The 69,861-nt window shown below is 56.0% G+C and overlaps 1 protein-coding gene across 1 annotated transcript; it reads left to right on the top strand.

Moving 5' to 3' along the window:
- Positions 1-9,875: 9,875 nt before the first annotated feature.
- Positions 9,876-63,943, top strand: PMEPA1 (prostate transmembrane protein, androgen induced 1). The gene is made up of 4 exons (XM_065892663.1): positions 9,876-10,128; positions 58,067-58,221; positions 62,677-62,730; positions 63,192-63,943. The coding sequence occupies exons 1-4, from the start codon at positions 10,017-10,019 to the stop codon at positions 63,738-63,740; spliced, it is 870 nt and encodes a 289-aa protein (XP_065748735.1). The 5' UTR covers positions 9,876-10,016; the 3' UTR covers positions 63,741-63,943.
- Positions 63,944-69,861: the final 5,918 nt, after the last annotated feature.

Genomic DNA, 69,861 nt, shown 5'->3' with positions numbered 1-69,861 from the left:
ATGGAAACAGAAGCACATTTTTGGTGGCAAGAGCATGAAGTTATGGAAGTTATAGAGGAACTGGACCTCAGCTTGATGTAAGGAAGAACTTCCTGCCGGTGACAGTGCCTCCCAAAGAAAGATCAGCAGCCCGCCTGATGAGTGCCTGCTGTGTGACAAGCATCTTCCCTGCATCATCTAACTCTTCACAATAACCCTGAGAGGAGGGACGATTGTTATCCCCATTCTGCAGAGGAGGAAATGGAAGCAAGTTCTTATGGTCGAGCGTCACTCAGCTGGTTAGCGGTGAAGCTGGGATTTGAACCCAGGTTTAAATGAGTCAGAGTTGGCATCCACCACCAGAGTTTTCAGATACTCCAGCGAGGGCCACACATCAGGGGCCAGTGGAGGGGCTTTCAGCTTTGGGAGGTGCAGGACTCCAGGGCTCAAGGTGGAGATTCTGGGATTTTAAATGCAGACAGGAGGCAAGGTAAAGAATGCCGGAGCACTCACCTGAGTGCCACCCCTGAGGAGGCTGGTCTTCAGGTGCCTGGCCCCACCTGGGGGCTTCCTTCATGGTTAAACCAGGGGACAGAGACACTCAGGTGCTGGCAGGGACACTTGAGTAAAGGTAGGCATGTGTGATACAACAGGGAGGGGTGGGGACTGTGGCGACTTATGCTAAAAAGTTTAGAAAAATTGCAAACATTAGGCAGGCAGAACCTAAAACACTTCCGCAGGCTGCCTACAGGTCACCAGTTAGTGGTTGCTGGTTTAGACTGCCAGCCCCATGAGGGCAGGGATGGATCTGTCAAGCCCATCAATGTACCGCCGGCCCAGCCCAGCACAGGGCCTGGCACGCCCCAGTGGCAGCCTCTCTGTTCACCCCTCTTTGACTTCCGCTACCCAGCAGAGCTGGGCAATGTGGTGGGTGGCAGGACTCCAGCTCACCTGGCTGTGCCACACCCACCTGATTCCTCCCTTTTCTCTGAATTCCCAGGAGCACGGGGCTGATTTATGAGAATTTTCTTAGAAAAGAAAAACAAGTACTGGATAAATATTGGGATAAGGCAGTGGTTAAGACCAAGGCCTCTTGAATCTAACCCCACCGCCTCCTAGCTACAGGATCTTGGAAAAGTTACCTGGCCGCCCTCTGCCTCGGTTTCCACATCTGTGAAATGGGAATAATAATGGTACTTAACCTGCTTGCTGTAACTCTTAAATTAGGGAAGACTTGAATCTTGTGACTATTAAATGAGGTAATACATGGCAAGTGCCCAGAGCGCCTTGCACACAATGGGCGTTTAGTCAATACTAGCTATTGTTCTTTACTACACAAACAGCTACCATTTATCAAATCTACTACCTGGCAAGCCCTGCGCTAAAAATCGGTCTTTGAAATAATCATTCCACAAGTACATGTTGAACATGAACTACGGGGCAGACCCTTCACAAGGCACACGGTATCCCCGTCACTTACTCCCCTGGGAAGCTCACATCTTGGGAGAGGTACTGAGTTAGCGCTAGAGAGCACAGCAGGGTGGAGGTAACGGTAAGACACTTGCTGGTCGTTACACAGGAGCGTGGATTCTCAGGGTATCTCTCGTGGGTTCTACCTTATCCCACCAGGCCCTGCTTGGCACACAGTAGAGGCTAGCAAACATCTGTCCGATGAACGAACGCCACTGGATACTCACAAGACCCTATACGGTACCTGCTGATACAAACAGGTGCGGTGAGGCTGATCACCTGGCCCAGGACGCAGGAGGCGTGGAGGACGGCACCCACGCACACCCTCCAGGGCAGAGGACTCTCTCCCCAAAGGCGCAGCCGCCGCTGCCGCCCCGCCCTTCCGCCACCATGTGGATTTAAAACCCACGCTGCCGCCGGGCTCCTGCCCCTCTTCTGCCATTGGGCGAAGACGCCCGCACTTGTGTCCAATCGAATGGCTGCTCCCAGAATGCAAACTTGGGATTGGCTCCTCCGCTGTGTCATTTTGGGCTGCTTCTGACGTCAGTGGTGTCTGGCACCCCCGCCTCTTCCGCGTCTTGACTGGAGTTAAAGGAGCCGCAGGGGAGAAGACGCGCGAGTTGCTTCAGAGACACCTTTAAGTAGCCTTTAATTTTTTTTTTTTTATTAACGTTCATTGTAAAAGCTACAACAAACAGTGTAAGAGAAATATAAGTTTCATTTAATCCATTACACAAAACTAACCACTGTTAACATTTTGGCAGTTATCATTTCATTTTTTTTTCTAATAATATAATTTGATTTGTACAGAATTCGGATGGGTTCTGAAGCCTATTTTAAAATTTACTTCATGAAGGACTTCTCTCTGTATCGTCAAATAATCTTTGAAAACATGTTTTTAAACAGTTGCATTATCTTTGAACTTTATTCGAGCAATCCCCTATATTTTTCTTAATTTCATTGAATTTTGCTTTTCCAAATGAAAATAAATATTCTTGTCCTTACAAATCAGTTCTCTGATTATTTCCTTAAAATATGTTGTAGAAATGGAGCCAGAGGGTGAGGACACTCGTCCTTTAAGGCACATTGCAGAATTGTCTTGCATTCATTCAGCAGGTACATACTGAGCAATTATACCTGCCAGTCGCTGCTAGGAGCTGTGGATACAGCAAAGAACGAGACATGTGTAGCCCACGCCTCTTTCAAAAATGCTGCGCCAGTTTCATCACCTCTGAAGCCAGCTCTGTGTTCCCAAACCCCTTATCTGAGCCCAGGGCTCTCTGTGCAGAGAGGAAGGGGTTGTACCTCCAGCTCTGGCACAGGGACTGCAGGCAGAAGGCATATGGGTGCCACACCCCTGGGGGGAGGGGACTGTTGGGGTACCATGATGCCCCATTCCTCTGGACTCCAACAGTTCCTGTCTGGCATTCTGGAGGCCCTGGGGACATCTGAGCATCTGTTCCTGGGACCAAACACGGGACACGCAGGGCACAGTCCAGCAAGAGACACTGAACGAAGCAACTCACAAATTTATTTGAAAATTACAATTTGGGCTAACTTCTCCAAAGGGAAGGAGGGGATTTCTAGGGTTCATTTGTGTTTTGTATGGAACAGGGAGCTCCTGCAGCACAGAGCATGCAGTAATAACATTAATGACATTTTTTCAAGAGCTTCTTCCTAGCCAGGCCCTATGCTACCTGCCTTACAGGAGTTTTCTTATTTAATCCTCCCAATAGCACTCTAAGTTACTTGATGATCTCCACTTTAAAGATGATGAAACTGAGGCCTGGAGTCATTAAGTAACTTTCCCAATCAAGGCCATGCAGTTAGAAGTGGTGGCCTATACATGTGTGACCCCAGGTTTTGGCATGCAGAATTCAGCATTTGGGAAATGAATCACTGAATGATTGAGCCCCCAGAGAGTAAACTCTACAAAGGCAGAGCCTGGCTTGCCACGGCTGCAGTGGGGAACAGTCTCTGCGCACCAGGTATGGTGCCCGTCGCTGGCCCGGCCCAGCCAGGCGGACGCAGCCCTCCCTGCACCCTCTGTGACTAGCCTGGCCTGTGCCCTCATACCCGCCTCCTTCTTCACCAGCCCCCCCAATCCCAGCAGCAGAGTGCCACTGCCCAGCCTGGCACAAGTGCCACCAAGTATCACAGGTTTACACTATTACTCACTTCTGACAACAGTAAAATGTATCGTTCATGAGAACAGAGACACAGAACATTTCTGCCCCAGTGTTTCTGGTCCACGAAATCAGCTTCAATGACAAACAGTTCTTTCTGGACGTGTTTCAGACATAAGCTGAACATCTGGAATCTTCCAAACCCCTCTCAGGCTCAGCCTGTGGCAGGAAAGTCTGTATCCTATGCTACATAAGGTAACCAAAGACCCCGCAGGGCCTGCGCCGGGAGCCAGGAGCGGGGTGCTGGCTCAGCTTGGCGTTTCTCCAGCAGCTTGACCTTGGCCAAGTCATGTCCCTGCCTGAGCCTCAGTTTACCCATCTGTCAGAAGACAGGATTTAGCTGAAATGTTTCCTTCTGTCCTTTCCTTCGGTCCACCCCTCATCTCCCTGCCTTGGTCTCAAAGCCCCGTCTTCTCTGTAGAAACCAGTTCCCTGATGGAAATGAGAAACTACACAGGAGAGAAGGAGGTGACTCCCCGGTGGCATCTGTGACCAGTTTAGCAGGGCTCCTTTGCTGGTCGCTGGAGAGCTCAACCGTGTGACATCTGTCCAGGAGATAAGCTCCTGCGTCAGCACCTAAACACGCACAACACAACCAGCAAAACACACAACACACACACACACACCCCTCCCCACAGCACGAGTGTGTCTCAGGATACAGCCCACACACGTGCAACACATATATGCACACACACACACACTCCTCGCATCTTTATGGTTACGACTTCCGGATCTGGTTCTGGTACGAGGCAAGCACTTGTTCTTGGTAGGCACTGCCCAGGTCTCTGGCTTCTGGACACTTAGAAGCTGGTCATTAGGAGAGCACATGGAGATCGGAAGTGGAGCAAGTGAGCCAGCCAGGAAGACAGGACTGTCAGCCAGGCAGGAAGGTGGCCCCAAGTGTGGCTTATCTGTGTACGTGTGCGAGGGCCACTCATTTACTCCACGGAGGTTTGCCAAGTGCCCGCTGCATGCCAGGCCCTGCTCAGTGCACTCACCAGGGATGCATGGGGGACAAGCCAGACTGTCCTGCCCCCGTGGGGTTACCACTCAAGTGGAGACAGACGGTGAACACACAGACACGTGTCTGATGCTGCTGGCCACTGTGCTGAGGCCTTGGAACGCTCTCCCCACCCCACCCTATGACATCCTGTTCCTGCCCCGCTGAGGAGTAGAGGAGATGTGGCTTCCGAGAGGTGAGGCAGCCTGCCGAGGTCATCTAGGGGGCAGCAGGCGCCCGGAGGTGCCCCTGCAGAGGTCAGCTGCTCTTGGTCTTCGAAGGCGAGGTTTTACGGACAGAAATCACCAAGCAGTGGGGCAAATGGTGGAGCTGGGGAAGCGTCTGTGGAGCCCAGGACCAGCGGCAAAGGCAAGGCGGACCCAGGCAGAGACAGCGAGGATGGTGCAGGGGAGCAGAAACACCGTTTGCTCAGGTCAGCCGACGGGCTCTGGGGCTCTGCATTCATAGCCTGCTCCACCTCGTTCATGGGTTCCGGACCCTCAGTATCCCCATCTGTCCAATGGAAATGCTATCAGCTTGTAGCTCACAGGGCTGACGTGGGGATCCAGTGAGCTGAGCCCTGGCTCCCTATAGGATCCCGATGGATATTTGTTGAATGATGAAATGTACAAATACGAAGAGGCTAGAACAGGGCCTGGCACACAGGCAGTGTCCGACAAACATTAGCTCTTACTAGTGTTTCAAAGCAAAACAAGACAAAAATAATAATAAAAACACAAAGTCCAAAGATGCTAACTTGGGAAGATCGATAGGCCCATGAAAGCACCAGTAGCACTGGGGGCTGGAGGAGCTGGGGGAAAAAATGACTCAGCGGAAGGGGTTTCCAAAAGTGGTGAGTCGGGAGAAGAAGTGGTTAAACCACTTCAGGCTACCAGAGACTGTTTCTGAAAAGGCAGCTCTGTCCCGCAGGCCTGGGGATGGCATGAGGTGAGGGGGCAGGGCTGGACCTCACAGGCCGGGGTCTGCTTTGTCCCCATTGACCGCTGTCAAAGCAGGCCCCAGCGAGCACAGTCAGGACACGGCCGGCCACCCTCGACCACAACCAAAACCCACGCTGGTTTCCCTGGTCCCTGAAGGGCTGCCGACGAGGGCCTGGCACCTGAGTGGGACCATCTGCAGGACTTGCAGGGCCCATTGTTCAAAAACTATTAATTATGAAGAACTTCAAGGCGGTGACAATAGAACATCAAACCAAGCGAGGGGCCCTTCGGAGCCTGGGGCCTTGGCATCTGTCTGGGCTGTACACCCGTGAAGCCGGCCAGCAGAGCAGCCCAGACGGCAGGTACTGGCGGGGGCAAGGCCTCCTTACAGGGCTGGACCTCAACGTTTCTGTCTAAAGATCCCCCTGTGGGAGGTCCAACCCCTGCCAGGGGCAGACCGCAGCATGTGCTGTCTGGAGGCCCAGAAAGGCGTGTGCCAGCGGTCGTCTGGGGACACACACCCATTTCACAACCCCACGACCTGTAACCGGGTTGGGAAATGTATTCGAAGTCCCAGATTTCCTTTAGTTCCTCTTCCACCAAGGGCTCTGGCCTGGCCACGTGCTGCCCCCAGCCTGGGGCTCCCTCCCTGCTGTCCCACCTCCCCAGAGGGGCCGCCTGACCCCTTGGGCTCCAGCTGCATCCAGGCCGAGTCCCTTTGTTTCTTTCCAACTCTTGTCCCTCTGAAACCATCGCTTGGACTTACATGTTTACGCATCTGCTGTCTGTCTCACCCGCAAGAATCCGAGCCCCAGGAGGGCCCTAGGAAGGTGCTCAGTAAACATGAGTTGAACGAAGCACCACCTCCTCGGAGTGGGCTGCCCCGATCGGCAACGCAACCTCGAGCCCATCATTACCGTGTCTGAAGTAACCTAGTTTAGCTACGGGTTTTCGGGCCTGTCTCTAGTCTCTCCTGACTCCCACGATGTCACAGGAGGGTAGGGAGTTTGTTTTGGTTGCTGCCCTGTGTCTAGTACCCAGCACAGAGCCTGGCACTGAATAGAGGCACATTTACTGAGCGAAGGAAGGAAACGTCTTTCCCTGACTTTCGGTCTCCTTCCCACAGACTCAGGCTGGCCCAGCAGAGGTGGGCCACCTCCCAGTACCCGCACTGCCAACAGAGTGAGCTCTCCCATCTCAGTCCACATCACCTCTTCCCACGCCCAGCCTGACAGCGCGCTCTGTCCCCCCATCACTGTGCTCCCAGCACCACATAGGGTCACGCCTGGCACACAAGGGTTGCCAGATTTAGCAAATAAAAACACAAGACATCAAGTTAAAATTAAATTTCAGGTAAGCAACACATAAATTTCCAGTATAAGTATGTCTCAAATACTGCACAAGACACACTTATACTAAAAATTGTTCATGGTTTATCTGACATTCACATTTATCTGGCAGCCCTAGGCACACGTGAAGCCTCCCGTGAGTGTGGGTAGTCAAGTGTATGCTTCTTCCAAAGCATCTTTGTCCTTTCCTGCTACCCACTCAGCCAGGGGCCCCGTCATTGTGGGAAGGCTTTCCAACTGTCAATATCCTCGTCTGCAAAAGTGAAAACAACAGAAGGCCAGAGCCTCCCCGGCCGGGGTTCCATGAGGATTAGATAGCGTAACTGCTAATATATATTCAGCCCTCTCCTTATGCCCTTCCAAGGCACTGCCCCCCACACCCCCTCACAATCACCCCAGGCAAAGGCACCTTTAGCATCCGCACTTTGAAGAGGACGAAACTGAGGTCAGAGAAGTGAAGATTCTCAGCAAGATCACATGATTGTGTCCCACTCGTCCTTGGAGGTGCCGTTGCCACCACCATACTGAGACCCTGCATTAGGCCTCCAGGCAGAACTAGCTTTGGAGCCAGGACGGAGACCACTAACTAGTCCCAGGTGTCACCATCAAAACAGTGGGGTCACATTATAGGTGCTCATTAAATGTGACCAGTGCCGTTGCTCCAGACAGATGAACCAGAGGTCAGTGTAGAGGGTTTGTTTTTAATCCACTGAATTAACTGGTTATTTTTGCCTGGTGGCAGTTTAACCTGAATTGTGTAAAATGTTGCCTCATTTCCAAGACAGTCAACGGTGTGTGATTCTTGCTGCCAGACAGGCCAGATCGGCTGCGAGAGAATTCAGGAGCGCAGGGGCTGCCCCTGGCCTCACTGAATTCCTGGCACTCAGGGCTAGCTAGAGCTCAGTGAAAGTCTGTTGATTGAATGAATGAAGGAATGGCTGAAATGAGGGGCAAGGCTGGTGGTCTCCTTTGGGGAATGAGTGGGATTCAAGGTCATCCCCAGGTCCTGATAACAATTTCAGGGACTCCCCAAGGCATGTTCCTGACTCTCCAGCTTTTTCTCCAAACCGCTGAGGTCAAATTGCAGCCAGACCTCCCCTGTTCCTTCCTTGGACCTGCTGGTGAGATCGACCCCTCCTTAAGGTAGGGGCTGAGACTGTCCAGCCCATGGCAGGGGCGCCCTCCACCGTAGGCCCTGAGCGCTTCCCCCCTTCCTGACCCCTGGGCTTGGCTCCCTCACCAGTCAATCACTCCTGAGCTCGAACCCTCTAGAAAAAGTTTCTGGGCCTGCCCTCCTAAGAAAGCAAGAGGCATCACTGTGCCCCCTTGGGGAAGAGACCTCACCACTTTGGGGGCTGCCATTCAGTGAGTTCTACAAGATACAGCTCTGGTTCCAGGCTATTAAAAGGAAATGCCAGTAACTTTTAACACCTACCCCTCCCAAATGCAAAAGTATTCTCTGCTCCTTAGGAAAACTCCAGGCGTTACAGGGATATGTGGGTATTTAAAGAACTAAAAATATTTGGGCGGGGGCCAGGGTGGGGAGCTGACCTGGGTTCAGCTTAGATTCCTCCATTGTGTGACCCCAAGCAAGTGACCCCCTGGCCATTTTCCGTGTCTGTAAAATGGGGATAATAATATTCCTGCCCCTCAGAGTAGGCGTCAGATTGCGTTCGTGTTGATAAGTTTCTGGCGCACGGTAAAAAAGTACTTGTTAAATAAATGGAGATTTCGGGCAGGGTCTCGGAGAGGACACACCGAGTTGCTGAGAGGATGTGGAGATGGGCCAGGGAGGGGGGCCTCTTACGTAATACTTTAATATCTTTTTAATTCCAGGAGAATGTGTTCTTGCAGCCCTTCTGTAATTAAAACTTGAAATAAAAGTACACCCCCGCACTTCCTCCCCCGTCTTTAGAACTCCCGAGCTGTGCCCCTGCCCCGCCCCACCCCCCACCCCCAGCCGGTGGCCCCTCGGGCAGCAGACTTTGGGTGTGGATTTGCTCGGGGCCCGGCCGGCTGGGAAGTTAAGAGTCCCGGACACGTATTTACATGACAAGGGCTCCCGGGCGTTTCTCGGAGCTGTCCGGGGCGTGCCTACGCGAGTTCCAGTTTTCCCCAGTCTACCTCCTCTCGGTCGGGTTAAAGTGCGCGGGGGGCGCAGTGGGCTTGGGGCCTCCTGGGGCTGCAGATCTGGAGTCGGGGAGCTTACTGCGAAATCAGGTAATGGGTAACCTGGAGGGCTCCCCCCTTCCCTTAATTTCCCCTGCCCCGAGTCCCAGGGACATCGTGCTTCTCTGGAGGGGTGGGGGGACAAGCTTCCCCCCGAGAGCCTCGGTCAAGGACCCCGGGGACCGGGTTGGGAGGAACGCACCCCCAATGGCTGGGACACAGTCCCGCTGCCCCGGGCCTGGTCTGTGCCAGGCAGAGCTTCCTAACTGACCCCCGTAGGGGAGGGGACGCTGCGCCCTTCCTCCGCCGCGCGGGTCCTGGGTCTACGCGGGCCGCCTTGCTCTGGCCCTTTAAGAGCCCGCCCCCTTCCCCGTCACCCCGCCCCGCGGCCCGGGGAAGGGGTGCGGGGGAACCTCGGCGGGGATTGGCGCAGCGCGCGCCCCCTCCCCGGCCCCCGCGCGGTGGGAACCGGCAGCCCCGTCTAGCGCTGACGTCAGACCGTCTGCCTGCCTCCGACCGCGGTCTCGGAGCGAAACCCGATCTCCTTGGACTTGAATGAGGAGGAGGCGGCGGCGGCGGCGGCGGCGGAGGCGCTCGGCTGGGGGAAGCCAGCAGCGGAGGCTCAGCCCCGGCGGCAGCGCGCGCCCCGGCTGCCAGCCCATTTCCCGGACGCCACCCGCGGGCACTGCCGACGCCCCCGGGGCTGCGGAGGGGCAGCCGTGGGGCGCAGGGGAGCGCGGCCCCGAGCACTGAGTCCCGCGGCGCCCCGGGAACTTGGCGGCGCCCCGAGCCCGGCGAGCCGGGGCGCGCCTTCCCCGCCGCGCGCCTCCTGCATGCGGGGCCCGAGCGCCGGGCGCCGGCCGGAACCCCCCCCGGCCGCCCCCGAGCCCTCTGCGCCCCGCGCCGCGCCGCCGCGCCGTCCATGCACCGCTTGATGGGGGTCAACAGCACCGCCGCCGCCGCCGCCGCCGGGCAGCCCAATGTCTCCTGCACGTGCAACTGCAAACGCTCTTTGTTCCAGAGCATGGAGATCAGTGAGTGACCCCGCGCCCCCCTCCCCGGAGGCCCCGTCAGGCTCGGACCCCGAGTCGAGGCGCAAATGCGGGCGGGGGCCTGGACCGTGCGCGCCCCCTCGGGCTGTGCGCCCCGCGCCCCGGCTGCGCCCGCCGCGCCCGGGGCGCGCCCTCCCGGCTCGCGGCAGCTGGCGGCCGTCCCGGCTTTGTCCCGCGGCGCTGCGAGCCTGGCACGGCCCCCGCTGCCCGCGCCCCGCCCGCCAGGACTCGGACCCGGGGCCGAGCTGCGCAGAGGGCGGCGGGGCGCCCGGCGCGGGAGGGCTGGGGCGGGTGGATCCGTGAAGTTTCCATTTTATTTCCCTAAAGGGCAGTCGCGATGGAGCAATTAGGCCGGCTCTTTATCAACTTTGGATTGGGGGCAGGGGGGTGTCAGGCGTGTGAGACACTGTCTGGCCTGCGCGGTGCCTCGGGCTCCGGGTGTGTGTCTGGAGCGTGCGTGGCTCTGTGGGTCTCGGTCTGTGTGAGTGGGTTTCCGTACGTCTGTGGAGTGTGCGTGTCTGGGTGTCTCGGTCTAGGTCTCGGCGTCCCTCTCTCTGTCGTGTCTGTGTGTCTGGCTCGCGGGCTGCCCCAGGAGTGTGTGTGCCCGAGTGGGTCTCAGGGTCTCTCTGTGTCCGGGTCTGGGTGCCTCTCTTGCGTGTGTGCATCTCTCTGGGGGTCTGGGGACCATTTGTGTCCAGGTGTCTGAATCCAGGGCTCAGCTCTGGCGGGTCTGGCGAACGTGGATCCTGAGTGTGTGTCATTGTGTGATTGTCTGTGTCCCCGACGCACCTATAAATAGCCTCTGTCTGGACAGCTTGGCTCAGTCTAGCTGGGACGGTGGTTACAAATGAGTCAAAGTTTGGGGCTGTCTGTATTTGGGACTGCCTTGCTCTGAAAGGGGGAGGTGGACCAAGGGTGGGGAGGGGAGTGTTTGAAGCTTGGCGCTGACTCGCCCTGTGCTCGGAGAAGTTGAGACAAATAAGCCTGGACGTCCGTCACACATAGCCCACCCAGGTGAACACTGGGGTGGATGGGCATTTGACTGGCACCCCCAGGGGACTGCCTTCTAACCTATACCCCCTCCCCCAGCCTACCCTTTGGAGACCTCTTGTCTCTGAGCTTCGGTGTCCCCTTGGTCTCCCCTAATCTCCCCAGGCGAGGGTGGCACACAGCCCTTCCCTGCTGGGGCCAGCCTTCTTCCATCTGGGACCAGGAGTCCAGGAAAAGCCGCCACCGAGCGAGGGCAGTCACTGGGTGACTCATAAGCCAGTTTCCACAGGCGGCTGCCACAGTTTTCGACCCCTGAGCCTGTACAGTGAGGCGCAAGGGGTAAAAATAACCCATGACCGGCCCTGCTGGGGCAGGCTGGCTGGCGTTGGTGGTGGGTCCTTCCATCTGCCGGTCCCCACTCCCTCCAGTCCTGGAATTGAAAGCCTTGCTCTCCCTCACCACCACCACCACCACCACCACCCCCCCCCACCGCCCCCCCCCCCCCGCAGCTGCCTCTTGCCAGGCCAGCGAGATGCCAGGAGAACCTGCCCAGAGCCAGCGTTTGCGGAATTGAGTTGCATTAAACCAGATTGCTTCCCAAAGGCCCTTTGTGAACTCGGGAGGCTAATGAAATGCAGGAGGATATTATTAAAATATGTTCGCACATGTTTGGAGAGTCTCGCTGGTGCTAAGTGGATTGGTGCTCAAGTACTCTTGGTGCCTCATTTTCCCCCTTCCGTAAAACTGCCTTAGGGAACTCCCCGCACCCCGCTCCACATTGTCAGGTTGAACTTATCCATTATGAGGGCTGAGCGTGGCCGGACATTCTGCTCTTCTTTCTTTGTGTTCAGGACTTTTTAAAAAATTCATTTTTATTTCTGTGCCTTCTTGGGCTAATCAGCCCTGACAATATTTTGGCCGCGACACCGAGAGGCCGTTAAGTCCGATGCCTGTTTTGACCGCTGTGCTTCAGTATCTGAATGGGACCCTTGAGGTTATTAGTGCTCGGAACCCTGGCCCGCTCCAGCTGGCCCTGAGGTGGCCCATTAGTCATCAGGCTCAGTGTATTTTTTACACACGGCCCTCTACTTCCTGGAAGAAAGCCCAGGGCAGGGAGGGAAGCCGTCTTTAGAGCACAGGTATAACATAACAGTTCGTTGCGAGTGCGAATCAGATTTCCCGGAAACAGTCTGATGAGGACTGCTTTAAAGGCCTGGAGTTTCTTTATACAAAAATAAGGAAGGAAGGAGGGAAGGGTAAATTGAAGGGAGAAAAGAAATGGGCAGTGGTCGCTGTGCATTTCTCATGATCTGAGCTGGGGGTTCAAGTAGAACGTTAAAGTTGGATTTGGAGTTGGTCTGCAGGGCAGTGTCCAGGTGGCTCCTCTTTTAGAAAAGAAGAGGTTGCCCTTGGTAGGCCCGTTAAGCCCCCTGGGCCTCAGTTTCCTCATCTGAAAAACGAGACCATGATGGTTGAAATAAAAAACTCTACCGTCTTTCAAGATGAGACCTCTGCTCTCCAAAGTCTGGCTGGAGGCATCAGTGCGGGAAACGGCTTCCTGCCCCTCGAATGGTGCTGGGTCCTTGGTGTGGGTCTTCAGCGGCCCCAAATATCAGACCTGGGCGGACCGTTGGCACACTCGGGGTTCATACCCTCGATTTATAGATGAGGGGAAGTGGCAGGGGAAAGCTTTGTCCCAGGTCCCCAAGCAATGCTAGACTCAGACCCAGGGTTATTTCTCATGGAACGCACACACCATCTTGAAAATGGAACCGGGGCCCCAGAGTAGGTCCACCTTGAACTTGGGGGCTGGAGCAAATCAGCAACATCTCCTTTGCACCTGGAAGAATGGGAACTGGGACGGCCCTGAGGGAGCCAGATACCTGGGATGGTCTTCTCTTTGACAAGACACTGCCACGACTTTCTCTAGGGGCCCCCATCTTTCCTGAGGGTCGAAGGGTGTGGGCTGCTGTCCGATGGGACTTTGCTGTTCTCAGAACTCACCCCACGGAAAAATACACCATTCCGGAAAAGAGCCAGGGTTCTTGGAATGGAAAACAACCAGCTCAAGTGACAGCCCACCGGAGATGACAGCCAGGGAGTTCGATGTGGCAACTTTTGAGGAAAGGATTCCTCTTGGCACACACATTTGCATTTTTCTTGGCATTCTTTGACCTCTTTTCAGTTCTGCTGCATCTCTTAGCAATTACCCCCTGTCTTTCTCCTCCAGCTTCTGCTTGAGACCGTTGGGGGCAGACAGATGCTAACTGTGCTTTCTGGACAGAGCGAATTGTAGGGCCAGACAGCTGTTGGCTCTCGTGGCAGCATTTCTGGAGGGTCCTGGGAGGTGCCCCTGCCCTGGCTGCGCCCTGCACCTCTGCAGACAGTGTCTATGGTGGTGGCTTGGTTTTTTAACACAACCGGAGCCACTGAGCCTCGGATTCCTCTTCTCCGACCTCTCCTCCGATTCCAAACAAATGTCCCCACACGCTAGAGACTCAGAAACTCATAGGAACCCAACTTTCTGGTGGCTTGTCTGGCACATGGGCGGTGCATGTGTAACACTGGAATCCAGGGTATGTCACCCTTAGCACTAGGACGCCTGGGCCAGATAAGTCCCTGCTGGGAGGGAAGGGAAGGTTGTCTTGTGTGTTGGCTGTTTAGCAGCATCCCCGCCTCTACCCTCTAGGTGTCAGGAACAGGGTTGTACTCCCCCCAGCAAGTTGCAACAACCAAAAATGTCTCCAGACTTTGCCAGATGCCCTCTGAGGGGCGCATTGTCCCTGGTTGAGAACCACCGTTTTAATCAGTTACTGGTTTTTCCAAGGGGGCTGGAGGGGGCGGGAGGGCAGATCTCAGTGGAGAGAAGACGATCCTCAGTCCCTTTCCAAAATCAGTCCCTGTAATCGCCCAAGGTGACACCTGCCACTCATCCACTTAGCCTTTATTGAGCGCCTCTTGTGTGCCATGCAGGGAGGATTGGGGCTCCTTCTTGATGAAATTTCCGGGTTTCGCCTTGGATTTGCGTTTATTAGGAGGAAAGACTCGGGCACCCTTGAAAGCTGATATTTCAGGTTTCTGGTTAAACTCTGGACGTCCAGCCGGCACCAGCTTTTACCCCTGTGGACCCTCTCACCTGGGACTTTTAACGCACATGTTTTCTGACTGTCCGGGTTTTAGGTTGAGGTGCCGTAGGAGGCTGAGTTTTGACTGGATCTCAGGTCGGGCCGTTGGCCACAGCTTCCCAGGAAGTCTGGGTTAAGCCAGCTACACCTCCCAGCACGTCCTGCGGGCAGGGGTGAGCTTAGTGTTTGTCAAGACACAGAATAACTAATGGCTTCTGTGCACACACGCATACACAGGCACACACATGCGTGTGCACACACACCCAGGCCAACACACACGCACGTGTGGGCTCACACACTCGCTGCTACCCCTTTCTACCTTTCCGGCCAGCTTCACTCGAGGTTGGGAATGGTTACAGCTTCTTCTGGGCGTGTGAGACAAATACAGAGGAAAAAAGTGCACACACACGTACTTTCTCCCCTATAAGTTGTGCAAATGTATGCACTCTCCCTTTGAAAGAGAGGGAGGGAGATGGAGCTGTGTGTGAGGCTGCCTGGGAGAGGAGGCTGGCGGGGTGGGATGGCGGGGGCTGCTTAATTTCGGGACAAGGTGAGATGCACTTGAGCCCCAGTAACCCCAGAGCGGCCAGCTCAGGTGTGCCCAGGTACCACCTCCACGTACCTGCCCCACCTCATCTCAGGGTTTTTAAACGTCCATGGTTTGGTCAATTGTTAAAACATAAGGAAGTGTTGGAGAGGAGGACACGGGGCGGGGTCGGGGGGGGGCGCCCAAGCCAGAGGGCCCGCGTGGCCTTGTCTCCAGGTGTCATCACCCGGAGAGAGGTTGGCAGGCAGCTTGGCACCTGGGGTCCCGCGCGAAGAGAAAGAGCTCTGACGCACCGAGTCTTGGAGACTGTACTCCTGCCAGCCTTGGGCTCCTGTATGGCACACGTGCTGAGGAGATCAAGGCCGAGGACACATTCTGTGCTTTTTAAAAGGTGTCGCGTGCGTGCCTGCATGTGTGCGTGTGAAGATGCTTGGCTAGGGGTGGGGCTGGGTGCCACAGGTGCCACGTGCCCCCTCCTCTTGGTGTGCCTGAGGAGCAGAGGGGATGCACCCCACTGCCCCGGGCCTCCCAGAGGCCAGCAGAGCACGGCTCAGGGTGGCAAACTCAGTGTCCTCTGTTTCGGAGCGGGGAGCTGCAGAGAACGGCGGACGGAAGTCCTGCCTAAAGGGACCACTGCCACTGGGCTCACCGTTGTCACGTGGGCCCTGTGAGGCCAGATCGCTCAGGACCTGGACAGCTAGGTTTTGCTGTAAAACTCCTGGATTTTAAGGACTGACAATTCCTTCTTTTCTCACCTGCTCGCAGGTCCTCTCTCTCCCGAGGGCTGAAGTGGGTTAAGAGTGTGACCCAGGGCCAGAGGGATGGAAGCTCTGCCCCGACTCCCGGACTTGCTGGCTGTGTCACCTTTCACTGTCACTTGGCCCATCTGTAGGTCTAGGTGACAGCAGCTCCGGTGTGCTGGGGTGTTGGGAGGATTCAAAGATGATTCTCGGGGAGTGTGGCCTGGCGTGTGCACGGCTCTGCGTTCGTGGGAGTCGGTGGTGACAGTGCGGTGAACTAGACCCGATGACCCACTTGTCCTGTCCCCTAGCGGTCACACTCTGGCACTCTGCCTTTTGAGAAGGACTTCAGAAGAGGGTTCCTCCACCCTGGGGCTGGGGTGCCGGCACTGGTTGGGGATGTTGGAACGAACAGGCCCATGTGGGTACCATGACCTTGAAAGTGGAGGTAATTGAATATTTGTGTGATTTTCCTTGTCCCTGGTTGGCAAACCTCCAGCAGGTCCACCCTTGGCCCAGGAAGGCCCAGACATCTCTTAGGGTCCCCCGCTGGGTCACTGGAATCCAGAGCCCGCTTTGGGGGCAGAGACTGGGCTCTGGGGGTGGAGGGTATGTGGCCATGAAGAAGCACCACCCTGACACCAGGTACCCCACAGGGTCCATTCCTAAGACAGTTGGGAGCACACAGCCCAGAAACTCCAAATGGTTTGAGGCTCTCACTTTGAAAATTCATTTCCATTTTGAACAAGTGAGGGTGCAGGGGTGGAGGGTGAGCCATCAAAAAGAGACCGTGATCTTTTCTTCCCCGGTGGGTTTCACTTCTCCACCTCTGAGCACCCGCGTCTTCGCTCCTGCCCTTCCACCTCCCCAGGTGGGCTATACCCTCCATGAAGTCACGTCGACTTCACTTTCCTTTGGGTGGCAGCACAAAGCCAAACCCTGACATGGCAGGGTCTTGCCAGGGCCTTGTCAGGCACCGGTAGAGGTGTCTGTCACCAAGCCGGGAAAGGTCCCAGAATGGCTTGCCGAGAGGAGCAGGGGCTTCAGCACCCTGGGATGGGTTGAGAAAGGTTTGGGGGCATCCCCAGGCTTTCCAGGAGCCACAGAACAGCTTCTGTCTCCTGTTTCCAGGGTGACTGATGGGTTTTTGTTTCCACTCGCTTTCCTAGTTGGATATGAAGAGCTTATTATGTGCCAGGTACTAGTGACGCATTTTTCTCAATCTTCAAAACAACTCTGTGAGAGCGCTGTTGCTATCACCAATTTGCAGATGCAAAAACGGGATCAGAGAGGGTAAGACACTTGCTCCGGGTCACACAGCCAGGAACTGATGCTCTGTTGGGATTCAAACCTCAGCTCCCTGAGCCCACAGCCCATGCTCCCGTGATTTCTTCCCCATGACACCACACCGACTCCCATTCATCAGGGAAAAAGAAATCTCAGAGCACGCAGTCGGACAGCACGCTGGCTGACTTTCATTGGAAAGGTCTCCCCCAAACATGTGTCCCGCATCAGGCTGTCTCTGTCTCCTGCTCCTTCCTGCACCCCCAGACCACCACCATCCGATCCTGTGGCAGGGGCTTGCTAAGTGGCCCAGGGCTGTTCCTGGAGGGACCATAGCTTAGCTTTCCTAGGATTTCCAGGCCGTCCGGGGTCTGAGCACTGCCAGCCTTCTGGCCAGGGTGAGATGATGAAGATCTAGACTTTACGGGGGGCCTACGTGGGGCAGAGCGTCCCGTAGGTGCTGAGTAATTCAGCACTTCATCCTGCACCGCGGGCGCTGTTCCAAGTGCTGCTTTGGGCACCGCAGAACATCAGGGGACAGCTACACAGATAAACCTACCCTCCAAGGGCTGCCGTTCTAGTAAGGACAGGGACAAGAAAATGAGTTCATTTCGGGGAGGAGGGCTGAGAGGAAACCGAAACAGGGGCAACCTCAAAGCGTCTTTCGGGGAGGCCCCCCGGGCTCCCAGACTGGTCACTGTGTTTGGGCTCCAAGAGCACCCTGTGGGTCTCTTTCCAGACCTATCACGTGGTATTGAATGTTGTGTAATGAGTTGTGTCATCTCTCTTCCCTCTGGTCGCTGAGAGGTTGGGGTCCATTTTGTTCGTTATATCCCCGAGCCTGGTTGGTACCTTGTGTATGAGGGGGGAAGGAAGGGTGCAGGGCGGGCCGGCAGGCTCCTAGAAGATTCCAGGCAGGACAGGAGGTGGTCAGGATATAGACTTGGAAAACCATCCTTTTGGGGATCCCTCCTAAGCTTCCCCGCTTGCCCCTCTGCAAAACAGAGGGGAGATTAACACCTGCTTCATAGCTTGTCAAGACAACTGCCCAGCAATGAAAAGCACCTCGGGCACAAAACATTTTGAATGCTCCAGTGACGTTTCCACTGTTTGGGGCAGGAAGCTGTGCCTCAGCCCTCTCCCCACCTCTCCCTCGGGGGGCAGGTACCGAAACCCACGCAGAAAGGGGTCTCTCAGCGTCACTTTAGTGCCACTAAGAGCTTAGAAATGACACAGGTGCATCGCCGGGCCTGCCCCTCGCCCCCAAAAGGGGGATTTCTAGGGCGATTCTTTTCTGCACACAGCTGTTTCAGACTTGGAGGGTTTTTTGATCGCTCTATCCATTTGTCACCCCAGTGGAGCTGGCGTCTGCTCGGATGTGACAGCGAGACCCACAGGTTGCAAGGAGTTACGCAGCTACTGTGACTCACCGTCCGAGGTAACCAGGTGGCGATCGGATCTTCTTGACGGTCCGCAAAGTCCGATATGTATTTGTTTTTCACCGGAGTGGGAGGGGGGAGGAAGGGGGTGGTCACTTGGCTTAGAATCGGTGCATTCTCTGCAATGCACTTGTAGGATGTTGAAAGCATTGGGAAATGTGGAGTCTGATTTTCTTTACCTTCAGATGTATTTTAACTATAGTCATTTATTATTGTATTCGGTGAATTTGGGAAGTGGTTCTCCTGGCAGAAAAGAGAGTTTTAATTATTTGGTAACAAGTGTAAAATCCCAGGGGCTCTGGGATCTGAATGTTGTGGGTAAAGTTCGCTTCTGTCTTCCTTGAGCCACAGCTATTAAAGTTACACTGTCCTCTGGAAGCGTCTCCTGGTGCCCCATGCCCGGCACCAGCGCTGGGCTCCCCGGGGCTGGACAGATACACCTCAAACCACTGAACAGTGAGTTCAGGACACCAACTTGCCTTTGATGTTTGGAGAAACGGTCCCATTATCTTCTACCCCTAATATGGACTTCGGTGGTGATGGGGCTGGGGGCAGCTGTGCCAGGTTCTACTTAGGATGCGTACAACTTTTGCATGATCTTGGCACAGAGTAGATGTTCAGTAAACAATGAAGCAGTGAGTGAAAGAGTGGATTTATGGTGTTCCTTCGTCACCCCCGTGGCTGCTGGGAGCAGACACGGAGGTTCTGTAACTGCCGGCATTTGATCTGTCACCTTCTATCATCGCTGTCACGCTTCAGGGATAGGAGAGTCTCTGTAGGTCCTTCAGGTCTGCAGGAGCTGATGTTTCTATCCCCGGCTTTGCGGTTGCAGGCACAAGTGACAGATCCAGCTGTGGATCTGTGTGGGTGTCAGTGGTTAAGAATACAGAAATATGTGCTTTAATATGTAAAACCGCATATCATTGGGTATAAAAAATACATACATATATAGACTTATATTTATAATATAAAATATGCAGAATATTTTAAGACGTGTGCGTTCCACCCAAGGCTAGGAGACTTCCCTGAGGTCCCCCGACTGGAGGCCACAGCGGGAACCACACCCCCTGCAGGTGTGCTTTGCCCTGGGCTCCCCCAAGGCGGTAAAACCAGGGTTCCCAGGCTCTGTCCTCAGAAGCAATAGAAACGAAAAGCTCAGTCAGTTTTCCTGCACATTTTGGGCAAAGCAAACTGCCCTTTTTCCCCAAAGAGGTTTTTTCAGTCCCGCTGGTCTTGGGTACCTGGTGGCTGACTACTCATCTAAAGTAGATTCCGCAGGACGGCCCCGTCACTCCCCTTGCCTTGCTTTGCCTGAGAGGGTCCGGGCAGCTGCTGGTAAGTGGGGCTGCCCTAGAGCGTCAGCCAGGCGTGAGCTCCGTTTTGTTCTCGCTTATGTCACTTTGCCCACCAGGGTCAGACATTCCTGACGGGGGTGCTTTCAGACTGTGCTAAAGCTGCCCTATAGTGTTCGAATGCCTGGCCAACAGCGTCAACCCAAGCCCTGTGGGGTGATTCGTCCCAGAGGCCACATTTACATTGGGGGGGCTCAGAATTTGCACGTGGCCCTAGCAAGCGCTATTTCTCCATCTGCCTAAGCTTTATAGCAGGTAGAGTAGCTCTGCTCTGATATCCCTCCAGTGGACGTCAGTTGAGAGATGGTGGAAGAGTCTGGTGGTTGTAGATAATGTATTTCAAAATCCCGATCACAGAAGGGAGAATCTGTATGGTCTATTATAGTTGCTGCACTTCAAGAATAAAAAATAAAAGTCAATACCAAGACGTTTAGTAAAACTAAGTGCGTACATGCGTACTTCCTTTACCCAGCTCACGTGGCTACACAGAAAGGCTTCATCAAGGTCTTAAATAACCCTCCAGAAGAAAGTAGAAAGTGAAGGAGGCAGGGAGGGTCCATTCAGCCTGGGGAGCCCTGCAGGAATTTGGTATCTGCCCCTGCCCCAGTTTGCGAATTCCCAAGTCTGAGAATTCAGGCTGAGGTCCTGTAGCTGGTCACGGGTCTAATCGCCTTCCTGAAAATAATTTAGTCGGTAATAATTCTGTAAACCTATGAATCAACTTTGCGCAAACACCCTGAGTAATTTCTTTGTTCTTTTCTTTCTACTTTGTAAATTGGTGTCTGTAAAAGCCAAAGGTTTGGTCTTGTGGAAGGCATGATTCATTTATTGGTGTCTGTGCTGCCCCGTTATCGTCCAGTCATTTCAGAACCCAGTCGCGGTGAGCCGGGAATGATTCATACGGGGCAGAGTTGAGCAGCCGATGGGGGTCACAGCCACAGGGGAAACAATTTTTTCTAATCTGTTTATGGTACGGGAGAAAGAGGTGGCTGCCTCGAGATGATGGAAAGGGTGTCAATTACATCGGTGAGTATAGCCGATGACATGACACCGACCAGCCCTTTGAACACCCCTCCATTTGCTGCTGTTGATCGTCCTGATGGACCACAGCTAAATGCACTCCTATCTCGGGTGTATCTCTCCTGTGTTTTGTGGATCCCAATCTCTGAAGCAGGCTGACATCTAGGGACACCCCCAGGCAAACCTAGAGCAGACTTTCAACCCAAAAGCCACAAATGCAGAGAACGTTGCCTTTTAAAAAAGTCTATCCACGAGGTTCACCACGGGGTAGTTCAGATATCCAGGCTTAAGGGTCAGGGACCACTCCCGTCCCCCCTCTCACTTCTCTAACAAGGACAGTTATTAGATGTTTGCAGTTGTCAGGTCTCTGCATTAATCTGTAGCGTGTGAGGACTTACACGTGGAGCTGCTAATTTTGTCTAATTTTATTAGTTACTTTTCGCCCTAAATAAAATGGTCACCATCCTCCCATCTAGAGGGTAATTAGAGTCGCCTGCGACATGGCGCGGAGGTGCAATTATGAGTCCAACTTCCAATCATCCACGTGGATCTGGGCCCTGCCTGCAAGTGCATAACCCAGAAGTTGCTTATGTTTAGTTAAGGACTATTTCTTCCTGTGGCCATTTCTCTTCCGAAGTCTCCTTGTCTGGTTGATTCTCCATCTGTGTGACTTGCTCCACTGTATCCTGTCCTCCGCATCACTGAATAAGGTCCTGGCTCGGGTATCTGTGGATCCCCAGCTCCTATAACTCTTTAGTTAGAGGAGAATTTAGCTGGTACTTATGGAGCCACTTTGTGACTTTCAAAGTGTGGATCAGGGATGAGTGCATGGCATCTGAGCCAGCACTCCCCTTGCTGCCCGTGACAGACACTGCTAATCGATCCCAGCATGGGACAGTGGCAAGGGCTGCAGAACTCCTGGAAGGGGAGGGACTGCTCCTGCATGCAGCCACCGCGACTCCCCATCTGCTCGTCATGTCACATGGAGGCCCTTGGGCCGCCTGACAAGTCCGGGACAGTCCCTACTATGAGTTCTTAAGGCTGTGCCACCACTTTGATAGGACCCAGGCCCCGGCTTCAGCTGTCAGGCCTGGGTCCCTCCCAATCCTCTGGGCTCATTCATGGGGAGATCTGGAGTAAGCCCCCTACCCATGTTACTCTCAGCCCCCCAATATTATTACTTCATTTGTCTTTCTTTAAAATCAGGGTCACCAACTCAAATGTCACAGAAGCCTCCATTCTTACCTGGGATGCATGTTGTGGCGTTCTTTTGCAGTCTAGTGAAAATGAGCTCTGAACCCTCTCCTGGAATAGACCCAAGTGAGTGGGGGTGGGCTTCAGGAAGAAGAGGAAGAAAGGAGAGGAGCTGGGCAGTCAGTATTCGGGCAGTGAGCCCCCAGTGTCCAGCAACTTTGTTTCCTTGATGATTGCCTTAGTGGCACTGTGGCTTTTCGAACCCCAGCCATTCCCGCCAACAGTCACAGACGCTCACCAAGCACCGTGTACGCCCTCGGGGCAACCCCGTTGGCACAGGAGGAAGCGGAGCTAAGGCATGTGCCAGGGGGCGGAGATCACCAGCCAGGAGCAGAGCAGGATTTGAACTTGGGCTGCGGGACTCCAAAGTCTGTGCTTTGCCCGCCGTCCCCCCAGCTTCAGAACCGCCTGTCGCCCGTGTAAGGCTGTGGCCGACTCCAGGCCTCTCCGCCTTTGCCCTCGGGCTTTTGCAGCTGGGCCTGCGTCCCGCTCATCCCTCCTGCACACGCTCCCCTTCTTGGAATGGTCACCGGCGACGATCCCGGGGCTCCGTGCCAGCGAGAGCAGGAATCTGTCCCGTGTCGGGTTGCAGCTGACGGGAGAAAAGGGTCATGGTGACCTGTGGGGCGCTGGGCAGGGCCTGGGCTCCCCAAGAAGGGTGCCTCGGGAGAGGGCGCGAGGAGAGGGTCCAGAGAGCGTTAGGACTGAGGTCCCTTTCCAGCCTCCTTCTCAACAGCCTTTCTCCATCCTGCTGGACATGGAAGCCCTGGGGGGTCTGCAACCCTGACCCTCAGGCACACCCCAGGGCAGGAGTGGGGCTTCTTAAAGCTCCCCGGCTAATTTCCAGGGTGCGGCTGTGGTTAAGCCCCACTGGGCTGGCCCCCACCCCGTGCCTACAGATGGAGAAACTGAGATTCAGTCGAGGGAAAGGAAATCCGGGCTAGTTTTCAACCTGGAGCCTTTCTGTGGCTAATCAGAGCGCTGCCACTAATAACGTCGTCATTGTAAGGACAGCAGGCTGGCGGGACTCAGTGTGAGCCAGGCCGGAGCTCACACTTGCACGCGTCACTCTGAGCTGGGCAGCAGGACCGCGGGGCCCGTGAGCCCTGGCGTCGGCCTCATCTTCCAGCACCCGTCCTGTCCTTCCAGGCCAGGTGCTCCAGCAGCCGAGCGACCCCTGAGGCCTCTGCCAGCTGCGGTGCAGGGGAAGGCCTGGGGTCTGGTGGGTGGAGTGGCGGCCCAGGGCCTGTAAGTTACCGTCTAGTTCAGGGGATGGTAGGGGCACCCGGTTTCACCAGGATCAGGCTGGGCACCTAGCATCCTGGCTTCCTCTTCTGCCCCCTGTGGCTGCCGGACACGCCTTTGACCCACCCTTCAGCGCGAGCTGCCCCTACCTTTGCCTTCTGGGTTCTTGGCTACCAACGTGTGGCTTTCTGCTTCACCAGGGGTGGCACGTCTCTTCTTGAAGGGTATCTTTCCCAGGGGGTGGAAGGGAGAATCACGCAGAGGCGGGAACAGGGCACTGGTGGGCTTGCAGTTGAAGGCGGAATGTTCCAGACACAAGAATTTTTCATCACGGAAGCCCCCGATGAGCCCTGCTCATACCTCTCCCCCTACCATTTCTTTCCTTCCCCTCCCTTCTTAATTTTGTTCTCTGTACAACGGGCTTAATTGAACCCTGAGGCTCTTGTGGGAAGGAAGGCGCTGCAAAGACCCAGTCAGACCTCACCGACTGTCCCTTCCCTTCCCTTCAGTTGTTCAACTTCCTCTTGGGACCTGCACTTCCCCTGCCGTGACGTGTCTGTTGAGGGATAATTCATAGACAGAAAGTGCACAGACGTAAGGGTGCACTGTGATGAGGTTTGGCACGTGTCTGTGCATGTTACAGGTGCCCAGATGGAGACGAGGGACCTTCCGTCTCAGCACCCGGCCCCCTGCCCCACCCTGCCCCTCACCGAGGCAGTCACTGCAGATTCAATCACAGAATCTCAGAGATTAAATTTTCTGAGTGGAGAACTTTGCGTAAATGGAGTCACACTGTATGTTCAGTCTTTTTTTTTACTTTTTATTTATTTATTTTTTTTGCGGTACGCAAGCCTCTCACTGCTGTGGCCCCTCCCCCTGTGGAGCACAGGCTCCGGACGCACGCGCAGGCTCAGCGGCCATGGCTCACGGGCCCAGCCGCTCCGCGGCACGTGGGATCTTCCCAGACCGGGGCACGAACCCGCGTCCCCTGCATCGGCGGGCGGACTCTCAACCACTGCGCCACCACGGAAGCCCTGTTCACTCTTTTTGTTTGGCTTCTTTCACTCAGCCTCCTGACTTTGAGATCCATCCGTGTTGTGTGTCTCAGTAGTGATTCCTTTTTATTTCTGAGCGGCATTCAGTTGTGTGGATGAACCACAGGGCTGCCACTCAAACAGGGAAAAGCCCCGTAAAAGGGTCATGTGGACCCAGAGGAATGACTCTCTAAGGGTGGAATTCCAGGCGCCTTCGTGGGGAAGAGCTTTTATAACCTGAATCTGAGCCCCATAAACGGGCACTTGGGGCCTGGGCATCTGTCCAGCCCTAGCCAGGGAGACTCAGGGTGGTGGCAGAGGCTTTGGAAACTCAGCAGGCTACACCACTGCCGCCACCTGGCACGGCCCCGCCAGCCACAGATGCCAGCCCGCCAGCCCGCCTCACCTGGCCCGCATTCCTTTGCAGGGAATGAGGATGTGGGTGACCCCAGACAGGTATGAATCATGTCTGGGGGAGGTGGTTACTCAAGCAGAGAGCACCCAGGCTGAGTTGCTGACGGCTGATGGCTGACGGATGGCTTGGACCTCGGGATGGAGCTGTATGTCCTGGGGGTTGGGGCGTGCCTCACTGGAGAGTGTGCAGCTGGCAGACGGGGTCCCCGACACTGGGACTCGAGCATTTCCTGAAGAAGAAAAGGATACCCGCAGAATGGCTTCAGAGGCCAAGTGCCAGTTCAGAAACATGGCTGTGTTACTTACCAGCTTTGTGGCCGCCAGGCCTCAGTTCTTCGCCTGTAAAATGGGGATGTTAGTAAGCGTTCTGAATTTTGGGGGCTGTACGTGACAACACATAGCTCACTCCAGGCATTTAGTGAATGCCAGGCACCATGCTACATGCAGTTTTGCAGGAGCTGCCGTTACTAGATCTGTTTTTCAGACGGTCAGGCTGAGGCTCAGAGGACAGAAGTCACTTGCCCAGCGGCACACGAAGATAATTGGCCGAGCTGGATCTGGAACCCCTTGACACCACTTGGGTCATAAGCACCTGACCTGGTACGGTCAAAGAAATCAGCAGACCCAAAGCAAACTGGCAGCCCGTGAGAAAATTTTAGATGGCATGCGGACGGGTATTTCATATTTAATAGTTATAGTCTTAGGCTAACGTACGTTAAATGTAAATAAGGAAGAACGGAGCAAGCAAAGACAGCGCATCATTGACTTCATGAGTGTTGTTTAAAACAAGGCTAAGTAGTAAAACTCGGTCGATCGAGTATTTATTTTTCTTAAATATCAAGGAGTTTAAGTTCCTTTAACGGGGTATTTGGAAATGGCAAAGGTCAGGAAGGCTGGTTGACGTGATGTTTAAGATGCGCGCCCCGAGGAGTCCTCGGGGGTCTTTAATAAGCAATTACAGACTCACGGCACCTCCTGCAGAGTTGCAGCACTTTGCTCTTTGCCCCTCTAAGGTCACCCGGCCGTTTGAAGGTCGGGGTCAACTCAGTTCTAATGAGATCTAGGTCACGGGGTCGCGTCATGGGCGGGAACCCGAGGGGAAGGTTCATGGGTAGAGTTATGGATGGAGGGGAAACTCTCATCCTTCCCCCAGACAGACAGCTCCGAGCAGCTTCCGGCAGGTGACGGGCTCCAGCTTTATCCTCAGGAAGGTGCTAGTGGGGAGAAGCAAACCCATTGCCCCACCAGATCTCAGGGCCGTGGTTTGCACAAGAGTGCCCTGGGGCCGGGGTGTCCACGACCTGCCCCGCACAGCTGTGTGTCATCCGGATCTCGGTGTGTGTTTGAATCAAGATTTCTACGTTCTTTCTTTGTAATGGGAAAAATCTCCTTAACTTAATTGCCCCGCACTGCCTGAAATGATTGGATGTTTTGCAGAATAGACCTGTGATCTATGACGTAGCCTGCTAATGCACCTTTTCGGCTCTGGGGAGAGGGAGACACAGTGGGAAGAAAGGGAAGCGCAGGGCCCGGTGGGTCCAGCTCCGGCCGGGGCCTCGCGGGGGGTGTGGGCTCCTGCCCTCTGGCTGAGATGCCCCCAGCATCACCTGGTCGCTGCTGGGACATGTCCCGTCGTTGGGGGAAGCTCTGCCACCTGCCTGGCTTGGGGTTTGGCAGAGCTGTGCTTATTTCTCCTATTTTCCGAACAGTTTGCATGTGGAAATCCCCTAGCGGTCCAGTGGTTAAGACTCTGCGCTTCCACTGCAGGAGGCGTGGGTTCCATCCCTGGTCGGGGAACCAAGATCCCGCCTTGCCACGTGTTGCGGCCAAAAAAATAGAAAAAAATCAATCAATCAATCAGTGTTAAAAAAAGAAAAAAAACAGTTTGCATGTGACAGACGGTGGCGGGAGCTGTTTGAAGACCCCGCGTGAGACTAGAATTGAGCCTCTTAGTGGTGTCAAGGCTCCCTGGGGGCCCGACCCCGTGAGGCTGCTCTAGCTGGGGTGTGAGCTAGGCTTCTTCCCAAAGAGCCCCTGACTCGGAGACCTTCCCGCACCCGGACCCCAGGTCTCAGACCCTGGGCCTGGGTCTGGTCCTAAAGAACTGAGAGGAAAGGGCAAACAGGTGGCTCCTTGAACCCACTGACCCTACCCGTGGGGCAGCGGAGAGCACACGGCCCTGGTCCCTGCCCTCCCTGCTCATCTGGGGCCCGCCTCGTCCCTGACTACCTGTCTAGGAATTTTTATTGCAGCCCACAGAGGCATTGCAGCTTGGCTGGAATGTGAAAGATCCTGGTGTGCGGCGGGCATCCGTCGGTCCTGGCCCCTGGGCGGGAATGCAGGGGCAGAGGCACCCGGCCTGCTCACAGGTGAGCATGGCCGGCGTGGTACCGCTGCTTCGGGCCCCATCTGGCCTTTGTGCTGCCTCTTTGGGCCCTGATTCCCCTCTGGGTACATTTTGCTTTGACCATTTCCCCCGAGACCTCAAACCACAGCAAGGACTAAATCAACAGTTGGTTGCAGCACTTAGGCAGCCCCACCGTGTCCCCAGGAACGCGGCCCGGGACTCTCCCTGTGATGTGGGATCCTCCCGGCGCCCCCGGCAGGCAGGACGAAGATCATTAGTCCCCGTGTACAGACGCACACGTGCTGAGGTCGAGAGGGCGCCGGGCTTTGGGCTCGTGGCTGCCGAGGGGCAGGGCCGGGACCTGAATCCCAGCAGCGTGGCTTCAGCTCCGCTTATGTATCCGTGTGGGCTACGGGCTCGGCCAAGGATCTCATCAACCTTGCAGGTCAGCAGTAGGAAGGAGGGATGGTGGCCTGGGGTTCCCAGAGCTCTGCCTTTTCCCTCCACCCTGGAGGGTGTCCAGGTGAGGCGGCAGCGGACAGAGGGGCCCCAGCCTCCAGGCTTCCGCAGGCCACCCTGCCAGTGGGTGCCGAGCTAGCGGTGCCAGCCGGCGTGGCAGAGCCGTCCTGCCTCTGCTCCATCTGGCAGCCTCAGCCCTCGAGGAATTCCTCCTGCGGCCAGGAGTGGCCATGTCATCCCCTGCCGGCCACAAGCCAGGTGGAGACCGGGCTTCCCTGAAGGAGCAGAGGAGGGGGCTTCTGGGGGGCAGGACCCTTTCTCCTGGCTGCCCCGTGGCTATCCGCCCCGCCCCCATGATTCCACGGGCACATCTGATCCACCCTGAAGCGGCAGCAGCAGCATTTGGAGCCCTTGGTGAGGCCGGGCCCGGCATGCGGGGAGTGAGTGGTCACTGAGGACCCAGACCCAAGGAGCAGAGGGCATGGGTCTGACCGCCGCAGCTTAGGAGAGGGTCCTTGGTGCTTGCTCCTGGTCTCGGAGTTTCTGCTTCCTCCTCTGCACAGTGGGGGTGGTGAGAGTCACCCACGTTATGGGGTCGTAGTGAGGATTACAGGAGAGAAGACATGCTTAGCTGAGCAATGGGCGCCTCGTAGATGCTTCGGAAATGCAGCCTCTTCTGTGGTTTAAGACGTGGCCAGTATTGAGGGAGAGATGGCTACACCCGCCCCAGGACCTGCCTGTGAGAAGGGAGGGGAGAGTGATGTGGAAGCCCTTGGCTCCGGTGGGAAAAGTTAGACGGGTCCTCGAGGCATGAGTAGGAGTTCTACCCAGGGAGAGGTTTCTCCCGTGAGATTACAGGTACCAGCCCCTCCCAGGCACACTCAGGGTTGTGTTCACCCCACTCGCCAGAGGAAGTAGAGGCACAGTTGTCCACGGCCGTGCAGTCGGGGCGGCATTAGAGTTGAGGCTATAGGCACCAGCGAGGTGGGTCTGGGCCCCTGTGTTGTATGTGTGTCAGGGACAAAACCGAGACCAGGAGACGTGAACCTGGCCCCAGCTTGCTCTGCAGCCTCGGGCCGGTTTCTTCCCTGCTCTGGGAGTGTGGAGGGTGTGGGCATCTGCCCACCTCCACTCTGACCTGTTAGTTTTCCACAGCAGAGGAGTGATTTCTTTGGGGGAAATGTTCGCCCTTCCCCCACCCCTGAGGGACCAGGAGAGGAGTTCTGGGGGATGGGAGGAGCTGCTGCCTCAAGGGGACCTCTCCAGACCCTGCCCATGGGCCTGCCAGCCTGGGCTCCCCCAGCACCTCCTTCACCTTCCTGTCTACCAGCCCAGAGACCCTTGATGACTCAGCCCTGCAGCACCTCTGGGGACCTTGACTCTCCTGAATCCGCCCCTTCCCCTACAGAGCCTGCCCAGGGCTCCTGACCAGTGCCCCACTCAAGGCATCTCTGGGGCATCCATCTGTGGATGCAAGAGCCCTTGGCCCATCCTAGGGGTACTGGAAGGCTGGATGGGGTGGGTGTGTCATCTGTAATTTCGTGCTCCTTTAGGAACCTTACTGATGGGTAGTTTGCCGGAATATTTCATTCCTTCACTCGTGAATTCATCTGACACATTTACTGAGCATCTACTATGTGTTGGGCCTAAGACTCTGGAAGTTCACAGCCATGTAAAAGGCAGACTCACTTGAGTGGGGCAGACAGGAAGTAAGGAAACCAATGCAAGTGTAACAGCTTTTCCAAAGTCCCACAGGAAAAGGGAGAGGCGGGCGGAGTCGGGGCCCGGGACCATCTTTCTCTGTTTCCTCTGCTTTTCCATCAGCCTCGTAAACTGGGGTTATCCTGTGGGACCAGTGCAGCCCGTTTTATCACATGCATTTGTTCTTAACTCAGATATGGAGCTGAAAAAGAGGAGCTTCGCGACTTTCCCTCTGGGGCACTGATCCAGAAACCTGGGGTGGGCCAGGAATCAGCATTTTTATAGGTTTTCTTGGAGGAGATACAGATTCAAGAACACAGAGTCCTGGATTCTTATCAGCTGGGGCCCCAGCAATGCTGGCATCCAGGGCCCATCCCCAGGGGTTCTAGTGGGTCAGGGCTGGCCTTGAAGCCTTTGTCCCCTCTCTGAGGTTTCCTAGAACAGATAGATGCCAGGCAGTGGAGTCACAGGGCTAACCTGTGTGCTTGCTTTTCAAGCTTCTGCTCGTATTTCCAGAAGGACCCCTCGGAACGCCCAGAGCAATGTATACCAGCCCTAAAGAGATAATGCTGATTTCACAGTGAAAATAGCCTGGTTCTTCTGATAGAGAAAAGTGATATGTGCTCCTTATTTAAGAAAAATTCCAAGAATTTGATAAATGACAAAGACAAAAGTGTAAATGCCCACAGCCCCATCACGTGGAGGTGAGTTCACTCCGCAGGTCTGTTTCCAGGCATCTACACTGCAGGCTGATGAAGGGCAGGTAGCAGTGGTTGGAGGGATGGGTGCAGCCCCCTCCCCTGCAGCGGTTTTTGCGAGGGGGAGGAAGACGTCCCCTCCAGCTTGCCCGTGCCTCGTACCCACCCCCCACCCGAGACATGGGGTCTGAGGCCCGCCTGGGGACCTCCTGCTGATGCTGGTTGCCTGGACAGCAGCCTGCACCTTCACCTCTGATGGCCATTGGAGAGGCCGGGCCAGCACCCGCTGGACCTCAGCTGCTATGGGAGACACAGCCTCTCACCTCTGGGGCTCACATCGGCCGAGTAGTGCTGCTTCTGTATCCATTTGATATCGCGAAGCTCCTGGGTCAGACTTTCATTGAATTGAAGGTCCTTGCTGGTGAAACATGGTCTGAAAAACCACAGATCTTATTCGAGCCTCTATTTACAGACAAGGTGTCTCAGAGGCCCAGAGAGGGTGAGTAGGAACATGGAGTCACACAGCCAGTGTTCACCACCCAGGTGTCCAGGAACACGTCCCCTCCCCTACTCGGAGCAAGGCCTTCCAGATGCTGGAAGACGCCAGGGTCCCTGCTGGGGACTCTCCACCCTGGTCCCCTCAGCCCAAAATACACGTGAAGCTTCTAAACTGATCAAGATAAACAGCTGACATTTATGGCCACGCCTGGACACTGCTCCGCGGCTTTCCTGTGAATTAGCTCCCTGAGTGAATTAATTTTTTAGTGACAGGCTAAGGAATTCCCTGCATTTAGTTTGGAGATGGCATGTCCAGCCTTGGCAGCCACCCAGGCTGGATCCTCAGGGCTGAGCTCTGGCCACATCTCTGTCCCAGGAGGGACAGGCAGCGAGCGTAGGGGACCCGAGAGGTGTCGGGCCTTCACCACGCCCCTCCCGGCCCCCCCTACACCCCAACCTTTCCGCCTGGGAGGCCAGGCCTCCGTCCTGGTCATACAATGCCCCCTTCTCACATTCAGACTGGCGGTCTAGACACTCACGCTCCCTTTTGTTCTGGAGGGTCAGGGGTTGGGGAGAGGCCCCAGAGAGTGGGATTTGGGCCGAGGCAGGAAGAAATCTTCCCCGAAAGAAGAAAGGGGTGGGGGTGGGTGAAGGAGGCAGCCCATTGTCTCCCCTGCTCGGCCAGTGACCAGCCTCCCAGCAAAACATGCACCGATTTATAACGATGGGGGCCGCTCCCGGCGCAGACGCGCCGTGAAACCCGTTGGAGCTACGCCCCCTTGGGCCTGTGCGCCCGAAGCTGCCCAGCGGACGCTGTCTAAATAAAGTCCTGCGGCCTATGCCAGGAGATCTGGGCCAGGCTGCCAGCCAGGTCCCAAGGGCAGTGCTTGGCCCGGCCTGAGACCAAGAAACCCCGTGGGAAGAGACACAGCCGTACCACATCCCCCGGCCTCCAGCTGCCACCTGCCCAGGGCGCTCCCGATGTCTGGGTGCTTCGTCAAGGGTGGGGCCGACCAAAACATCACTAAGGTGGGAGCCCAAAGCCACCGTGTCCTGTGGCCTTCGGTGACAGGAAGCTCATTGCCTGGGAGCTGGCACTGGCTGAGGAGAGATGCAGAGCCTCCAGTTTGAAGCTCAGGTTCTAGGCCTGGTTCTTGGCTAGCAAAGTCTGTAACCACTTAGAGCCTCGGTTGCCTCATCTGTGAAATGGGGACACACATGAGATTGTCCACATTCCCTGCCTGGCACCAAGTGAGTGCCATCCCTCTTGCTGTTGGTGATCGTGACATCGTTCAGTCTTGGAATGAGCCCCCTCCCCTGGGGAATTCAGAGGCAGTAGGCAGCCTGGGCAGAGGCCATCGCAGTTAGGAAGAGAAGCATCTTCGAGTGGAGGATGGCACTGGGAGGTAGGGGCAGCCGTGGAGGCCTGGGGCTGGGGTGGGGGGCGACATGCCCAGGATGGGAGTCAGGCCAGTGGGGCTCGGCTCGGGCCAGGACTTGGTGCTGTGTGATGTAGCCAGTCGCTTGCCCTCTCTGAATGGCGTGTTCTCACCAGGAGGCCCCTCCCAGCTCTGCTGTGCTGGGGGGAGGCCCCCAGAATCGGGGTGCCACATGGCGCTCTTCACCCACTCAGGCCACAGTACCTGTTGGCCCAGCCTTGGGGAAGGAGAAGCAGGATTTCATCTCAGGGATGAAGATTTCCTGCTGAAGCCAGAAAAAGTGTGCAGTGCCTTTGGGACCTTCAAAACCACCATGGTGGCTGGAGCTGATGGGTGAAGAGGGGGCCGTTAGAGTTGGGAGGATGGGGTCTGATCTCGCCTGGTTTCAGGGGAGTTTGGGTACCGGGGAGCCCTGCAAGGGTTTAGAGCAGGGGAGGGGGGCGGGTAACAGGGTCCAGTGGACGCCCATCTCCAGCTGCAGAGTGGAGAACGGGCTTGAGGCGGGGGCGCAGCGAGGGGCCGTCCTGTCGAGGTCCATGATACCAGGGATGACGGTCGGACCGGGTATAAGGGGAGGGAGGATGGGCTCAAGGTTATGGTGAAGACAGAGGTTACAGAAGGACCTAGGCCACTAGGCTGACCTCAAGGTGCTCAGAGCTGAGGGCAAGACAGAGGGACACAGGACCCAGAATGGTCAGGGACAGAGGCTGTCCCTGAGCCTGGTGAGGAGAACTTGGTTTCCGCCCCTGGACACTTTCCTCCACTGGTGGAGAGAGCTGCTCCAGCCTCTTAGGAGCCTTCTGGGAGGCCCTGGGGGTCTGAGATGAGTTCGGGAAAGCAGAACAGGGTGGAGAGAGGCAGGCAGAGTAGGAACCCGTGTGGGCAAAGGTGTGGAGAGAGGGTGGACGTTTCTGTGGGTGTTTGTGATCCCTGGGGCCCAGCCCATCAGTGGTCCTCCCAGCTACCCCGGACCTGGTCCTGCAGGAGTTCTCCTAGTTCCTGCCCGTATTTTATCATTTCCTTTCAGGTCAAAGACTCCCCACGACTGTGTTTGGAAAAGAGTTGGCAGAGAACATTTCACTTACTTCCTGGGACACTGGGGACAGGAGGCTCCCAGAGGCCTGTGCTGGGCTCGGAGAATGTGCAGTCATTGATTAGTAACGTCTGCTGTGGTTGCCAGATGAGAGTGGCAGCAGGTGTGTGCAGGAGGGACTCACCAGTGCACGAAGTATCTGGGTTCTTTCTAGTTCTGGCTGGGTCACCTGGGCAAGTCGCATCCCCAGTGGCCCTGGCCTTGGGGTCCAGTTGTTAAATGGCCATGCTGACCCAGCCGGCCTCTCCCATCCTTCCAGAGCTTCAGCCCTGTCCCAGGCACAAGAGACTGCGGGCTCCCGTTTCCCATTGCCTCGGTTGAACCCCTTGACCAAAGAGAACACCGTTTTAAACCCCGGTGTCATATTCCCCGCGGCAGTGGTTGTCTTGCAGAACCTCCACATCCGTGTGTCTGGGTGAAACCAGAGGTTCTGCCTACAGACGGCGGAGCCTGTGGGCTGTTCACTGTGGGAGAAGCAGCCTCTGGAAAAGCAGTTATTAAAAATGAGTCTGGAAACCAAAACCAGAAAAGGGAGGAAACACTCCATTCGTTAGTCCTCTGACATATAGCCCACAATCAATCCCCCGTTTATTTGAGTGGATCAGGGTCCCTGTAAGGACCAGCGTGGGAGGCTGCTGACGCTTTATGTCATCAGCACGCTGACCTCCCCAGTGGACAGTGTAGACAGCTTTCATCGGTGAGCCTCCCAATCCTGGCGGTGTTTTGTTTATGGACCGTGTGTCTTGTGTCCTCACTTTCTCCTCTTCCCGGCGTGTGAAGGAGGCCGGTACCCACTTCACGGGTGAGGGCAGCGAGGCCCGGAGCTGGGACTGGGCCTGCGGGATGCTGGGCCAGTGGCGGGGGCATTTAATCCTCACGACAGCCCTTCTGGGCAGGTGGCCGGGACCCCGCTGCACAGGTGGGGAAACAGGCTCAGAGAGGCAACCTGCTTTGGGCCACGTAGCCTGAAAGCGGTGGAGCTGGGGTTTGCTCTGTGTCCGTCTGGCTCCAGGGTCTGGACTCCGCACGTTTGAGAGACAGGGGAGGACAGAAACCCAGCACCCTGGCAGAGAAGGCAGTGAGGGTTGATGGAAAGAATGACCCCGCGTTGGGCACCAGTGGGCACCAGGCCTTCCCCTAGAAGTTGGCAAATCTGAATTGAAGAGACTGGAGACCCCATGTCGGGGACCCGCCCCGTCTGGCCGCCCCAGGTCCTGCACACGCCCTGGGCTGGAGCCCACGAGCTTGGGTGCAGTTTCTCCTCCCTCTGACCTGACCTGGCCGAGTAGAGGCACATCCTCTGGTTTTGGGGGCGTTTGGGGTACACTGAACGTGTCCAAAGGATGCACCCCTGAGGCCGGCCCACCCCCGACACCGTCCTTGCCTGGGAAGGGAGGACTTTTTGCCTGTTTCGCTGCGACTCTACAACAGGGGCAAGGGTCACTCCTGCAAAATGCACGGTTGGAGGTGACACCAGATTCCTCCTCCCCATTTATTCTCCGTGTCTTTCCCCCCACAGAGGCAGGTGGAGACGAGATCTCATCCCACCCACAGCCCCCGCCCATGCTTTTTAATGTAACCCTGCCCAGCCTGGCTAGCAACATTTTAGCAGCCGGCTTCTTAGAACAAGAAGAGCGAGAATTACGTGCCGGTGGGCCACGTACAGTCAGTCCTCTTCTCCAGGCAACCTGGAGGGCGGCCCAATCAGAGATGATGTGTTTTCTATTTCTCCGGGGCGGCCCAAGCCCCTCCCCGCCCCGTCCACCGGCAGACCCCAAAACAGACCATTAACTTAGCGTTTTCATTGAAGTCCATCTGACAAATGGTTTCGACGGAGAAAGCAATACTGCATCTTTAAATGGCGACTTTGTCAGCGAGTCTCCGGGCCGCCGTAAAAAGTCCTTTGTTATCTGTGTCTAGACAGCACGCCAGCGGGATATTTGGTCTGCGTGAGGGAGAGAGCTCTGACAAGGTTGAATTCATTTACCGGCTTATTTAAAGCAGAATTTCCAAACACTTGCTCATAAACTGTTTTCGGCCCAGACTGCCCCGGCCTCCCCCTCGCCCACGCTGCCTCTTCTTGCTTTTATAATTTTTCGCCGGTTTGGGCAGTGAGCGGGTTGCACCCGGTGCCCTGGCGAGGGGAGGTGAGGGGCGACGGGGGCTTGCGGCTTTTTTCTTTCTTTAATTGTCCTCTTTATGACTGTCTAGACGTTCGCAGGGAAATGGCTTTTCCCTCTGGTTACGGGACACTGAGTAGGAAGGTTGCAGAGCTCCCCACCCCCTACCATCTGACTGCCCTCCCCCTGCCCAGAACCTTCTCCCGCCATCTTCCCTCCCTTAACTTAAGGCACTTCGCCTTCTGGCAGCGTCTTTGTGTTTATAACACATTTACTTGACTGTGCTAATTTTATACCGCCACCAAAAAAAAAGAGAGAAAGTGACATCCAGGTTTTCTCCTCTCGGAAGGGTGGGCCGAGACCCCTCCCATCCCTTCCCCCAACTTCCCCCTCTTCTTATCACTCTTTGGCATTCTTTCCTCCCGCCCCCGGGGCATAGACTAATAAAACGAAACACCAGAAGTTAGCTTTTTAAGGATGAAAGTATCAGGGCGACTTGAATGGGGTCCTAGGTTTTAGTTATTCGAAATAGATGCATTCATTAACCTCCTTGCCATAGCAACTAGGGGACTGTTGCCTCAGTGAACAGGGAGCAGCCTGTGTGGCTGGAGTGTCCCCGGCCCCCAGACACCCATCGCCAGCCCTGCAGGACCTGAACCTGCAAACAGGCGTTGTCCTGCCAGGAAGGGAGAGTGGGTGCTCTGGGCAGTTTCCAGACCCTGCAGTGCAAGTTGGGCTTGGAGGCGGGGCTGGGGGGGGGGGCCTTCTTCTCAAACTCCCCTCCCCTTGGGGGCAGCCACAAGGCGCTGGTGTTAGGTAGGAAGTCAAGTTGCGTTGCAGTCCAGCTATACGTTAGGCTTAGGCTGGGAGGGAAGCAGACACCAGACCTCCCGTCCGGAGCGGGTGAATCGTAAGACGGACACAGGGCTGCGCTGCCTCCCTGCCTGCCCCCCCAGCCAAATGCCACAAGGTGCCCCCCAAAAAACTATGGTCGCCGCTGTTGACCTGGCTGCAAAGCCATAAATTTCCACCCTCCGCCCTGCGGTCATGAATCGGCCCTCTGGGTTTTACATGGTAGGGGGCACAAAAGGTGGGGAGGGGGTTGGAGGCGTCCGGCTGACCAGATGTCTCCTGGGATCCCTGAAATGCATCTCGTTTTTGCCGGCCCAAGCAAATCCAGCGTATCAATCTGCTTCCTTGAGTGGTGGGGGGATTGGACATTTCATCCGCAGGAGATGGGAGATAAAGTACCCAAAACACTCTGGGCTTCTCGGCCCGATCCTTTCATTTCTTCCCCCAAACAGACAAAACCCACAGGCAGAGGGGCCTGTGACGCTGCTTCTCCCGTTGTACCCCGGCACTGGTTTATTACCGGCTTTGTGCGGGCAGCTCAACAACAGGCGAAGGAGAACTGGACCGCTGTGGGGTTCCAAGCCTGTCCTGGTCATCGCCTTAGCCTGAAATTCTGTAAGTCCAGATCTATCAGTTCTGATTTGTGACTGAACTGTAATATTTTGAGTTCCACAGTCATTGGGGTCTCTCCCCGCTCCCACATTACTATAACGTACATCTTGAAGGAGAAAAATCCAAAATGAAGGTCAGGGACCTTTTTAAAACTAAAAGAGAGGGCTTCCCTGGTGGCGCAGTGGTTGAGAGTCCGCCTGCCGATGCAGGGGACGCGGGTTCGTGCCCCGGTCCGGGAAGATCCCACATGCCGCGGAGCGGCTGGGCCCGTGAGCCATGGCCGCTGAGCCTGCGCGTCCGGAGCCTGTGCTCCGCAACGGGAGAGGCCGCAACAGTGAGAGGCCCGCGTACCGCAAAAAAAAAAAAAAACTAAAAGAGAGAGCCCAGGACAGCATCACCAGTTTTGTGCTGTGTGCAGATACACTGCTGACCCTTCTCCCTCCTCCAAGCTCCCGAGCAGGAATGGTCCTTAAGAAGGATGGGTTATTAGATATCCTCAGGCTGGCAGACGTGTCTGTGCTGTAATTGGGTCTGTCTTGGAGTAATTAAAGGAAAATGATTATATTAACCCAGTCACCAAGCCATCGTGGCATAGAGAAACGAGTGCCACCAGTATTGATGTTCACTCCAAAAACTGGCCTTTTTCAGTACATCAAAAATGCACTCTTGGCTTGAGTTTGGGGGGACTTTTTTTTTTTTTTTGCATTTTTTTTATACTTGATCATATGTCTCCTGGTCTTCTTTTTCCTTTTAAAGAGCAGCGGGATCCCCATTCCCTCTAATACAAGCAGCTTCGGTTCACACAGGGAGATGTGAGCTTTGAAAGCCGAGCTTAAGGATGTGCGTGGCACAGATGCCCCGAGAGCCTGCAGCTTGAGAGATGAGATTGAAAAGCGTCTCGTGTCTCAGTCTCAAATCTGGGAGGCCTGGCCTTGTTTTTTTCTTCTTGGGGAAGCTGCAGTTTCAAGACGGCCTTGCTGTGCTGCCTTATTTAGGAGGCGACTTGCTGCTCATTTGTCAGGCAAAACAGATGTGGTAGGGAGACAACATCTATTTTCATAATTCGAAACAAATCTGGTGGCTGCCTTCCTTTTCAGTGGGGCCTGCTCATCCACAGGGCCCAGCTCCGCGGCAGCGTTTAGCAGAAATATTTATAGCTCATCAATTGAACCTTTCTTCTTCCAGGAGAAGTTGGTTTCTGCTGGCGACTGGGAACACTGACTCTCGCAGGCAGTGGGGGCTTGGCAGGGATTTTTTTTTTTGATGGAGGATTGGGGGTGCCAGCCAGTCAGAGCAGCTGTGCTCCACCCCGTCAGCGGGTCTTCTCAGAGTGGGCTGTTCGCTAAGGAGCCCTGCTTTCCTGTCACTGTTTGCACCTCTTTGTCAGGAGGGGCAGTTGGAGGTTGGTCTTGAGGGACCCCTCTGGGCAGGCAGCTGGCACCCCCGACACTCCAGAGGACCCAGGACCTGGGCCTCTATCAGTGGGGAGTTCGTGTTTAGGTTTGCAGGGTGACCTGGGTGTCATTTCCCCATTTTATGGATGAGAACACGGAGGCTGAGAGAGAAACAGCTTGCCCAAGATCGTGTGACACACTGATGGTGGAGCTGGTCTCCTGGCTCAGGGGCAGGGTACAGAAATGACCCGGCTTGTTCAGATTCTGCTCAAGCATTCATTCCCAACTGCAGCTTTCCAGGTACCATAACCCCCAGCTAAAAATAGCCCGGTGTCTGCGTACATGCAGTTTATGGAGGGAAAGAGGGTGGCCCCAGGGTTTGGGGAATTGGCCGTGGCGTGTTCATCCATCAGATGGTTGAGCTCCTACTGTGTGCCACTGAGGCAGCTGGCGATGGACAGCGGCGACTGAAAAGGGTCTGTGCCAGTCCTCGCGGAGCTCAGGCGCTCACGCGGGAGCAGGCGGTAGTTTCAGGCGCTGGTAATGCCAGGGTCACGTGACTGTGCCTGGGGGCGTGTGCTGGGCGGGGGCCGAGAGGCCTCTCGGAGGGGCTGACACACATGCTGAGATTTGAGGGATGAGACCCAGCCAGCAATGGGAAGCTGTGGGGTCTGCTGGCCTTGGCACCTGGTGGAGGGAGAGATGGAGTTCAGTCCCCTCGCCTGAAAAACGCACGTTGACCAAAAGTGGGGAAGTTTCAGATTCACGTGGGAGAGCCACAAATGATGCAGTTCTGCAGGTTGGTAACCACTGGGGACACCTGGACGAAGGTGTAGGGAGATCTCTCTATAGTATGTGAATCTATAGTTATCTCAGAATAAAAATTGTGTTCTGAAAAGCGGAAGACCTGGCAGGATCCCTTCCCTTCTCGTTGCTGGGACCACCCTGATGCGGGTCCCTTAGTATCCTTACCATTGTAGCCCAGGAAGAGAAAACGTGGATAGCTTCTGTCTCGTGTGCACCTGCAAACTGTCGGGTGGGGGCTCTGGGCAGCTTGCACACTGCCCCTTGTGGCCCTGGCAGAAAGGAGGCCCATGCAAGGGTCAGGGTGACTTCTGGGCCTCACACAGGCAGCTGGTTTGGAGGGCATGGTGGAACCCAGTGAGGCAGGGTTTCCCGTAACCACCAGAAGTTGGAAACACACGCGTCTCTTGTCTGTCCCGCCGGCACCTGGGGCAGACATCACTAATCACTCACAGCACCCTTTGCTGTGGGCCTGGACACAGCCTTACCCCCTGTCGGTGGTAGAACCTGGGGTGGATGAGTAGGGTCTCGAGGCCCAGGAGGACTGGTCGTGAAGATGGCCATGCAGAGGGCCCCGCTTTGCATCTGGAGGCTAAGGTCACCCGGGACATTGCAGCTGCCTGTAAGACTGAATGAAGACACTGTTTCTTTGAGGCCCCTGAGCTTATGGTCTTTGTGTTCGGGCAAAAGCGTTCTCAGATAGTGACTGCTTTTTGCACAAAACTCCGAAGCCAGAAGTTTTCATAGACCCCTGTTTTCCTACAGATGGACATCCTGTTCCAGAAATCCCCTTTATCGCTGATCTGGGCCCCGCCCGTGGTTGGTTCCTTCTCCTTCCTGCAGAGAAGGGCCTGTAAACAACGCAGGGGCTGCTTTCCCTCATTTCCACTCATTTACTCCTTTCACAAGCGTTTATGAAGCACCTACTGTGCGCCTGGGACAGGAGATGCATCTGTGATCAGGGAGCTCCTGCAGCTCCAACCTGCAGAAATTTACAATCCAGGTGTTCAGTGAACAAGTGCTTTTCCCCTTGTGTGTCTCCTTTCACATCAGATGTTTAGACTGGGCTGTTGATACTCTTGAAAACAGCCGTGTGTAACTTAAGTCCTTGCCACTGTCTCCGTCCCGAGCCTAATGAGGACTCTCGTGTCGCCTGACTCCTGCTTAGGGAGCAGGTTTTATGTACCAGGCACCGTGCTTGAGTTTCTCGACCTCGGCCCTAGTGGCACTGGAGCAGGGTAACCCCCTTCTGTGGGTGCTGTCCTGTGTGTTGTAGGATGTTTGGCAGGATCCCTGGTCCCTTTACCTACTAGAAGCCAGTAGGACCCCCTTCCAGGTGGGACAGTCACAATGTCCACAGGCATTACCAGATGTCCCCCGGTTGACAGAATCGTCCCCAGGGAGAACCGCTACCTGTACCCTCAGGGCCTGCCCTTGAGGTGGCCGTGTGAGTGTGGGCAGGCTGGCAGTCTGTCTCTTCATCTGTCAGATTAGGCGCTGACAGGACATCCTGTCGGTGGCTGGTTGGGAGCCTTGAACGATAGAATGCACTTAAAGCTTGTAGCACAGCCCAGCCGAGCCATCGTAACTGGTGTGTCTGATGGGCAGGACTCATGCCTCCCGTTCACTCATCCAACCTGGGGCTTTCGGTGACCGCGAGGCAGCCTCCACACCACCTGGAAAAGACAGGCAGGGTCATGGTGCGTCATGCTGACCCCCACCAGGTAATGCCGGTGTGGGCGGCCGGTATCCAAGGGATTGGGAGGCTGGCGCCGGCCCCTCCGGCCTTGCCCAGGTAGCTCCGTGACTCTGAGCAGGTCTCTTCCCCTCTCTGGTCCGTCCTTTTTGTTTCTGACCCACGTTGGGGGTTCCCAAGCTGCTGCCTTCCCCAGAGGCCCGGCATCCCGCAGGCTTGTTTTCTGCCCAGCCTCGTTCCTGACCCCAGTCACTTCAGGGTTCTCTGAACCACTCAAGGTCCCAGGTGTCCACCCCTTCCTCTCCCTTTCACCTTAATTAGTTTAAATGTTAGGTTCCGGCATTTGCTTTTACATCCGGGACTTGAGTGTAAGCGTCTATTTGGACAAGTGGATCCTCCACTAAAGGAGTGAAAAGCCTGATTGAAATCGACTAATCCACAGCAGGGTGACTGTAAGACACACCAAATCCTGCAGGTCCCTGAACACAGCACTGGAAGATGTCGACTCAGTCATGGACGTGGGGGCCGTGTGCTGCATTCAAGGAGCTTCCACGGCGATTCTGATGTGTGGCCGTGTTCGGAAAATCGCGCTGGAAAGTGAATCGCTTTGAAACTCACGCTTTCTGTGCTGCTTCTGCCTGCACGCACACACCCAGGCACCCCAGAGACTCTCGTGTAATTTGCCGGCCCCAGAGCAGCTCACTCCACTTCATGCCCTCACTCCGTGGCCCAGAGGCATCAGTCTTCTTTCTTCCCCTTGAATGTGGCAGACGTTCCTGCCTCGGGGCATTTGCACTGGACATTCATTAAGCCGGGAGTGTTCTTCCCCCAGCTCTCCTCATCTTTCAGGTCTTGGCTTGAAGGCCACCTCCTCAAAGATGGGTCCCTGACTCCCCATCCAAGGAGCCCCCCCCTTCCTGGGCACTCCCCCCATCACCCTCTTGTACTGTCTTCCTAAACACCCTTAGCTCTTGGTGCTTATCTGCATATTTATAGCTCAGCTTTGGTCCCTCCCCAGTCGGCTGGAGCCCCATGGGAGCAGGCGTTGCTTCTCCTGAGCTGGCACAGGGCTGGCCTGGACCCCCAGATGCGGAGGGACCAGCGCTCATCACAGCTCAATTCCGGTTCCGGTCAGGTTTCCTGAGAAGACAGGTGAGCGGTATTTGAGAGGACACGCAGGTGTCTCCCAAGACGCCCGTGTTGTTTGAAGATCCCTGCAGCTCCTGACTCTTCTGTGTCCGAGATGGCGACCGGCAGCAGCTTGCAGTCACTTCGTCATCGGCGACACGTTGATACTTAACAATGATGCTTTACCTTGGGGAGACCTGACGCTTCGACCTGTCGTTTGGGGGCTGTTGGGTTGTATTGGGGATGTGGTGATACTTTGGGGAAGCCAAGCTGCTCTCTCTCCCTTTGGGACAGAAGTAGGAGGTGCTTTGCTCTCTGCTGCGGGGCGTGGGGGGGTAGGACAATGCTTAGAGGTTACTTAAAATCTTCTTTCTTCATTTCTAAATTTTAAACGGCATGTTTAGAATTTAATCTTCAAACCTGGGAGCCAGCCCTGCAAGTTGAGAGATGACAGCCGAGGGATGGTTTCGTTTGGCTGGCTGCAGCACAGATGACAGATGCCGTGAGCGGGAGACGGAGCGAGGCTGGGGCAGGGGGGCGGGGGCGCTTCTGTTTCGGCTCTTACCCTCCCCCCGAAGTAAGCCATCCTCCCAGCACCAGACCTGGGCCATGGGTGCCCCAGGGATCGCTTGAAGCAGCTGGCATTGCCCCCTGCCAGGGTGACGTAGAGACCCAAGAGACAGGGCCCCCCCATACCCCTCACTTTTCTTTTTAAAACTTTTTATTTGGAGATAATCGTAGATTCGCATGCAGTCGTGAGAAATGATACAGGGAGAGCTCTTATACACGTCCCCCGGCTTCCCCCAGTGCTAACAGCTTCTGTGGCGATGGCCCAGTATCCCAGCCAGGAATCGGCGTTCAGTACCGTCCGTTGACCTTGCTCCCATCTTCCCCACGTTCTCATGCGCTCATTTGAGCACGTGCGTTGGTGTGTACCTGTGTGTGTGCCCAGTTCCGTGCAGTTTTATCAGATGAACCACTGGCACCCAGTAATCTGTTCATCTCTATAATTTTGCCATTTTGAGACCGTTATATAAATGGAATTATACAGTATGTAACCTTTTGAAATTGGCCTTTTTTCACTTGGCATGACTGAAGAGCCACGCAGGTCGTTTTGTGTATCAGTAGTTCATTCCTTTCCATTGTTTCTGGGCCACGGAGGTACCCCCGGTTAGTTTGACCACTCACCTGCCGAAGGGCATCCGGGCTGCTTCCAGTTTGGGGCGGTTTCGAATAAAGCCCCTGTGAACATTCACACCCAGGTTTTTGTGTGAACGTAAGTTTTCATTTCTCTGGCCTAAAAGCCCAGGAGCGTAATTGCTGGGGCGTATGGTAGTTGCATATTTCGTTTTATGAAAGACCCTCCACTTTTCAGCAACACCCATCCATCCTCTGGCCTGTGGGGAGAGATGTGAGTCCCGGCAAGTGGACCTTGGACATGAATTCCTTCCTCCTTCAAACATTAATTGAGGGTAGCATACGGTGCAAGCATGGTGTTACCCTCCAGGGGTTCAGTGAGAGCAAGGTAAACGAGGGCCTTCGCAGGGAGCTTTCTTGCTGCTGAGGTGAGATCAGCGATAAACAGCCATCCAATCAGTAAAGAAGATAGTTACCCTTACACAGTGCCGTGCTCCACGCCACGCACTCTCCAGGTACATTACAGTCCTCAAGCCGGCCAGTGAGCGGGCGCCATCCTTGGCAACGCCCCTCACTGCAGATGCAGATAAAGAAACAGAGTCACAGAGAGCCGTGGGACAGCGTGGATAATCCAGGCTCCTAACTGTGCGCTCTGTTGCCCCTCATGGCCAAGACAGGCCATCAGGAGGTGCAGAGTGTGGTGGGAGGTGAGTGCATTTGGGATAGGATGACCGGGAGGCCTCCCTGAGGTGGGAACGTGAAACATCCCAGGACAGAATTGCACGTGCAAAGGTCCTGGGGTGAGAACAGGAAAAAGGCCAGCATGGCTGGAGTGTGGTGAGCACGGGAAGGAGACCAGAGGTACAGAAATGAGGTTGAGTGGGCGTTGCAGGGCTTTCATCTGAGCGTGAGTCAGGGATCCAGTCGGTGTTGTTTAAAGATTGCTCTGCTTGCTGGGCACAGGGTAGACTGGGGAGGGGTGTCAGCGTGCAGTGGAGGAAGCAGGGAGCTGAGAGAGAACACGTAGGCAAACCTTTTGCTCTTGAGGGAGGACCCCCAAGTCTCCTCCAACCTCAGCCTGGGAAGACCCCCGCAGGCCCCCCGTGAGGGCGGTGGGCTCCCTCTGGAGCACAGCGCAGGGCAGAGTCTCCCCGTGGCTGGATCCGCATCTGATGAGCCGTTAGGGCAGGAAGAGGACCCCCACCGGCCACCCCCTCGAGCATCTGGACCTGGACTTTGGACTCCCCTGTGGGTCTGTCTCCTGGTGACTTTCCTGGTTTCTCTGTCCTTGCCTTTTCCTCTCCTCCCTCTGTCCACGCCAGTTGTTATCCCACAAACTGAACTTGCCTGCTCCGCCTCATTCACTCCGGATCGCTGACGAACATGTGCGGACGCTCTCGTGTCCCTCACACCTGGTCAGGTGGGGCTGCCTGCTTTTTAATCTAATGACGCCCACCATTTATTATGCACTTGCTGTGTACCAGTTAGTGTTGGGAGAGCTAGTACACATCTACTAGTTCAGTTCATCCTCTGCAATCCTGGGAGGTGATACTGTTACTGATCCATGCTTTACGATGGGGAAACAGAGCAAAGGGGGCCAAGTAGCCACCCAAGGTCACACATACGGGAAGTGGTAGCTCCTGGACTCAAATCCAGAGCCGGGCCGCTTGTCTCCCACGGCTTTGCTATGTCCCCATCTCAGTCCCTATCATAAGCTCTGCTTCCCTCAGAGAACAGCTGTTCGGAACCTTGGTCTTTCCATTGTTTGGAATTTTCTGCTCCTGGAAGATGTTCAAAAGGAAATGATACCAAGTGCTGGAATAGCTTCACCCGTGGCGTGGGGACCTGGAGAGGCAGCTGGTGTCTGGGAGGCTTGTAACTGCCCTCTGGGAATTTGTTTTGCTTGTTGCCTGAAAAGGAGAGAGGAAGGGACTCATAAGAGTCGCAGGGAAAGACTGGACAGATTTAGACCCCAGACTGTCACACACACACACACACACAAACGCGCGCACGGGAGACACCCAGAAAGACAAACAGCCCGAGAGAAGGCCATACGAACGCAGTCAACGATGCGAGACAGACACACAGACGCCCTCAGACAGACCCAGACTCACAGGCCCTCGGAGAGAGGCAGAGACAGACGCTGGGGCTCCCACCTGCTGGGGGAAGGGGGGTCCTGCCGTGGTGACGTCACTTCCCCCACCCAAGCTCTTCCTGGCCGTGGGCCCTGCCCAGCCAGGGAATCCATGCAGTGGCCGACTGTCAGTGTGTCCAGCCTTGTTTCCTAGAGCCCACGCCCCCGCCCCCTGAAACCTGTAAATAAACTCCTGGGCCAGGGCTCTTCCTCGGGACCCGAGGCCCACATCGAGGTGATGCACCACCTGCGTCCCCAGGCCAGCACGTTGGCACGCGTGTCACCTTGCAGCCCAGTCTGTCTCCCGACGGACTCGGCCTTTGCCGGCTGCCGCTCTTTCTAGGAGACGAGAGGAGGTGAGAGAGAGTGAGGGACCACTTCAGCCTGGGGCTGCCGGGAGACGGCGGTTTGTGGTGTGGCTTTGTGTTGAGCTTCTTGTCGGGAGAGGGTGACGGTTAGGACACCAGGCCCCGCGTGGAAACCTGTGTGAGTGTGGGCGTGTCCCTCCCTGAGCCTCAGATTCCCTGTCCCTGTAATAGGGGGACCATACGACTAAGCCCCCCGCCCAAACCTGGAGCTGCTGGGAAAGCTCCATGAGACGAAAACTCGGACCCGGGAAACACGGGGAGTGGGGGCCACACCTGTTGTATGCGTGTGTTGTTAGAACGGCCTTGGGAGAATCCAGATCATTGATTTCCTGTCCCAGAAATAAATCCACCCAGGTTTCTGAGCACACAGGTTCGAATCCTTTTGCCACAGAGAGCAGGATTTATTTACCGCCCTGGATATCCTCAGCTCCCGGGGCCTGGCTCTGAATCCCCGGGGCCTGGTGCAGGACCTGGCACATAGTAGGTACACAGTGAACTTGCGCCCTGGAATGAATGAGTGGGACTGAAAAGTCCCTGAGGTTGGACGTAGATGACAGAAGAGAACATCCCTCCTGGAAAATAAAATCACATGGGCCCTGGGAGATTGCGGGCAGGCTGCTGGCTGTGCTTCTGTCCCCCTGGGTGCACTTGTGTCTCCATAGGCCCATCCCCACCTCCCCACCCAGGGCAGGTTTCCTGCCTCCACGGCTTGTAGTTGATTTCCCTACATCAACTCCTACTATTCAAGGTGCCAGTAAATTGGGTTCTGGTGAGGGCTTCCTTCCTTGCTGGTAGACGGGCCACCTTCTTGCTGTGTCCTCACGTGGCCTTTCCTTGGTGTGTGTGTGTGCAGAGAGAGAAGGTGAGCTCTCTGGTGTCTCTTTTTTTTGGCCACACCGCACGGCTTGCAGGATCCTAGTTCCCTGGCGAGGGATTGAACCCGGGCCCCGGCAGTGAAAGCTCTGAGTCATAACCACTGGACCACCAGGGAATCCCCACTGGTGTGTCTTATAAGAACACTAATCCTATAGGACCAGGGCCCCACCCTTATGGCCCCATTTATCCTTAATTGCTTTTTCGGAGGCCCCATCCCCAAATATAGCCACACTTGTGGGGTTAGGACTTTAACATACTATTTTGGGGGGAACACACATTCAGTCCGTAACACAAGGTACCCTTCTGCTCCAAACAGAGGATTTGGGAAGGCAGGTGAGAACTGCCACTCCTTGTAAGTTGATCTATTAGCACCAGCCCCCATAGTAGCTATCACTTTAGGGTTTGCTATGAGCCTGGCACATCTAGGTCTACACCTCAAGCCTCTGCACTGCTCTGGAGGTTCCAGGCTCCTTGCTTTTTGGCTGACTATGTATTGACCAATACAAGTTTCTTTGCTGCCTGAGCACCGTGGTGGGCCAGACACCAGTGAGAAACCAGAAAAGGGGATTCCCTCTTCCTTGGAGCTGGGAATCCCACATGGCAATGGCCTAGGTTTGACACCATAATAGGATGTAAAAGTTGCTCTGGGACAACCACAGGTGGGCTTTGAGGGTTGAAGAGGAGTGTGCACCCCCCCCCCCAAAGACTGGGCAGAAAGGCTCCTGCTTGCCAGTCTTATGCTGGCTGTGAGGAAGCTGCAGGACAAGGAGACAGCATCCTGATGGTGTGGACAGACTGACAGTGGCAATAAGACACAGACCAAGGGAAGGCTAAGTCATGACACATACATTTTCTTGGAAGTCATAACGGATATCCTGGTTGGTATTTACAAAATTAACCGCCAGTGATATGGGAGAGCTTAAAACTGCCAGAGAAAGCCAGAGAAGGAAGTGACCGCGGGGGGCGGGGTAGTTGGAGCTGGGCTCACAAGCCAGATTAGGAGGAGGAAAGGGGGCATCCCAGGAAGGTGGACCACCCTGGGCAAAGGCCCAGCAGAAGGGAAGCGGAGATTCTGCTCATAGGGCAGCAGGGATGCTGTTGGCTGAGAGGATCTTGTAGGCAATCAGGAGGCGATTAGCAATGAAAGTCGGAGAGCCGAGCAAGTAGCCCTCGTGAATGAGAGCTGATGCTTATGGGCCATTTAACACGCTCCGGGCACTTCATATGGATTCAGCCACCCCATTCACCTGCATGACTTAAGCTGGACGCTCCTGGTGCCCCGCCTCTCCAGATGAGGAAACTGAGGCGCAGAAGATGAAAGAACGTCCTCAGGTCGCATGTTTGGCCATAGGTAGAGCTGGGGTTTGGATCTAGGCAGGCCAGCTCCAGGGCTTCTGCTGATGCCACTCTAGGTGTTTGCTGAATCAGATTCAGTTCCTGGGAGCCCAAGGGTGCAGGGGAGCCTGTCCTGCTCTTATAGCTTCTCCAGCCTCTCCTGACGTCTGACCTTGGCCATCACTGCATCTCCTGCCACTGCCCTGGTTGGGACCCAGAATGGCTGGGCCCTTCACGGTCCTAAAGGAAGGGGCACCCGCGGCCGGCGCTGAGATCCCTCCTGACAGAGCGGATCTCGCCGACCCCGAAGCCTCCAGCACGGGGTCGGGTTGATGGAGGAGCTATTCAGAAGCGGCTCAATACCGGCCGCATTGTGGGCCGATTCAGAGCTGAGCTCTTTGTCTGAGAGGCTTGGAAACGGAGCCGCATTCACCTCCCCTCTCCTGGCGCTGCCCTCCAAGCCCCTCGGAGCTCATGTTGGGAAACACCAGGCCCTTGAAAATTGGTAATTGAGAGAAACATCTGCTGGTTTCCAAGGAGCACACGGTGACTCCTGAGTGGTGAGGGCAAGCGTGAGTCGCGTTGTCACTGCATGCTGAAACACACACACACACACACACACGCACACAGGCACACACGCGCCTGAGTCTCTTTGGTATGTTAATTAAGATTGATTAAATTAAAGTTGTCAGTGCTTGTTATAAAGATACAAGCAATATAGGCATACAAAAAGTAAAAAGGACAGACGCCCTCTTTCAGAAGTAGCCATCACGAACAATTTGATTTTTATCCTCATTTTTGCTGTAAAAATGGGTCCATAGGGCTTCCCTGGTGGCGCAGTGGTTGAGAGTCCGCCTGCCGATGCAGGGGACACGGGTTCGTGCCCCAGTCCGGGAAGATCCCACATGCTGCGGAGCGGAGCGGCTGGGCCTGTGAGCCATGGCCGCTGAGCCTGCGCGTCCGGAGCCTGTGCTCCGCAGCGGGAGAGGCCACAACAGTGAGAGGCCCACGTACCGCAAAAAAAAAAAAAAAAAAAAAAAAAAAAAAAAAAAATGGGTCCATATTATATATACTGTTCCAGTTTCATTATTTCTGCTCAGCAGTAATTGCAAACAGCCAGCCACCCTCCGACCTATAGATCAGCCGTTCTCAGCCAGGGGTGATTCTGCCCCCCAGGGGACATTGGGCGATGTCTGCAGACGTTTTTGGTTGTCACAGCTTGGCAGTGACGGTGCTATTGATATCTAGTGCACAGAGGCCAGGGGTGTGGCTAAATATCCTGCAATGCATAGAGCACACCACAGAGAATCATCCAGCTCAAAACATCTGGGAAGCCCCACTATACATTTGTGTATCTTTCTAGTGGCCCCATTGTATTCGATAGTGAGATAGATAGATAGATAGATTTATATATTTATACACACACCAGGGTTTGTCTAGTGGGATTTGGACGGTCTCTGGTTGTTCACGTTTACCAGAAACCCTGCAGAGGTGTCCTTATACGTATATGCTCTCAGCTCCTTCTGCGAATTTTCTGTTGGATACAATCCTGGAAGTTAAAATTGCTGGGTGGAAAGGTAGCACGCATTTCAGATTTTGGTAGGTACTGCCGTGGTGCCCTCCGAAGTGATTATGGCCGTTGACACTGCCACCACAGACAGCTCACTCACCCGTGCCTCCTCTCCTCAATTAACAAAACGCATTTCATTTATTCCAAATAACTTTCCACTGCACCTCCTTGTCCGTTGACAGAAAGGGCTCTCTCGCCACAAATTCACTCCATCCTGCCGATAACTCTCGAACGGTGATTGCTGTTTTGCTGACGGTGTTTAAAGACGTTCGACATCAGTGACAATAGAAAAAAGCAAGTCCCATTAGTTCTTTCCATGTGGATAATAGCAAGAAAGGTAAAAGGCACTGCTTTGTCTTTTCTTATTGAAGGTGCATTTAATCGTGTGGTTCTAAAATGATTATAAAGGCCTTCTGCTCTCCCTGGAGTTGATTTCACCACCCCGTTCCCACACACACTTTGAGACCCGGGGCTCACCCATCACCCAGCTGCAGCCCCTTCCCAGGCCACCTCCCAAAAGGTGACTTCGGGATGTGCGGGGTGAGGCCCTGCACACGTCTGCCACTCGGGTACAAGAAGGCAGTTCGCCTGTAACCAGGACAAGGTATCTTACTAGTTAAAAGGAGACGCACACGTAAGCAGGATATGTGGGGCTAATGATTTACCATCAACACCCTTTAAACCTGGCCCTGTATTTATTGTCTAATTAATGAACCTTGACTGTAGGGTCCCCTGGGCTTCCGGATGCTTCCACCGCCACTGGGACAGACTAGAGTGGACCTTCTCTGTTAGGCTGCAGCTGTGGGGGGCTGTAGAGCTGCTTCCGGTGCTCCTATCCCGTGATGCTCTAGACTAGAGTAGATGAGTATAAGAGCTGGGAGACTGATGCCCACATGCTTGAGAGCTCGGGGGGGCGTGGGGGGCAAGCCCAGCAGGGAAGTGCCGTGTGTGTGTGTGTGCGTGTGTGCACGTGCATGCACATGTGCCCGGGTGCAATCCAGGGGGGGAGAGGGAAGTGGGGGAAGGGGTCAGCTGGGCGAGGAAAGGCTGGAAGTGGTCGGGCAGAGGGTGTGGCTCAGGTGTGAGCGTGGACCATCCCCTGTCGTCCCATTCGCTCTACAGCACCACACACTGCATCCCTGGAGAGGCCGTCAGTCCAGCCAGTGTTGGGGAGAGACAGGGAGCCACAGTCTCACAGGGCAAGCTGCGCATTCATCCACACGCGTCTCCCCTCTCCAGGCGAGGGGAGGCCAGGCCCGGGGACTAGATGACCACCTGGCACCTGGGTATCACCTTGGGCTCCTCAGCCAGGGCCACCTGGAGGGGCCATCAGGCCCTTCCGTGCCCCACCAAGGGCAATCTCAGTGCCGCACCTAATCTCCCAGGAACAGTCAGAGGCTACCCGATGCCTGGGCTCCACTACCCTCAATCCCAGGCTGAGAGGCTTGACCCAGACCTGCTGCCAGACCCAGGATGACAGCACCTCTGCCAGGAGACACCTGGGAAGCCCCATTACGGGGAGAGGCTGCCTGTTTGGATACTGACAGGTGCTTCTTACATCTTTGTTTTTCTCTTTTATTATCAGTGTAATTACACACGCTCAGCAGTGCTCAGTGTGCAGGGCGTGTGTTACAAGGAAGGGGCCGTCTCCTCTTGGGCACCCACCAGGGTAACCACACCTGTCCCCTGGTCTGTGTAGATGCATGTAGTCACGGGCCTATGTATTTATCGCAAGATTCGCTTTTGTTTTAAAATACACACATTTGTGCTTTTCTAAACAAAGACGGGCTCGTCCTATCTGGTGGCTTCTCCTCTTTCTCACGGGGCATCTTTCTGTGTCAGCGCCCACAGACCTGCTGGCCGTGCCTTCCTGGTCGCGTCGACCCCTTGGAGGGACGTTTACATGATTCCCAGTCATTCTCCCTTTCCCTGCAAACCCGCAGTGGGCCTTCCTGACCCTCCTCTGTTTACCTGAGAGCCCTGCGATCCTTTATTCCACACAATTATTGTGCGTCTGCTCTGGGAAAGGTGCTGGGGACAGAGAATGCTCACAGGGTCACTGGACACTGGCATTCGAGGAGGGAGAGGCAGGAAATAAGCCGTTAGACAGGCCGCGTGTGGCTTCTGATTAGAGCTGCAGAGAAGAGGGAAGCCGGCACGGGACACGGGGTCCTGGGGACTGGGGCAGGCACTGGTTCAGACAGGATGCTCAGGGATGCTTCCTGAGGAAGTGACATTGGAACAGAGACCAGAAGGTAAGGAGGGAGCGAGCACGTGGATGTGGGGAAGGATCATTCCAGGCAGAGGGAGAGGCACGTGCAAAGGCCCTCAGGTGGGCTGTGTTGGGACCTTTTACAGAACACAGAACAGAACTCTTATTAGAGCAGAGAGAGCGAAAGGGAGAGGGTCCCAGGAGAAATGCACGTGGAGATAAATACCCAGGAAGTGATTTGCCCGGTCAAAGGTTGTCTCTTGGAAGTTCTGAGAGATTGTTATTTTGCTCTGCAGAGATGCCCCCAGCTTGCACCGTCCATCAGCTGCCGCACTGGCAGAGGGGCCCGCTTTGATGGGCCTTCTCCAGCTCCTGTGGATTCCACAGCTCAGGTCTGCTAGGGGATAGGTGTGGCCCAGGGCCTGGAGTTCTTGGTTCCCCGTAATGAGGCTTCCCAGGTGGTCTCCCTGCAGAGGTGCTGTCATCCTGAGTCTGGCTCCAATTAACTCAGGTAGTTCTCACCACAGCCATGTGAAGTGGGGACTGGGTGATCCCTCTTTTTTTTGCCCCCCAGATGAGGACACTAGTGATATACCAAAGGTCACAGTTTAAGTGGCAAAGTTGGGATGCGAATCCAGGAATCGAGGTTCGCAGACCTCGTGTTCTGAGTCTGTACCCTAAATTCTTCCATGAACAGCAATGCGGGGAGCCCCAGGCTCCTGTGCAAGGCCGGGTCCTCCCGCCCCAGCCAGCCTAGAACTTGTTTGCCCCTAACCCGCAACACCAGACAACAGTGGATAGTATCTCACGGTTATGTGTTCCGGTATGAGGTGCCCGGAGCCCAGCCGTGTGCTTGGCACAGAGTAGGTGCTGGGTAAGCGATGTGGTCTCTGAAAAAGAGAAAACTGGCCTAGATTTGCTGCCCACCTCCCAAACCTTAAGAGAAAGATCCATTTTTTACTTACAAATGGTCTCACCCTAAGAAATAAAGGTGCGTCAGGGGTGTTTGAAATGGCACCAGGAGCGATCAGAAAGTTATTCCTTTGACGTCTGGTTCAATTTTATTTGAAATTCCAGTGGGGGAAGGAGCTGGGCTCTTATTCAAATGCAGTGGTGGAGGAGGGGCAGCAAATGAAGTGGCAGGAACCCCAGGCAGGCTAGGGCTCCGCGGAATGACGAGGCCCGCCCTCCCGCCCCGTCGCATCCAGGCAGGCCTAACGAGATTAGATTTTCATAAACTTCAGACAGTACCAATTCCTAATTCCTCGGCGCACGGCCGGGAGGCCAGACAGGGCTGCCTGCACGGGCTGCTTGTTAACCAGGAAGCACGCTGGCTGCCCCGCCGCCCAGAGCAGACGCCATGGGGGCAGGCGGCGGGGGAGGGGGGGGAGCCGTCTGGTCTGGAGACCTCCCGTGGGCTGGCAGGAGTTGGGTGGACTCTGGCCCAGCTCTCCAGCCAAGGAAGGAGAAAAGCTCTCCAGCACCGGGCTGCCGCTCCGATTATTAACTGAGAACCCAGTGACAGTCGTGCCCACATCGCATGGGGAATTCTACACCAGCCCCATTTACAGCTGGGAAGTGGCCGGACAGGGGTTTGAACCAAGGCTCCTGCGTTTGGTTCACTTTGTGGCTCCGTCACCAAGAACAGGGGACCATAAGCTTGGATGTAAGAGAATTGCATGTTTACCGTAACCAGCCCGAACGGGAACATGGACACCAAACCACAGGGCGTCAGCAGCACCTGCGATGTGGTCGCCAGTGGAAGCCACAGGTTGCCTGTCGCATCGAAACCTGCCGGGTTATATTTACCGTGATAGTATCCCCGGGTCTCACGTGTGATCCTCTACATTCTTCCTATGTCGCAAGTCTGGTTGAGAGTTTGAGAACTATTTTGATACAGTTGGCTTCCTTTCAAAGCCTGACTTGAATTTTTATTCGGTTTAATTTTATTTTAAAAATCTCATTCTGAGAGCGCGTCCTGGCTTCCCCAGGTGCCAGAGGAGGAAGCCTCGGAGTCAGGACTGTTCTCTTCTGACTCTTGGTCTGACCGACGTTGCTGCCCCTCGGGGGTTTGTGGGAATGAAGAGGGAAGGTCCTGTCCTGGGCGGGTGCTTGGCACTCAGGTAGCAGCAGAGGAGAACGCTGCTGTGAGTATCTCTGTGCAGTTTCGTGGGAGGTGCCCAGAGCTGCCCTGAGTGCCTGGCACGAGGTCCTTCGGACCGTACTGTGACGTTCCTCCATGCTGGTGGCCAGGTGGGTACCGCTGGCCAAGATACTGGGTTCAAGGACACATGACAAGCGATGCTCCAGCGGTCCTGAACCAGCCTGGCGGCCAAGCCCGCTCCACACAAGTGCCTGGCTTGAACCCACACTGTTCCCGACATTCCGGGGCCACGGCACCCAGGACCACTGGGTGTGGGGCATCAGCCTAACCTGGGCCTGAAAGTATGGGCTTGGGGGGTCTGGGCTCTCTTGGGCTGTGTGGCCTTTGGCCAGTCACCTCCCCTCTCCCAGCCTCAGTTTCCCCATCTGTAAAGTTGGCGGCGGGGGTCATGTTAGTGTCTACTTCACAGAATGCTGGTGACGGTTCAGTAAGTTGATGCCTGTACAGATTCGGGCTGTGCCTGGCCTTGAGGGGCCTCTCCGTGACGCTGCCTCTCTCACTAGTGTCAGAGGGGCTGGGAGAGGATCAGAGATGCCCGTGCACGCGTCTGGACGTGATTGCGTCTGTCTCTGGAGGAGGAGACAAAAGGAGGGTCAGGCCACTCCAGTGAGGCGGACGAACCTGTTAATTTGAAATTATTCACGAGGAAAGAAGACAGTCAAATTAGAATGACCTTACTTTGCATGTGGAAGATGGGCTTGGCCACCCCCAAGAGCCTGCCGCATCCATCACCCACCCCAAGGGGGAGATTATGAAGAAAAATGGCAGGACCTCTCCCCCACCCCCACCCCCCAACAGCGAGCGGACTTGACGCCCAGAACAGGATGAGGGAAATGTGATGTTTCCTCCCCAAAGGCTCCTGTCCTTGGAGCAGAGACCAGTGCCCAGAAGTCCAGCCGCCACCCTGGGTGACCTTTCTGGACTGACCCTGGGGCAGAGGCCCGTGAGGCATGCTCAGCGTTTCCAGGGCATCGGCCTGGGTGAGGGGTGCCTGTTGTCCCCAAAGGCGTGTTGGGAATTGTGACAGGATCACGTGCTGTTTTCTGCCCCGTCCTGAGCTCTTGACATCTATTATTTCATCCCCCGGGGACCTCACGGGGGTGCCTGTGCCCAGGGTCACACAGCTAGTAGCTGGCACATGCAGGGAGACAGGACTGGGCATCCTCAGAGGTATTCCCAGCGTGGGAAGGGGGAACTAACAGACACTTTGGGAACGCTGGGAGAATTTAGCAGAGTTTCCCCTTCTCGCTCCCTGAGGGAGGCTCTGGGTTCGGGACCGGCCCTGCCCTTTGATCTAGAGCAAATTCTCCCTATGTCTCGGTTTGCCCATCTGCAAAATGGCAGTGGTGATGGCTGGCACCTCACAGACTTGGGGGAGGCGGGCTCAAAGCAGGGCCGTGCGTGTGTTGTACATGTCATCATCCTGACTATAGTCCCAGTGAGTAGTCGCCACGACAACGGGGAGCTTGGGCTGTGGACCATCCTGCCATCTCCTCTTGCTCTGGTCTCCCTTTGTCTGTGACCAGGCTTTGCTGTGAGTCCCATGGTCACAGGAGACTTGAGCTGAGTGGGGGGCAGTGGTTGGACCCACGCCTTCCACCACTGTGCCGGGCACTCGGCCGCATGTCCAGCAGGATCGGTGTGGCTCCACATCTTGGGGGCTCCTCTCTTGGCTGGAACTCCCGAAGCTGCCCGTTCTGCAGGCTTTGGCCTGCTCGGTGCTTTCAAAACTCTAGAATGTGTTGCCGGCGTTAAGGCCCAGGCAGTTCTGGGGAGATGGGGAGGTGTGGCTGCACTGGGCCAGCCTGCCTGGGGGCTGTCCTGTTTGGCCTGCTGGGCTTTCAGTTAGCAGTGCCAGTCTAGAGTGCCCTGTGGACCTGGTGAGGAGGAGCTCCTGCTCGATTAGTGATGCCTGCTGTGGGAGCAGGATTGAGGAGTTGGGTACGAATGCTGAAACCCAGGCTGCCCACAGGGGCCAGGCAGATGCTTTCAAGCAGAATGGGGGCCGAGGTGGAGCTTGGGGCCAAGTGGACAGCACAGCCTGTGTAGTGAGAGTGGCTGCCCTGCAGCTCCGTTCCTTTGAGTGGGGGCAGGGGACTGTGCATGCAAGCGCCCTCAGGTCCCCAGTTTGCCACCGTTCCCAGCAGGTCCTTTCCGATACACTTCCCGGAAAGGTGGGTTCCTGTCGCCCGAGGCAGTGTCTCCCGGAAGGAGCACCCTCAGAGTGAAAGTTCACTGTGGTGCTGTCGGCGGGACCAGAGCCCCCTCACCCCGTGGCCAAGGTCAAAACACCCAGCCCAGGGTGTTCTCTTCCTCATGGGTTGGGGTGAATCACCTGCCGGCCGGGGGGGCCTCTCCTGCACCCCTCAGTGCCCGCCCTCCCCCCGCAGTCCGTGTCTCTGCACGGCCCAGAATACTCAGCTCGGTCCTGCTCGACCCTCTCTATTCAGGCTTCCGGGTTCGGGCCGCCCTTGTTTTGCCGTGGCTGGAGTGCTGCAGAGTCCCCCACTAACTGTGGTCACCCTGAGGAGTGCTCTCTGCGTGCTGGGCACGTCGCCCTCACACCACCTCCTCCTCCACACAGGGAAGCTGGGATGGATTCAGCGAGTCAGGGTCCCGGAGCCAGCCTGGGGGTCCCCTTGGGGACCTGCCCAAGGGTCTCGGGAGCCCGGAGTCTCCCTCCTCCTCTGGCCAAGACCCCAGGCCTTTGGCTTCCAGAATGGAGCCTAGAAATGATTCGTGGTTTCTCTTTTTTCTGAGCGTTTGCCCCTCTCTTCTCCCACGTGGATGTGCACAGGGCTGGGGCCCAGGGACCAGGGTGGTCACATGGGCGCTTTCGGCACCCTGGGCTCCTTCCTGGGGGTGACGCTTCACGCTGGACCCCGGCCCCCAGAAATCAGGTCCTCCTGCCCTTTTGGGGTCGGGAGAGCTGTGCGGTTTGTTCACACCCGCTCAGCCTGCTGGGGCCTCGTCCACTGCTCTCTTTCAGGCCCTACCAGCCCTGTTGCCTCGGCCGCTGGACAACACCGGGAGGAGGGCAGAGGCCTGGCCAGGGCCCTGCAGGCCGCCAGGGCCGGGGACAGAGACAGAGGCAGCGCACACCTCCTTTCCTGCAGGCCCGGGCGGGCAGGGCGCCTGGAGATGGTGGGGGGAGGGGCAGAGAGGTGCCCACCCCCAGGTCCCCTGCGGGGTGAAGAGTGCACGGCCTTGGGGGGGGCGCGGGTGCAGGCCTCTCTGAGGGGGGCCGTGGGTGTTGCACAAAGCCAGCCTCTGTGTCTTCTGAATGGGCAGCTTTATCTGGGGCCCTAGCGGACGGGCCCTGGACCAGCCCGTCTGGGGAGGCAAGAGGTGTGGCTGCAGTGATCGGGGCTGAGGCCAGAGACCTGGCCTTTGCCCAACCCAGGCCCTGCCATCCTCCTGGCGGGAAAGTGAAGGAGCCCCTCAAAAGGTTTGAGGCTTGTCCGATTCCCCGCTAGGTGGGGCACGGCCTTCTGGGGCTCGGGAAGGTCTCATCAAAGTCCCTGGCTACCTCATCCTCCTTCCTGGGCCCCCCAAGGCGAGGGAGGGATGCAGCTCCACACAGGCCGGAGCCAGGGCCCAGGCTCCAGATCGAATTCCCGGGTGCAGAGGCAGCCGTCCAGTGGGTGGTCGAGCGGGGGGAGCCACCAGCGCTGGGCCCTGGGGCTACACGAGTCTGTCACTAGGCCTGAACCTGGGTCTTCTCACCTGCAAGACGGGATGATAAAAAGTACCCGTGTGTACGCTTAGCCCTGAACAGAGGTCCTCAGCCCCAGCACACTCTTTGTTGCGGGGTGCCTTGTGCCCTGTAGGATATTAAGGTTCCAGGAGCGCCCCCAGTTGTGACAAGCCACTAGTGTCCCCAGACATTGCCACGTGTCCCCTGGGGGTTAGACTGACCCGACTCACTGACGGCCTCAGGCAGACACTGGCACAGCTGGGCAAAGGCTTGACGTGGTGGAGGAAGGTGGGCGTCCTGCAGAGCCCGCGGTGGGAGAAGGGGTGGCCGGGGCTTCGGAGAGGACGTGCAGGCAGGCTGCGTGTGGAGGAGCTTCCGCGGCTGTACCAGCAGGGACGCCCACCGGGATGCCCTGATCTCCCGCGGGACACCGAGGCTGGCGGCAGGAGAGCTGGCCCTCGCCGGGTTTGGCGGGGCCCCGCTTGAGCGACCCGCGAGCGACACAGTCCCCACCTGCGGCCCGCCCCCCGCACCCCAGCTTCCTTGCGTCTCTCTGGGGGGAAGAAGAGCTGAGTCAGTGGCCCTGAGCAGTGCCCCTGGGGAGCCCTCCGCCAATTGCTTGTTAGCGGGGGAGGGGGGCCTTCCTGCCTGCCCTGTGGGATCATCCGTGGGCAGCCTCAGGCTGGCGGAGGCTGGCCGCGCCCCCTCTGCCGCCCTGTCCCTCCCCAGGTCCCCGGCATCTCGCCCGCCGCTGCTGGGGACTCTGCTGGCACCGGGCACGGCCAGCTGCCGCGCCACCCGACACGGACCTGCTCGAGTCAGCAGAAACCACCCGACTCCGGCAGGATCAAAATAACCTCCTTCCTTTTCCAGCACTTGAGGGTTTTTCCGCCTTCTGGGGGAAAAACAAAACAAACCCGAAAAAAAGAAATGAGAGCGGCAGTGTTTGCCGCCGCCCGGAATGTGGTTTTTCTGAGGCCTCTTCCCGGCGGCGGCCCGCGCACACTCTGTGCTGTGGAGGGTGGTGTGTCTTCGTGCGTCTCGCGTGTGTGATAGATGTGTCTGTACGCGGCTGTGTTGGGGTGTGTGGATGCTCAGACGCCCCAAGCCCTGAGGTCTCACGTGTCCCCTTGGTCTTACAGCGGAGCTGGAGTTCGTTGAGATCACCGTCATCGTGGTGGTGGTGATGGTGATGGTGGTGGTGATCACGTGTCTGCTGAGCCATTACAAACTGTCCGCTCGCTCCTTCATTGGCCGGCACAGCCAGGGCAGGAGGAGGGAAGACGCCCTGTCCTCGGTGAGTGTCTGCCCTCCCTGAGCTTCCAGGGGGCCCGTGGACGCCCCTGATCAAGCGCCTGTGGTGTCAGGGTCGGGTGCTCACAGGAACTGACGGCAGGGAGACAGTCTGGGGGGGGGGGGGGCTGGGGTGGGGGGAGGGCTTCTAGGTATAGGCAGTGACCCAGATGGAAGGGAGCCCGTGGACCAGTGCATGCAGTGGGGCTTTGGTCCCCAGATCCATCCGTCCATCCATCCGTTGGACAGACATTTACTGAGCACCCTCTGTGTGTCTAGAGCCTTCCCAGGCACTGGGGGGAGATAGCTTCGAGCAGGTCGCAGGGGGTTGCTGCCTGATGGGCTGGATGTAGACAGACAGGAGCGCCAGATGCTCCGAAGGAAGCTGAAAGGAGTCACCGGGAATCCCAGAGTGGCTGGTTTACCCAGGACAGTCGAGGTGAGCCCCCGAGGCCGAGCTCTGAAGGGAGAAACAAGGGTGGGGTGCAGAGCGGGTGAGTGCAGGAAGGGTGAGAAGGACAAACACGGCACGGTCCTTGCTGTCCCTACAAAACTGCAGTTTGATATGTTACTAGAATTGTGTGCCCTGTTGGGCATTCTGGAAACCCAGGAATATCCCCACAAAACTCCACAAACTGGGGCAGATGGAGCAGCTCCCAGCGGTTTGGGAACTCGCCCTCCTCCAGACCTGAGCACGCAAGTTCCCCTCATTCACCTTCACCTTCGGTGCCACCCCTGCCCCGCCGCTCCGTATTCCTCAGCAGATGGACCAGGGGGCGGTGTAGAGTCCGTCACTAAACAGTTTCCATCTCCACGCCTGTCAGGTGTAATTTAACCACCTGGACAGGAGTCGCCGTCTGAGGGACGGGCTGCAGATGACACGGAGAGGGGGGCCCGTGGGCGGCCCCGGGGCTGTGCAGGGAGCACATCTCTGAGCGCGTGTTCACCGGGCACTGGGGGGAAGCGGCAGCGGGCATGGCCTCCCGGCTCTGGGGGACGCCTGGGGCCGGCGCTGGTGCCCAGAGTCTGTGGGGCTGAGCTGTCAGGCTGGCAGGCCTGTCCCTGGCAAATTTGGGCATCTCCGCTTGCGTCAGGCCTCAGTATGTCACCAGGTTGCCAGGGCAAGGAGCATCCGCTCTGGTCCCTCTGACGGGAGCACTGGGTGCCCCAAACCCGAGGCCCGGTGTGTCCGGAGGACACTTGGCAGCTTCCTGCAGGGCTTACCTGCGTGTTTATTTGCTGTCGCTGTTGCCTGAGTGACAGTGCCACCAGCTGCACTGCCACGTCCGCGCTCAGTAATCCCTCCCACATTTTACAGAGGAGAAACTGGGGCTCAGAGAGGTGGGAACATTTGCCTAGGGCCACACAGCTTCTAAGCGACAGCTTGAAGAGCCCGTGACCCGTTTTGTCCCACCTCGGATGCTGGGGCAAGCTTTGGACAAATGAGAAGACATCAATCAGCTTGGTAGCCGTGCTCCAGGGTGGGGCATCCTACCCGCTCTGAGCCTCAGTGTGTGCGTCTGTAAAATGGGTGGAGCGAGCCTTTCTCCTTCCTACCCTGCATGGTCACAGGGAGGGTGAAGTTAGCTGAGGGAGCTGGGGAGATGGCAGAGGTTCCGGCGTGAGGGACCCGTGCCACCATAGCGGGGACAGCCCTGTAGGCAGCACTGGGACTTTGTGCCCAGGTGGAGGTCAGGATTCGGGCTCTGGTTCCTGAGCATTTGAGGTTTAAAGAAAGTCTCCCCTGCCCCCCTGCCCCCGGCCGACTTCTACCAGCCACCTGCACAGGCCCCCGGGGATGCCCAGCTGGGTAAACATGGAGGCTTGTTAGACCTGGGGTACGTGTGGCGGCTCCCCTGGGGCCCCTGCCAGACAGGGCGTGTCTGAGGAGTCTCGAGGGCCCATGACCTCCCAGAGAGACCCAAACGCAGCCGCCGTCTGCTTGGCGCTGGGCCCACCCCTGGCATGGCTGTCCTGCCGTGGCCCCTTTTCAGGGTGAACCTCTGGCAGTTCACTTCCTCATCTGTCAGAGGGTGGGGCTCAGGTGCAGGTAAAGCCCTGTGGCCCTGGGACCTCACTTCCCCACCTGACGCTGCAGCCAGAGAAGCTAGAAAATACTGCAGGGGTACAGACTGTGGCTCGGCGTCTGCAGCTGAAGGCAGGGCGGGAGTCAGCCAGGTCCAGATGGACCAGGGCCGGGTGCCCACTCTGTGAGTCAGGTTCCTGGGCTCATCCCCACGGTCTCTTCTGTGGCTGCGGTTGCCCTGCAGCAGCCTTCTTGGTGGTGTGACAGACTGTCTGGCCCTTTATGGAGCCAGTTTGCGGACCCCTGGTCTAGATGGGTAAGCCATGGGCAGCTGGACGAACTCTCCGAGGAAGCTTTTAGAAAGAGAAGGAGGTGTCGGGGAGTGGAGCGGGGGTGAGAGAAGGAGCTGCCAGGAGCAGCCCTGTGGGCGCTGGCACCTGGAAAGGCGTCAGGGCCATTCACTGAATAAGAGAACAAGGTGAGTTAAGACACGGCCTGTGGGCAGGTGTCGTGCAGCCAGCTGGCCTCCGGGTTCCTCACAGCAGGGCCAGGCTGATACAGGAGCTGAGATGCTGTGGGAGCCTGGGGAGGGGCATCCGGCAGGTGGGAGGTTCCTGGAGGCCTCCCTGGAGGAGGAGGTGACCTCCAGGTGCACAGGTTGGGGGCAGTCAGGTGACAAGGATGGAAGTGATTCTGGGGTCTGCGGTGGGGCCTCCCAAGCACTGTGGGTGGAGACTCCCCAGGCTAGGGCTCGACGGAGGGCTGGGGGGTGGGCAGTGGTGGGAAGACGTGTGGGGACCTCGAACAGAGGGCCTCCCAGGGGGGTTTTAGGCAGGGGCCCGTCTGGGTCACATTTATCCAAGTTGACCTTGGCTGCTTGCACCCCTCCCCAGGACTCCCGACTTGAATGGGGAGCAGGTGGACGTCCCCCTATCTGCTTCCTGGTGCTCACATGGACTGTGCCAGGGGCCCGACTGGGGGCCACAGAGCCTGCCAGGGTCGGCTTGAGCCCGAATGCTTCTGGAGGCGGTGGGCGAGGCTTGGATCCCAGCACTGCCTGCTACCAGCTGGAGCAGCTCGTCTTAGCCACCCGACCTCAGCCTTGCAGGTTTTGTCGGGAGAGTTGTTAGTGCTTTAAAGAGCGTAGCACAGTAGCTGGCACCGAGGCGTTCCTAATATCAGTAACAGAATGGCCCTCCGTATCCCCACGCCTGGAATAAACTAGACCCCCGTGAGTCTTTGTGGGGTGCTTTCCTGATGGAACAGTTTGGAGAGACACAGAGCTCCCCTAGTGGCCATGTAGGAAATTGCAGCCCTCCTGGCAATTCCTCCCCAAACTGCCGGTGAGAATCGTCTTGCAAGGGAACCCTCAAGAAAACATGTTCCCCCAAAAAACTTCGGGGTGATGGATATGTTCATTATCTAGATTGTGGTGATGGGCTCCTGGTAGGTACCTATGCCAAAACAACCAAATTGTATGCTTTGAATATGTGCAGTTACATCTCAATAAAAGTATAAAATTAAAGGAAGGCAGGCATCCCTCCCCACGGGCCCGGGCCTATCCATGAGTATCACCGGAACAGAAGTGGTGCTGAGTGATTGCATGATTAACCCTCCTGTACTTCTTCATCTATAAACTGGGCCCCCAACAACGGGGGCAAGACAGACCACAGTAAGTGCTAAATAAATACGCAGACAAGGTGATTACAGACATGACGGATGCTTTGAAGGAGATAAGCAGATGACGGGATGTTTAATGGGAGAAGGCCCTTTAGATAATGGTGCTAGAGAAAGCCTGCGGTGGGCACTGGAATTGAAAAGCGAGAAGGAGCCAGCTGTGCAGTGGGGCAGCCAGTGCAAAGGCCCTGTGGTGCACAGTTAGCACTTCCATGCACTAAAGAGCGGGTCAGTGTGACAGGAGGGAGAGCGCTGGTGGCACCCAGCACTGTCTTAGGCTCACTGAGCGTTGCGCGCACCCCAGGGGCTTTTGCATGTTCGCCTCCTTCAGTTCTTCGACAGATACTGCAGTTATGCACGTTTTCAGATGCAGTAACTTGACCGAGGTCGCACAGCAAGTACCTAGGCTTTCTTAGGAGCCGGTTCACCAGTTCATTTGGATGTGTTCTAAGGCCCACGGAAGCTGCTGGAGGGTTTTGAGAAGGAGGGACCCACGAATCAGATGTATGTTTTGGAAAGTGTGAGTTCGGAGGATGCATTTTCGGGGGGCAGCCTTGGGACCTGGGAGATCAGCGATTGTGTCATGTCCGAGAGGAACGTCCAGGCCCGGGCTGGGGTCACTGCAGTGGGGCTGAAGAGGGGGATGGGTGCAGCATCTCATGCCGAGTGGAGGCTCTCAGAGTCCACGCCAGGCTGCCCCTTTGCTCTCCCACCTCTGCCCGTCCCGCTGACCCTGTCCTCTTCCTCCCCGTACAGGAGGGATGCCTCTGGCCCTCGGAGAGCACGGTGTCAGGCAGTGGAATCCCGGAGGTGAGACCCAGCGCCGCCTCCCCTCCACCACTACCCTCCCCCCGCCCACCCGCCCCCCCAACCCAAGGCTGCTGTAGTGGACGCCGAAGGCCCCCTACCCAGTAGCTCCCCTAATCCGGACCGGAGGCACCTCCCCTGCTAGTAGAGTGGCTACAGGAGGCCCACACCTGCCCTTCTCTGAAGAATCCTCCTTGGTTGCTGGCATCGTCCCTACTGGGACATCATACGCTCCCCACCCCCAGGGAGCAGCCCTCAGTATCTGCGACACCGAAGGCCAAAGACTGCCCTCTTCCAACTGTGTGACAGTGTTCACACTCCGGGGCTCGCCAGTCATCAGGGGGCTGGACCCTGGGCTTGGCTCCTCCCCCCGCCCCCCGGCGGCCATCTCTCCCTTTCCCCAGAGAGCAGAGTCACAGGGGCCCTGCCGCCGGGGGGACACTCACTCTGCTCTTCCCCTCCAGCCGCAGGTCTACGCCCCGCCCCGGCCCACCGACCGCCTGGCCGTGCCCGCCTTCGCCCAGCGGGACCGCTTCCACCGCTTCCAGCCCACCTACCCATACCTGCAGCACGAGATCGACCTGCCGCCCACCATCTCGCTGTCGGACGGGGAGGAGCCCCCGCCCTACCAGGGCCCCTGCACGCTCCAGCTGCGGGACCCCGAGCAGCAGCTGGAGCTGAACCGGGAGTCGGTGCGCGCGCCCCCAAACAGAACCATCTTCGACAGCGACCTGATGGACAGCGCCATGCTGGGTGGCCCCTGCCCTCCCAGCAGTAACTCGGGCATCAGCGCCACATGCTACGGGGGCGGTGGGCGCATGGAGGGGCCGCCCCCCACCTACAGCGAGGTCATCGGCCACTACCCCGGGGCCTCCACCTTCCAGCACCAGCAGAGCAGCGGGCCGGCCTCCTTGCTGGAGGGGACCCGGCTGCACCCCGCACACATCGCCCCCCTGGAGAGCACAGCGGCCTGGAGCAAAGAGAAGGATAAACAGAAGGGACACCCCCTCTAGGAGCCCCGGGGGGCCAGGGCCGGGGCCGCAGTAGGTAAAACAGCAAAACACTCCGCACTTCTTGAAAGAAAAGAGAGAGGAGGACGGGGCGACACACAGGAAACTGCCACGCATGACCATCCTCTCCCCACCTCTCTGTGTATAAATATTTACATGTTCTGTCTGGTCTGAATGCACAAAGCTAAGAAGACTTGCAAAAAAAACCATGCTTCTCTGTTGAGCTGCGTCTTGAAGGCAAAAGAGGAAACAAAATTCTACGCTAGTCTTTCCTGTTTCTAGTTGAGCTGCGTGCGTGAATGCTTACTTTCTTCTGTTTGTTTATGATGATTTCACTTAACTTTAAAGACATATTTGCACAAAACCTTTGTTTAAAGATCTGCAATATTATATAAATATAAATATATATAAAATAAGAGAAACTGTATGTGCGAGGGCAGGAGTATTTTTGTATTAGAAGAGGCCTATTACAAAAAAAAAAAAAAGTTGTTTTCTGAGCTAGAAGAGAAAAAAAAAATGGCCATTTTTGAGTGCCAACTCAGAAAGTGTGTATTACCTTGTAAAGAAAAAAAACTACAAAGCAGGGGTTTAGAGTTATTTATATAAATGTTGAGCTTTTGCACTATTTTTTAATATAAATATGTCAGTGCTTGTTTGATGGAAACTTCTATCAACGTCTGTCGAGACTTTTAAGGGAGAAATGTTGGAATTTCACGGTGGACGTCAGGCAGAGGGTGGGCTCCACGCTGAGTCTGGAGAGAGGCTCCCAGAGGGGCTGATTTCCTGCAGAGTGGGAGCTTCTGTCTAGTGATAGGTTATTACCTCGTTATACATTCCCTCCCGAAGGAGACGCATTTTTTCCCCTCTGGGCCAGGACAGCCTTTGGATCGCAAAGAAAATAGGAAAGTTACTCGAGGCCCCAAGTTCCAGGAGGTGGGCTTTGCTCTTCCCAAAATGAAGATAAACTGTTACTGAAGGAATCTTAGTATTTTCTCCTCTTTTCTGAACCACGAAGGTCCCTGTAGGAAGGGGCTCGCTAAGGTGCTCTCTGCCCCCTGCCTGCCTTGCGAGGGCCACGCCAGAGGCGGTTAGGTGGCTCGCGCGTGCAGGATGCTTTGGTGATTCAGCTGGCTCCAGACTCTACCGGCTGAGGTGGGTGCAACCCACCGGCGTATAGGAAAGGCCCAAAGGACTAGCAATGTGACCTCATCCCTGTCTTTAGGTATTGATTCTCACGTAACAGGCCCATAACCAGAAGACCAGAGATGAAAAAGTGACACGCCCAGGTCTCTCCCAGGACACTGCAAAAGGGTTATAACGAGAAAGACAGTCAAACCAACGCGAACTCGAGCTTTAGGATGTAGAAGCAGAATTCTTTCCCTTCTCCTCTCTTTCACATTTCATTCCCTTCCCCGTGGAAACCATCGTTTTTGATGTGTTTGTGTATCTCTGTTTTCATAAGCGTCTTCATCAGACACAACTCCTGTTTACCAGGGTTTTACTGAGTAGATGTCGGCGGGACCCCTTGCTGGTGGCGTGCGTGTGTGCAAGTAGAGAAGGCGGGGAGAGAATGGAGTCGGGGTCCTCCCTCCCACCAAGGGTGGGCTAATACTCCACGGGGTGACGCCCTTAGCAGGAGAGCAGGCCACCCTGCCCCCCTGCCCCCTGCATCCCACGGAGGTGTCTTTTCATCTTCGGCGGAATGCCAACTAGCCGGTTAACATAAGAGAAAGGTATAAGAGGCAATAAGTATTGATTTTAAACAACTTTTTTATTACTTGAAAAACAAAAACTCGAGAACAGTTTTGAAGTTCTGACCATTTGAACTCTATTTCTATACGTACCTTTTAAGACCACGGTGACCAATAGATGACCGAGGTGTCTGAGTGCCCGCTCACCAGCCTGGCAGAAAGTTCTGGTACCTTGACAATAAAACCTGCCTCTCCGTGGGGTCTTCAGCCTAACCTTTGCCTAACCTTTGCTTCTCTCTCAAAGATTCTTTGAAAAGGTCATTCATGCAGAGACATCCATAGTTTGTCCTGAAAGGTACAGGGACACATTTATAGATAAAGTTTAAAAAAAAAAAAAAAAAAAGTATCGTTCCTTTATGTGAAACGTCTCCCCAGTGCCTTACTGAGAAAACGGTTGACCCCTTTTGTCCCCCGGCAGCGGCGTTCCTGGACAATGCCCTGCTCACCCTGGCCCGGCCTTCCCGCTCGAGGTGGACAGAGGGCTACTGCTTCCTTAAAAACACCCCCATCGCCTCGTGCCGTGTCCCACCCACCCGCCCTCCACCCTGGATGTGCCTCCCTTGGGTCAGGCCACCCCTCCTGCCCCTCCAGCCTCTTGTCAGTACTCGTTTATCTCCCACCTGGGTCACAAACCTAGTCGTGGACCTTGTTTGTGCGAGCAGAGTGTAGCAGCAGACGAGAGCCAGGCCGAAGTGTTCCCGAGGTCCTCGAACCAAACCTTGAATCTCGTTGCTGGGTGGTGCGGTCTGCCGTCGCCGTATGAGCAGCGAGGTAGAAGAAGGAAGCAGATGAGAGGGTTACTGACCTCAGCTGGCTTGAGGGCAGAGCACCCTCCCCACGCCCCCATTATGCCCCAGGATGGCAGTCCAGGCCTCAAGGCCGCCGCATTGTCCCTGGGCTCCGTGCCTAGCGGATGACAGTTACAGAAGTTCATGGTGGAGCAGCTCGTCAAGGCCAGGGCACCTCCCAAGAAAACCATGGGGTGTGTTTCTGCAGAGCTCTTGGTTTCTCTGCTAGACCCAGAGCCCTGAGGGTACACTCCTTCCACTAGGTGTTGGCTGTCATGTCCTTACCTTCGAAAAGCCTTTGCGCATCCCTCGGGAGGCCCCCTTTTTTCAGTAGAAAGTTGGTGGGGGGGGGGGTGGCCCTTGGCAGTGGCTGGTTGGAGGGGGACCAGGCTGGGCTCAGAGAAGGTGGCAGAGCTTGGCTTTCTCTAAGCCTCTCATTGTTTCCCTGCTTGTCAATCATCACATTTCCTCCGGAGGAAAACTCTTTCCCCCGCCAAGCCCAGGTCTACACTGACGGACTTAGCAAAGTGCCCTAAGAGCCGTCCACGTCCCCGTGTTTTTGCCAGGAGCTGAGAGCGATACCTCCCCACGGCTAGCAAACACCGGGGCGGGGCGAGGACCGAACCCTTCCCAGTCCTTTTCTGTCTGCTCTGTGAATCGTACTTTTCAGAGAATTTTCTTTTCTACATGCAACACCAAGCTTCCAGATCCATAGAACGTGCTGATGACAAAGGAGAGAAAATGTTCCGTGTTGTCTGGTTTTCCGGAAACTGCGCTTCAAATTCTGCTGTACTATAGAGCTCAGAAGGACCTGCTGCGTTCTCATTTGCCTGCCTGGTTCCATGGTGGTTGTGCTGATGGTGACGTTGCTCCCTTGGCGTTGGAACCACTCTCTTTCGCAGCCCTGTTTCCCAAGTTTTGTTCAAGTTACATGTATGTAAACTCTCCGCGGCACGCTGGGTGCGGCGCCCGCGTCGCTGCTGCGTAAGACTCTGTATTTGGATGCCAATCCACAGGCCTGATGAAATCGCTTGTTGTGTATCAATAATCATTAGTGGCAATGATGACATTCTGAAAAGCTGCAATACTTATACAATAAATTTTACAATTCTTTGGAACGAGGCTCTTTCTCTTTCTTCGGCTGCATTGCTTTCCCCCTACCACCCCACCGCCCTCAGCACCAACACTTGGATGCCTTTAGTGGGAAGGAAGCAATCCCTCGGAGCTGCTGTGTGGCCTTGAGCAATTCCATCAACCTCCCTGTTTTAATTCAGGCAGCGTTCAGGGAGCCCAGTGAAAACACTTGCACGGGCAGGGGGTGCGTTGGGTGACATTGGGGTAAAAGAGTTTGCAAGATATTGCGTACTTTTCCCCCCTCTTGGGATATCATCCACCGTGGCATGATGAAAGCTCTGGTAAGGGCTGCGAGAAAGAAACTGCCTTAAATGGGGCTCTTCCAGAGACGTGGACTTGTGTGAAGGGATGTATCAAAGTTCTGCTCCCAGGGGAGACAGTGAAGGGAGCTGGGAAAAGGACAGAGGGAGGAGAAGTGCGAGGGGGACTGTTTTAGGCCAAGTCCCAGCCTCAGGCTGAGCCGCAGGGAGTCTGGGAAGCTCTGGGATGCAGATTGCACCCGGGAGAGGCAGGCTCTCAGATGCTCCTGGCTCTTCCTGCCTGAGAGTGGGGCAGAGAGGAGTCCCCCAGGCCCCAGGGTGGCCCTCTGGAAACACCCCCAGATGCCAGCCCTTAGCAGCGACCCACATGGAAGCAGGGAACGGGATCCCGAGGGTCTGGGTGGGACACTCACAGTGCCCACTACAGAAATTCTTGTTTATTTCTCTAAATTGAACCATTTTTCATGTCTGGTCAAGGATTTTTTTTTTTTTTTTTCAAGTCAGCCAAAACAGAGCTGATCCCCAGGGATGAACACTGTTTGGCCTCATTCCGGGTCTTGTAATCTTCTGGGCCATAGAGCCCTGTGATTGGGGCAGAACCGGACACACGTCTGTCTGCCTTACCTGTTTCCCTCTCTGGTGAAAAGATTGCAGAGAATTGGGGAGACACCAAAAGAGCTCATTGCTCTTGGCTGGTGAGAGCAGGGACCATGGTGCTCTCTGCCCTGGCCTGGGTCCAGAACCTGAGTGCCTCTTACTGGCGGTCACTCCCCTTGCTGACCCTCAGTCACCTGGTCTGTAGAATGGGTTGACAGCAGTGCCTGTGAGGTGGTGTCTGAGTCAATAACGCCAAAGGGTGCCTGGCAGACACAAATATTAGCCACTCAGTAACAGGCTCCCTGGGACAGTTTCCATATAACTGAATGTCCCTCGAAGATTCTGGATGAGTTTGCATGTCCTGGGCTGAGCACACAGACACCACCACCTCCCCAGGTGGTGGGGTTGGTCGGAACAGAGCTTTTCCCCGCTGGAGAGGGGAGTTGCGGTTCTAACCGAAAAGCTGACACCCCTGCCCCACTCTGAGTTTAGCTCAAGCAGAAATCGCCATATGGGTCCAGACTAACAACTGACATCGCTACGGCTGATACTTACTGAGCATCTACTAGGTTCCAAGCACAATGCCAAATTCTGAGTGAAGGTGGCATCTCCTTTCGGGAGGCCTCACTTTGCACTCACTCCCGCCACGTTTTCTGAGCCCTGCTGAGGGATGCTGGCGCATCAGACCCAACCCTGACCTCAAAGAACTCACCTTCTGGTTCTAGAGACAGACCCGCAGCCTGGGACCACAGCCCAGTATGCTGAGGGCAAGGAGAGTGTGCTGTCAGGAGCTGGGAGAGGTTTGTGAAGGCTGGATTTGGAGCTCAAGGATGTGAGGAAGGAAGACGAGGACAGCAGAGACCGAACCAGGCGCTTGCGTGAGCAGAGGCCGCGAGGGCACTCGGCAGGGCACCTGCGCAGCCTGGCAAAACCATGCCCTGGAGGGGAGGCTGAGCCCCTGGCTGGGTGGGAGTGGGGGCACGGAGAAGCCCAGCGCGGTTAGAAACACTAGGAAGATAAACATGTGACCAAGAGAAGGGCGTAAGTTTCCTTTAGAGCCAATCTGATAAGCAGGTATTTCACATCCTCTGTACGCCCGTGCCAGGGACACAGGAGGACAGGAAAGACCCCGTCCTCCCTCCGCAGCCTCCAGGCTGGTGTGTGCTGCAGGTGATGGGAAGAGCCCCTGACTGGCCTCCCGCAGGTCTGACATTGAGATGGAGTAGCGGGGGGCAGCCTTAGGTAGCTCTTTGTGAGGCCAGGACCTCAGCAGTTACCTAAAAATCAACGGGCCAACTGGTCTCCCCCATCACCCACCATCCCCATCACCCAGAGCCAGTGCCTTCTCTACTCTCCTATGACCCATGGACCAAATCCCCAGCTGTCTGGTTTTGTCAATAAAGTTTTATTGGCACAGAGCCCCAGCAGCTTAGTTACACATCATCTATGGCTGCTTTTGTGCAATAACGATAAAGTTGAGTAGTTGCGACAGAGACCAAATGGTCCACAAAGCCTAAAATATTTACTATTTGGCCCATTACAGAAAAGTTTTCTGATCTCTGCTTTAGAACCCCACGTGGCTGCAAGATGGCTG

Source organism: Phocoena phocoena, chromosome 15 (genome assembly GCF_963924675.1).
Source record: "Phocoena phocoena chromosome 15, mPhoPho1.1, whole genome shotgun sequence".
Classification (NCBI taxonomy): domain Eukaryota; kingdom Metazoa; phylum Chordata; class Mammalia; order Artiodactyla; family Phocoenidae; genus Phocoena; species Phocoena phocoena.
The sequence above is the reverse complement of the archived record's forward strand: the minus strand, read 5'-3'. Positions and strand labels throughout refer to the sequence as shown.

Excerpts from the sequence above, each read along its gene's own strand:
- PMEPA1 (XM_065892663.1), top strand. The coding sequence starts at position 10,017 with ATGCACCGCTTGATGGGGGTCAACAGCACCGCCGCCGCCGCCGCCGCC. Across the intron at positions 10,129-58,066 it reads GTTCCAGAGCATGGAGATCA|CGGAGCTGGAGTTCGTTGAG; the intron begins GTGAGTGACCCC and ends TTGGTCTTACAG. Across the intron at positions 58,222-62,676 it reads GGGAAGACGCCCTGTCCTCG|GAGGGATGCCTCTGGCCCTC; the intron begins GTGAGTGTCTGC and ends CTCCCCGTACAG.